The following is a 72089-nucleotide window of genomic DNA, read 5'->3' on the forward strand; positions in this document are numbered from 1 at the left end:
ATGTAATGGTTGGCAAGATTTTTCCTACATGTATGAGAGGGAACATTGACTTTCATTTTCGAAGGTGGACGTCAATGTTCTTGTGTGAACTTATGAGGTAAATCACTTGAATACGTGATGCAACTTTCACATCATTGGTTTTGATCTACTAGAGCATTGATCAAATCTCACCAATATCTTCTCATACATTTCTTCTTTGTGGAATGGATGTACCTACAAAGTTACTCTAATGTCAAAGTAAAATGAAGTCTATGCAAATAGAAAGTAATGAAATTGATTGGTTGATCATATTTAGGGTGAACTCCTATTTATAGTGTAGTTGATATTTCCAATGAAGAGATTTTGGATATCATTGATGGATAACCATGACTTTATTACTATAACTGACTTTCAAACAGACATTGTCACTATTCTCATTTCAGTTTATTCGGTAAAATTCAAAATGGTATGAGCACGTGAATGCATCTAGATGTGTGATTTGTAACCACATTAGTTTTCAGAGATGGTCCAAGAATACTTTAACATGTTGTATTATCTTGTTACACTGATATGAGCACCTCAATATCCTTATCTTTAAATCTCTCGGTTGAACATCTTCTATTTTTTTAAATCTGAATTTCTTTATAAATAATTTATAATATATTTAAATTTAGATGCATAAGTCCATTTCTTTATAATGATGCATTTCCTTTTTTTTATAAATAATCTTGTAATTTTTTTAAGCAAAAAGAAAATTAAAATAATACAAAAAAAGAGTATACAAAAAGGGGGGCATAGACCAAAATCTCATTATACCAAACATTAACGAAAATATGAAAGGTCTAGCCTATTGCGAACTATATAATCAAAAACAGACACATGAGCTTCATTCCACCAAAGGATGCTTCTATTGTGGAATTTCTTCTGATTTATTCAATACCAGATGCTATTAAAGGTGTTGATGATGGCTGACAGAATAACAACCTTACATTGCTTAGTCCATGACTGATTGCAGACTTCCCAAATCTCTGAAAGATTGACTTGGAATGCATTTTGAATAATGTTAGAAAGTCACTTCCATATGGATTGAGAAAATTTGTAGTGCATAAATAAATGAACAGGTCACGTCTAGAAGGGAACAAGAGCCAACCTCTCCTAGTAAGGATCTCATCAATAGGGACTTTAGAAAGAATCAACTTCCACATAAACATGGACTTAGAGGGAGGAATGCTAGAATCCCAAATCAACTTAGCCCAACAAAAATTGGAACCAAGAAGAGTTTTGAAATAATAAGCATATTTAATAGTTAAAGTGCCAACCTTAGAATGGATCCATCTAAGATCATCAGTACTAGTTGAGCAAGAAATATGTTGCTTTCGATTGGAGATTGACTTTGAACATTATAGAGATAGAGAGCTTGACAGAGTGAAGAATGACCTTGATTCATGAACATAACTGATCAGATAAACCAAATTTGTGCAACACTTGAAGCAAAAAAATCTCAATCCCAAGTATCAAATGCTTTCCTAATATAATTTTGAGTGCAATGTTGCCTCATAAGACTTGCCGTGTAGAAGCAGATTAATGACCTCAGAAGTCAAACAAATACAATCAACAATGAATTTTTTTTACCGTAGAAAAGAAATATGTTATATTTTTATTTTTAAATATTAATATAACATAATATATATAACATTTTTGATTGATTATATATAGAATGTTATATTTCACGCTATGTCCTATCTTAATCTGTATTTTGTTTAACCTGGTCTTGTTTCCTACCGTTAGTACTTTTCCAGTATCTAACGGAAACTTTTATTTTATTTCTATTCCATTATAATTAGCATAGCGCGTATAATGAATCTTGCAACATCAACGGCTGAAATTAAGTCCATCAACCGAACCGCTTCTTTACTTAAACAGTTCACGCGCTTGCGTCCCTATAAATACCTTTAACCTAATTGCTTCCTCTCACACGCTTAACTCTTTTCACATTCCAAATTCAAAAAATCTGAATTAAGAAAATGTCTCATTTGGCTTTTATGTTTGTGGCTGCATTGTTGTTGACCACTACAATGGCTCAATCTCCAGCTTCATCTCCAATCAAATCGAAGTCGCCTAGAAAAGTGATTTCTCCTTCCCCTGCTGCCGTGACTCCGCCACCTGCTTCTTCTCCCGCCACCGGTGGTTCTTCTCCCGAACATTCGCCATCTCCTTCGGCGATCTCTCCTTCTTCCATCTCTGGTCCACCATCTGAAGCACCAGGGCCTGCTTCCAGTGGTGTAGTTTTGAACAGAGTCTCTGTTGCGGTTGGATCTGCGGTTCTGATTTTCGTAGCTGCTTTGATCTTGTAGAGACGGGAATTCTTCTATGCACTTGTCTTTTTATTTAATTAAACTTCTACATATTCTTTGATTTGATTTGATTTATTTTGTACTCCCACAGATCTTTTTCTAAGTGATATAAACATAATTTTTTTTTTATATCTATGTACTATATTTATTGATTTAGCCATTATTTTGTCTGAAAGAGTTAGTTCGTGTTTGGTAATCATATTTTTAAACTGAGTTTAGAAGATGGATTATTTTAATCTTATAATTAGTTTTTTTTTTTACTACTACTGGTCAAACAATATGATCAATTGAAAAATTGATGGACTACCTTTGGATTAATGTTTGGAATAAAGTTGTGTATCAACTCAACTATACCTTCCTTTCTATAGTTATAGTTGAGTTGTGTAACAACTCAACTATACGTGTTCTATAATAAGTTACTCAATTGAGAATCTCACGGGCATTGAGCAAGAAAAATTGATGAGCTGTGATAAGAATTAAGCAAGTTATAAGTATTTAAGTGAAAAAAGTTTTTTAAAAAAATATTTTTGGGTGAAAAAAAGGATTTAGTGAGAAAATTATTGAAAAAAAAAAGAAGAAAAGCATGGCCTCTATAATGAGCCCACGCGTTTTTCACGGACATGTTTTATAAGTCGAAGAAAGAGGGGAAAAGGGGTTGGACTACCAAGGCAAGAAAGTGATCTTTATGAGTGATTTTTAGAGCTTTTGGAGGCTATTGAAGGTATTAGAGAGCTTCTTCTTCAAGGATCCTTTATGTTCTCATAATCTACGCGAATGATATTAGATTCCTATTAGGTTAGGTTTTATTTGATGATGAATCTAGTTTTACTTGATTGAGACATATGATAGGATGATGTTAATATAATTGCTCTGAGTCTTTGTTATTATTAAATTATTGAATGTGCGGTTGCATTTTTGTCAAAATTATCCAGTCAAAAAATGACACTTAAAAAGGAATGGATGGAGTAATGAATATTGACTATGGGGTTGTTTATCTGACATACTTTAATTGTTGAACTCGCTAATTGACTAGAGATAGTATAATTAGGACTTGTGACTCAATAATTAACGAACTCTTTTGCATAGTCGGAGAGATCGGGGAATTGCACTTAGGTTAACGAGCTACACGTCAATGGATTGGATGTAGTGGTAGAATTAATTCGTCGTGTAATACTGTGTATTGTTTGCATGTCGATTTGTTAATACATGTTTGAACAATTAAGTATAAATAAGAGATTTTGACAATAAAAAATGGTCGTTTTTCTCATATCATTATAAAAGTTATTCTTGCATTTTCGACCTGAACAATCTAAAAAATCTCATGTTTACTATTTTTAATTACTTCACACAACATGCCTTGTTTTAAGTTTGCAATCCATGTTGAGACAAAAAAAAATTATTACTTTAATAACAACAATAATACACTTATTAGTCAATTGTCACAAAAGTTTTGGCGTCGTCGACGGGGATTGTTGATATTTTCAACAAGACATAGTGTGTGTTTTGTTTTGTTTGATTTTAGTTCTTTTAGTTATTTTAATTTTTGGATATTTTATCATTTTGAATTTTATTTTTACTTTGTTATGCATTGAACAATGTTACTAATGTATTATTTTCTATATTTATGCGAGGTTCAAATTCAACGCTTTTACTATTGGATTTAGAGATCAAGAGAACTACACAAGCAATTTGTAAAGCGAAGATAAATGCTTTCTTAGTAGAACAAGAGCAGAAAAAGGAGCCTGAAATTGAAAATCCACCACGTCAGACGTTTGGGGATTACTGCAGGCGTACCGACGTTGATCAAATTTCACGGGGATTCCAACCGACAAACCCAATTACGTTTGATATTAAGAGATATGTGTTGCGGGACCTGAGAGATAATTAGTTCGACGGTTGGGCTATTTGTGATTCTTGGGAACATCTTATCAAGTTCTATGAGACATGATCCATGTGCAAACCATCAAGAGATATCATTGATGATCAAGTGAAATTGTGTTTGTTTGAATTTTTCTTAATTGGTAGAGCTAAAGATGGGTTGTAGTGTATTCCCAACAAGACGATACAAATATGGAAAGAATTAGAAGGGAAGTTCTTGGAAATATACTATTCGAGTGTGCAGTTTGTTGGAGAAAAAAAACTGCAATTATGAATTTTAGTCCGGATGATAGTGAGTCTTTGTCTGATGCATGAGAGTGATTCAAATTGTTTATTCAGAATATTTCTGAATCACAACCTAAGTTCAATGGATCAGTTGTCACATTTTATGAAAGGGTTGACAACTGCCACCATAATGTTTATTGATGCCTCAACTGGAGGTACTTTGAGAGAAAAACCCGATGAAAAAGTTAAGACACTCATTGAAAATATGTATAGAAACGAATACCACTTGAATTAGTGAGTTGTGAAAGGCGAATGTGTGTTAGCTGTTGACATACAAACTGCTCTACTTGCCCAACTGACAACTATCACCAAACATCTAGTTGCTTCTCAAGTTGAACTATGTAGATCCATCATATAAAAATTATAAAATTCCTATTATTTTGTTAGTGCACGGTAAAAATATATATCCAATGATAGTGCACGGTAAAAAAAATATAAAATATAAAATACTTTTAAGAATTTAATGGTAGTGCACGATAAAAAAAATTATATATATATTCAATTAAAATATTTTAAAATATCAAATTATATAAATAATTAAAAATTTATAGACTGACTTAATAAAATACATGATTATCATTGATTGACAGTATAAAAATAATTTAACACCATCTCTTATTGTTAAATGAATACGATGAATCACTAAAAAAATGTCCAATGAAGTGTATATATATACTTTTTCACTTTATTTGTTTTTCCTTTGTTTAACATGGTCTTGTTTCCTACCGTTAGCACTTTTTCGATATCTTACGGAAGCCTTTGTTTTTGTTTTTATTCCATCATTAGAGCGCGTATATTCAACATTGGAAAATGTATACGCTGTATAATTATTAATCATCATTAGTGCACAGTCTCAACATCAACGGCTGAAATTAAGTCCATAAATCGCTTCTTTATTTAAACATAACACGCGCTTACGTTGCTATAAATACCTTTCTACCCTCATCGGTTCATCTCACACACTACTCTTTCCGAATACAAGTACGAACATTCTTTTATTCTCTATTTGTATTTTGAAGAAATCTGAAGAAATAAACAATGTCTCTATTCAATTTGAATATGGCTTTTATGATTGTGGCTGCATTGTTGTTGACCACTGCAATGGCTCAATCTCCCGCTTCATCTCCAATCAAATCGAAATCGCCGAGAAAAGCAATATCTCCGTCACCAGCTGCCGTGACTCAACCACCTGCTACTTCTCCCACCATCGGAGGTTCTTCTCCTGAACAATCGCCATCTCCTTCGGCGATCTCTCCTTCTTCCATCTCTGGTCCACCATCTGAAGCACCAGGACCTGCTTCCACATGTGCCGTTTTGAACAGAGTTTCTGTTGCTGCTGGATCCGCGCTTGGGATTTTTGTAGCTGCTTTGATCTTGTAGAATTCTTCTTTTTATATATATATATTATTTAATTATTTAAACTTCCATGTATTCTTTGATTTGATTTATTTTGTTCTACGGTTATTATGAATGATACTTACAAACATGTAATTTTTATATGATTATTGATTGCCTGGAAATTACATGGACTGTTGGATTGGTTATTCCGATTAATAATAGTTAATGAAGAATTTTGCTTTATAATTAGTTATTCTGCTTAATAATTATTTATTATGAATTTTAATCTCCACCAAATAACTTCATATGCATAAGCATTTTCGCTAAGTTAAAGTGAGTTTTAAACCATTTATTTTACTTCTCAAAACCTAGAAAACTACTAAAAGTTTGTTTCTGTAATAAAATTAATATAGCAAACAAATAATAGAACAATTGAGACGAAGGAGAGAAAAGGAAGCAGAGAGTTTATGATATTATTTTTATTTTGAGGGAATACAATAGGTTTAATGTATATTTTAGTTTTTTAATTCAATTTAATATTTTACTTTAGTTGCTTAACAAATTGAAGTTAAAGATTGACTTGTAATTTTTTATATGCCAATACAATATTAACCTTATTTATGAACATCCATAATCATTCATTATATATGAGATTTTATATAACAACTTTTTTTGAAGATCAAGAGTGAATAAGAATTTTGGAGAAATATGTTTTATTCGATCTTCTTTAATATAACCATTTTTCAATTTAACAATGTATGTAATATTATCTTTATCTTCATATATGGTTGTTGTATTTCTTTTTCTAGAAGTCAAAAGTCTTTTGTGTGTGTTGAATTTGAAATCTCAATCATTCGTAGGTCTCCATGAAATAGTTACCATAAGTAAACAAAGAATATGTGCGATCTACCGTTACGAAGATTTGATAAGTAACTTATTTATGTATAACATGTTAATTATAATTTGAATACTTTGGAATAAAACAAACTAATGTCCATTTACCCTTAAGATAACGAAATATATGTTTAACTCTGTTCAAATGTCTTCGTGAAGGTGAAGAATTATATCTTGCTAGTAGAGTTATGGAGATTAACATATCATATTGTCTATAATTCAAAAGATAGATTAGTGCTTGAATTACACTAGGATATGGTACTTCAAGACCAATTAGTTTTTCATCCTCTTCTCGAGGTCTAAAATAATCGTTGGTACATCTCATGATATAACATCACATAGGTAGATAATATACAGGATTTTTCATATAGGAATATTTTAATATTTTTTCTATATACAAGATTTTCTCATATAGAAACGTTTTAACACTTCTTATATATAACCTTCTTGGTGTATAAAAGTTTCATTGCTTAAATGTTCATTTAGCAATCACTTTTTCTTTCTGAAGTCCTTCATCTCAAAGAATTTCTTTAAACAATTTATAACTTTTGGAATCTCTTCATGATTTTCAATATTTTTATGTCATCTACATAGATAATAAAAATACAAGGACATATGGACTTATTTGTATATATCTCTCTTAGCAAATATTCTCTGAGACAATTATATCACATGTGTCCATACTGTTTCAATCCATAAAGAGACTTGTTCAATTTGATGGAGTAGCTTTCTCGAGATCCAAAATTATATATATCTAATATATTAAACCCTTTAGGGAGTTTCAGTAAATGTCACTATCAAGTGAACCGTATAAATAACATGTCACAACATTCATCATGTTCAAATTAAGCCCTTCATGTGCTATAAGGCTAATTAAATATCCAAAGTTAATTGAATCTAATACAAATGGATATATTTTATCAAAATCAATCTTAGGTCTTTGTGAAAATCATTGAGCAACAAATCAAGTTTTATACAATTCTTATTTTACTTTTTCAAACTCATTTATATCACATTGGTTTAACACCTCGAGGTTTTCAAACTACATGTCCAAAATTGAGTCACTTGTAGAGTGAGTTTAATTCTTCTTCAATTGAATATATTCATTTTGGTCAATTCTAACTTTGTCTACAATCTTTGATAGACTTTGGATCATGATCCTCGTTATCATTGATCATTTTTAGTGATATATTGTATACAAAGACATTGTCAATATTGACTTTATTTTTTGTTATCTTAATTTTGGTTCAATCGCATTTCATTCATGACATAATATATCGAGATCCCTTTATTTCATATTTCAAGTACTTAATTAGTTCTTTTGGAACTGAAAAATATGTTTTATCAAAATGCTCTTAGAATTTTCATATCCTCACTCGGGCCATATTTAACTTTTGTTTCTTTTTTAGGTAGATGACTTTTAACATTGAAACCAACTTTCCTACCATGCTTCTAGCACAGTTACAACTAATTTGTAATATTAGATCTTTCTATAGAAGAATCCACTTTCAGTGGAGTATTAACAACTATTATTTTTTTCATAAACTTTGCAAATGAATTATGTTTTGAATCTCGATGATCAAAATGATATAATAATATTTTATTTCAAATTGTTCATTTGAACATCTGGTTCACACATTCAACTGCTTAATCTCTTCCCCTAATATTGAGAAAATTAATTTATCAATTGATAATCAACCTACTGGAATTCAAACAAGTATCCAATTATTGGATCAAAATATATCCTAAAATATGGGATTCATATAAAATACATTTTCTCAACATTCTTTAAAACTCATCTTAGCGTACTATATTGGAGCAATTGAATAATCACAACACATCCAAAAGTTTAATTAGATGATGCGTATTAAGTTATTAACCTAAAACAGTTTGTATGTTGTCATACCCCAAATTTGCTCTCCCATTTTATTTTTCATATAACTTATGACTTAAGACTCATTCATGCTTCATTCATGTGCATCATTCATTCATGATTAATACTTGATAACAAGCATCATAGATTCAAGGTTTATGGTTGATAAAAATCAGGGTTTTGCTTGGAGTTTGTGGTATTACACATCATATGGAGAGAAACCCTAATTTATGGATTCTTTGGGACCTTGATTCTTGAAGTCTACACCATGATATTCATATGTGCATCCAAGCTCTAATTCTTGATTTTGCTCCTATGGGATCTCGTGTTTGACCTTGTGTGTATTTGAACTGACTGTTAAATCCTAATTGTGGACTCTTGGCTTGAGATGTATTTGAGGAGCTTTGTGCTTTGTTTGAAATCCTAATTAGGGATAATTGGTGTTTGAGTGCAATGATTAGTTATCTTTTGGATTTGTGATTAATCAAAACCCTAGTTGCAAGATGCTTGAGGCCTTGAAGCTTGGATCTTGGAGTTCAGTCCGTGATAAACCATAGTCCATGGTGCATTGTGATTGGTCTAAAGGCAGACTTACATTCATATTCCATTACATATTATCATTGGTCTCATTTGATCTAAATCATTTCATCTATTTATTCCCTTGATCTTCATTGATCCAAGTTCATTGATTCATTTTGGTTAAGTCATGTCATGACCATTAAAATTCATTATTAGTCATTGGTCCAACTCATCTTTTTCCATTTGGTGGTTTTGAAGTGGGGAAGTTAGTCAAGTTGAAGTCAATTGGTTCATGGTTCATTTGAACATGCATTTTCAATCAGAAAAGTCTATTTCATCATCTTTTTGCATCAATTGACTTTTGGTCAACGATTGACTTTCTCGTCAACCAGTTAACCAAAGTCAACTTACCATGCTTTCATCCCTCAATCACTATGATTTTGTTCTTGTTATCCATCAACCACCTAAGATCCAATCCCATTTAATCCATCCCCCTCTTCAAATCTTGATCATGTTCACGTTTCAAATCTAATGTCATTTTCAAACCATAGTTCATGTTCATGGTCATTTCCTTTTGTTATTTCTATCCAAGAAAACATGATTCACGATTCATTACCATGCCTAAGTCGATTCCTTTTAATCCATGATCTATTTTAAAATAAGTCATCTTCATTTTTTGTTCATGTTTGCATTTTAAACCATTTTGTTCATGTTCATCTTAAACCATTTTTAAAAACCCTTTTTAAGCCATTTCAAAAAAACATTACAATACATAAACCTTTCAAGCCAATTCCACTTCCAAATTCATTCAAGTATATTCTACATAAACCAAATTCCATACATATTCAATCAAGATCTCAATTTCCATCTTCAAACCCATCAAACCAATCATTAATTCAACTTCCAAATTCCATTCCCTCCATTTTTCATTCAAACCATACAACATCTTCAATTCAAATTATTTCATTCGATTTCACATTTTCATTCACAAATTCAAATACAACAAACCAACATTCATATTTCAATTTCAAATTATAAAAATTACAACATGTCGAGTTCATATCCCAAAGCCAATTCAATTCCAACCAATGGAAAGTCAGAAATGCTGCTCCAAGGCTTTCAAAGGTTATGATGTGTTTTCCAAGATGCCTATGCTTGAAGATTGAGATCATCTTGCTCATTTAGATTTGCAAACCATTGTCGTCATCATTACATTCACTTAAAGCGAGAGTTCCTAAGAGACGGAAATTGAATACACATAATATGTTTGGCAATATTTTAAATAATATATTTCGTGAAGCACTATTGAATCGTTGGAAAGCCCGAGAGGGGCAACTACTGAACCGCTTGGGCCATTTGCATCTAATCTCTTCACATGATGGAGTGACTTGGACATCTCAACCGAGTTACTCCCTCCGTCTCATAAAAATTGTCTCATTTGCACTTTTTCTTTGTCTCAAAATAATTGTCCTTTTATAATATCAATGTATCATTTATTATTATTTTTCCACTATCATACCCCTATTTATTAACTTTCACTTTATTCAACCACTCTTTTAACTACAATTAATAGGGATATTCTAGTAAATGGTCTTAATTTATCATCAAAACCAACATATCCAATCATTTCCTTAAGAACCATGAATTGTTCAAATAAGACATTTTTTATGAGACAGATGTAGTATCAAATGGCTCCCATATTGCATCTGCTGGAAAAAAAAAAACACTAACCTAACTTAACAACCATCAACATTTTTCAGTATTTCGTAACATTTTGCAGCAACCAACAAACAACCAATTTAACCTTACATAACATTAACAACCATCAATGCGTAACATGCAGATGAAAACTTTCATATCAGTATACCACATCAAGAAGGCAATGCATAATTAACAGAAACAGAGACATCCACAAAACCGATTTCAGCAGCTACTACTAACCATTATTTACAACTAACCACAGATCAATAACTGACAATATTGCTAACAATAACAGAAAAAACCATGCTAACAAAACTCTCATTTAACTGATTTAATTCCAGGCAACCTAACTGACAGGATTCGAGTAATTGAAACTAACTTCTAACTAACAGTTAACAATCCTTCTAACTAACAATTAACAACCTTTAACCCTGTTAACAAACGTTCAATAACTTTTGCACCGAAGGAATTAACAGAATTAACGGATCGAATCACACACACACATATATCTATATCTATATATATATATATATATATATATATATATATATATATATATATATATATATATATATAGCTTCCATGCTCACTCTTCGATTGATTCAGTTTTTTATTCAGAAATTCACCTTTCACTCTCTAATTCATTTACGAACTCTCTCCATAATCTCTCACTCACATTCAAATTCTCTCACAAATCCTCATTTTACACAACTCTCAGAACAACAATATAAGCGCAATAGAGTGATGAACGAGAAGAAGAAGGCATGAAGTAGAGGTTGAACAAGGAAGAATGTGTTACCTGAACCTTCTTTTCACGGACGAAGAACCACCGGAGTTGCTCCAGTAGGTAATTCTTTTCCACTTTTTTTCTCCAATCTACAGATATCAACAATGTAGTGCCTCATCTTGGGAGCCAAAGCCCTATGGTTTGATCTTTAGATCATGAGCATCATTTAATTCGTGTTTTAGCATTTAGGGTTCAGAAAAGAAATGACTTCGGTTTAGTTGATTCATTCATAATTGGGGGGAAATTGAGGGTGGATTTAGGACCAGGGTGTGGAAACGAGGAGATTGACGTTTGGTTTTGGTAGTTTAGACTCCGCCACCCCCGTGACGAATTCCGACGCGACGGAGAGAAGCTGAGTCCTATGGAGAGAGAATCACATTTGAACTTTAATTCTGAGTTTTTCTTCAACGCGTGACTCACATGTTTAACGTGTCCATTTCCTGGGCAAATGCGCACATGTCAGTGGCCTTGATGAGTCACCACTCCATTTCGTCAATACTCTTCATTCTATTCAGCATGGCCTATTGTGGCTCTGGACCTTTTGGCCCACAATCATGTTGTATACACCTCCAATTTCATATATACTTCGGACATGGGCCTTTGTTTATGCCCATGCACCTTTGCTGGATGCACCCTTGGGAATGCGTATTTTCTCTTCCTGCACCACATAATCTGGAAACATACCCCCTGTTTGCATCTTATTTTTGTTTGTTTCTTTTCTTATTTTGTGGAATATTTTTATGATATTTGTTCATGATAATGAAAAGTGGTAGGAATAAAACTAGATTTGTTTGTTTGGTTAATGAACATGATTAATAGTTAATTAAGATTCATGATTTGATTAATTATTAATTGATTGTTTGAGAAAATGAATTGAATAAATATGTGATTAACCTAGTTTCTTGATTTAGGTTAGAGTTTAATTGCACATGATAATTGTTCATTGCATGAGTGAATTCTACCTTCAATTCAAATTTTAATTGTTCTTAATTGATCTTTTAATCAAATTGATTCTTGTATAGACCTTGATATGACTTTGAGATAAGTTGCCTCTTAACCATTGAAATGTGCCCTTAGATTTAGGTCTTAGAGTTAAGCTTAGTTGTTAATCTGATTGATCCTAGGATTTTCAAATCCTTATCTCCTTTATGTATAATTTTCCAATTGATTTTCCCCCGATTGATTCAGTTGATCAAAGTTCACTTTGATCAATTAAATCATTTGATTGTACTCAATTCTCAAAGCCTATTCAAGTGATCAAAAGACCCTTGATCACTTGATAAGGCAAGTCCCTTATGTTCAAGTTGTATTGGATATACTGAATCTCAAGAGTTGTACAAGACCTCAAGATTCAAGACTTCATTCAATACAAATCAGTACAAGACGGAGTGGACTACTATTTAAGCACAACAAAGGTGGATCAATAAGCATAAGAATAACATACTTAACAATTATGACGTGAATTGTGTGCCACGAGTCTTAAGTAATAGAGAATGACGAGATGAAGTTTCTATTACCCTTATCTAGAGTACCTTTGAGTATTTGGCATAGCCCTAGCTACCCAAAGTATCCGCCTTCGTTCATAGACATTAGTGCGATTCAAGTCTAACAACTGCTAAGTAATCTTCTACACAAATCTGGGATGCAGGCTGAGGATCAGATTTTAACCTTCTAGGGTTTATTTCTCCTTTTGTTATTTTTCTCCTGTAAGACTAAAACCATTTTGTGAATAAACTCAAAAACAATTAACCATACGATTAGGATTGTGCGATACGATCCTTAAGAAATGGAGAAGGGATGAGAATGGATAATTCTTATCCTCATTCTGAATATCCTTGGGTACAGGACGAATGACCTAGTTTCTAACTTTATTGATCTTCATTCATATACTTTAGTATGATTCAAATCATGACTCACTTTTTAGAATAAAAGCAAACTCACCTCATCAAACTCAATTTTGCCTTTGGACTTCATTTTTCAGTTTAAAACCTTTTCAAAAAGGATGTGTTACTTCCGTTCTACCGTGAATGAAGCTTAAGCCTCCATGTGTGAGCTAGCAATGTTTAACTGCTAGAGTACGATCCAAGTACATCCATTCTATCGCAAGCACACAAACGCTTAAGTCTCCCATGCTCAAGCCTACAAGCGAGTTGACAGTAGAACGTGAACGTTAATATTGTCCATTAAAAATAACTAATGCATCTATCTTAGTTCCACGAACTACAGAGCTCTGGTTTTCTTATTGCATGAATGAGGATACATAGGCACAAAGGTTCGAAGCCTTGGCGAGCAAATTATTTATTACTTTCTTTTTCACATTAATTATTAACCCTTAATCCTTTCGTGGTTAATCTTTAGATAATAAAACCCGTTCTTGCAAAGAACATTCAAAATGGTCCCTGTTGAGTACAACTAATGTAAGGGGTTGCTAATACCTTCCCCTTACATAACCGACTTCCTTACCCTTTTTCTCTTCCCTGGGTTTTATCGATTTTTTCCCTTTCCTTCGAGAATAAATAAAGTTCGATGGAAACTCTGTTGTATCTTTGAACGTGCGATGCACTCAGGTATAGTTCACGTAGCTCCAGTTGGCGACTCTGCTGGGGAGCCTTTCCCAAGCAAGTCGAGCCAAATTTATGTTTGCTTCTTTGCATGCTTTGGGTGTTTATCTTCATTGCTTTACTCGCTCTATCTTTATGCTATTTATTGCATTATTTATTACTTTAAATATTCTACATACTCGATATTATCTGTTATATAGTCTCTGTTGGGTTGGGGCTTTGTTACATGGGAGAGAAGCTCTATACCCGAGCTTGAGCACCAAGACATGATAGTAATGTGACTAGAGTCGTGTTTTGACCTCATTGGAGTTAGTCCTCGAGTTTGGTTGACATAAGACGTCACACCTAGAGTAGATCCTTTTGGGAGCATCATTGTCAGATGAGTTAGTCGTCTAAGACAATGGTATCTCAAAATGGGTCCTTGACTTTATGAACCTTTTTAGGATCACCCTTGTAGGATAGTACACACTTGTGAGTGGGATACGAGGTTTTCTGCAGGAAATCGAGATCATACCTACCTTTTCTCTCGCGTAACGTCGAACCTTTGAACCTACGTCGAGAAGTATGGATAAATTATTTGGAGTATCATGAAGATTTTATCACTTATGAACATTTCAACTAGATTGATCCTAGGATATGTACTTTAATTCTCTTCGAGTTTTATCACTTATGAACATTTCGACAATGCTCTTTTTGTTGAAAATAATGTTGACGTTTGTAAAGAAATGCAGAAATGTAAATGACAATGTAAATAACTTCAAAGTAAATTTACAAAGAAAGTAAATAACAAAATTATAATAATTTGATACAAAAGTAAAAATGGTGATCACACAGACATTGCATTCAAGAACTCGTTTTTCAATAACACGAATACTTTGAGTAATATATGAGTTTTTGTACAAAATGGAACGCCCCAATACTAATCACTAAGATCCCTATTTATAATAAATCAGAAATAACATAATAAACGGTCTCTTATGCAAAAGATGACACATTCTCGCTTGCATGGACTTCACTACTCATTGCTTTCCACGCGTCTTCTCAAGAAAGGGATAAGGCCAAAAAACGGTTACGAGCCTTAATTTAAATCACGCTCGTCGAACGCAACTCCCAATAGACACCTTCGTCGAAAAGTAAATCTGAATCCAAGAATATTTCTAAATTCCAGACCAAACCTTCTTTAACAAAAATATTCTTTCGACTATGCCTCCTCAACTCTTCGTCGAAAATATTATATTTTTTTCCAACGTCGAAATTCCAGCTAATACATACATAAAAGATTATATGACACATTTTGCAGATTACTAGTTACCTGATTCCTCAGCTGAATAACTTCACATGTATGGTGATAATAGAAGTAGTTTTGGTATAAATAATATTTTGACACCCGATATTGACAATGAAAGAATGTAACAAATTGGTCACCAAAAAACAGAATGAAAGAAGATAAAAAATTGATCACCAAAAAATAGGGAAAATGAATTCAAGCCATTTGTGTTTGGGGTAAAAACTTCAAACAAAGATTTGAACAGGAAAGTTGTTGTGGATAGATTTTGGAGAAATGTGGCTCAACCAATTTCATGAAAGTGTAAACAAACCAAAATATCATGTTCAAAATAACATTCATAAAAAATGATTAGAATTAGTAAAAAGATACCAGTTTCTTACACTTTATCAATAAAAATCAGATCCAAATGCTCTTTGTTGTTGGATAGCCTAAACCATTTACGGGGGAATTCCAAAGTAAATTTCTAAAGCTATTTCCTCATGTATGTCATTTTATCATTGCCAAGGGTCGTACCGTCCTACAAAGTGGAATAAGGGGGAAACACACATTAACACCATAACTAAAAATTACACCATTATATTCAATTACTCTGAGATGGTGAAAAAAAATCAGATTCGGAAAAAAAACTGAAAAAAAATCTAAAATTATAAATGGTACAATCAAAACAGATCTAAAAAAGTTAAAAGAAAAATGTTATGTGACGATGGATGATGGGTTAGGGTTTGATTCACATAAAAAGAGATAGATGGATGAAAAAAATGCAAGAAAGGGAAGAGAGAGATGATACCTAATGTTTGAAGGACAAATGAAAGAGTTGAAGAAAGAGATGTAAAATGATGAAAAAGAATAGATTTCAGATACAGATGAAGCGTGTAAGGATAGCAATTGAAAAAGTATGTAACCATAAGATGAAGCGTGTAATGATAGCATTTGAAAAAGTGTGTAACCATAGGAAATGACATATTTTCTGCAAACTGACATAAGTCGTGTACTTGCTGTGTTGGATAACCAATGTTGGGAACTATTTAGTTAGTTCAAAAAATGAAAAGTTGCAAAAACAAAGTACCGTTCAACAAAAAGTGTATTATATAAAGAATCATTTAGTTACTTGTAAGAAAATATCAATTACAATTTAGTTAGATGTGTCATTTGGTTGGAATATAATTTATTTAGACTCAAATTACCCCAAAAATAACGATGCGAAAGAAAAATAACAATGGATAAAATTGTAATAATCAGAACAACTATTTTTCTTATATTATAGATTAAAATAAAAGAATGGGCATTTTTTTTATAAAATTAATAATTGATAAAGTGTTTTAAAAAAGAAAATCCATCTTAACAACTTATATCTTTTTAAATAGTAATTAGCCGTCAATGGATCATCTTTTATCCACTAATTCTAGAATTTATCCCCTCGAACTTTACTATTTTACTTGTTTTTCATAAGGTCACTCTCTCCTATTTCTTTCACAATGTCATGTAATATTAAACATTTTTTTAATTTTTTTTCTAGAATTTATATTTGGTTTCACAATCTATCAAATGTTTTGTTTATATTTTTTTACGCAACATTACTATTTTTTTTTTACAAATTAATAACTTAATCTATATATTTTTAATAAATATGCATAAAAGACATAAATTTGTGAGGTTAAAATTATGATAAAATTGTGTTTAGGATTAAAAGAAAAAAATTAAAGTATAAAATTAAAATTAAAAAATGTAAGAATGAAAAGATTGAATTATAAGGAACCAAGTTAAATATAACATTGTTAAATGATTAAAATTTTCAAATAAAAGGATTTTAAAAAATGAAAATTGGGAACATATTCAAAATTATAATATTTTAATATTTTGTTAATCAAAATTATATTTGTTCAATAAGACTTTAGGCATGACATCATCGACATGAAAAAAGAACTCAAGATATGATACTTCATGTGTCTTTGGGTCAACATTTGAAAACCACGACAATCGTAAAACCACGACAATCGTAAAACCGTGTTTCAATATCATATTTTGTCATTTATTTAAAAAATTAGAAATCTTGATTTGTACTAAATGTGAGTTTATTGGTGTGAAATGCATACTCATTTAAAAAATATATTTTTTGTATGGAAAAAATATTATCAATAAAAAAACAATAATTATCAAAGGTTAATAGTCCCTCTTTTATCAAACTCAAACTTCACGTATATGATTGTTTCAATATAAACGCGTATTCACTTTCTCCTTCTATATATTCTATCCATACCTGACCATTATTTTCACACTCTACATTAATCTTCTTAACAATTCATTCTCAGTGCATTTCTCTCTATTTTTAAGAATAGCTCCCAGTTGCATTCCGATTTTGATTGTCTTAATGACAATGTGCATTTTTTCCTCACAAACGGTCTCTCCCAAAGCTTCATCCCCGACTATCAGTCCATCTATTTTCAACACCCCGCCATCACCTACTCCATCATCGGTGTCTCCTTCACTTCCTCTCTCATCAATTCCTTCCCCTCCTATTGACACTCCCAAACCTTCTCGAACCTTCCGAAAGTGGTGTTGCTTCTAACAAATCCGCCTTCAAAATATTTGTTCTCGCCGTTATGGAGGCTGTTATGATCTTTTATATCCTGTATATGGATTGTAGAGTTTTTTCTCTACTTTTATTGGCATATAATATAGTATAATATTATTATAATATATAAAAAGTGTATTTAATTTATTATCTTATTATATTTTTAAATCTTTAATGTGTGGTCATGGGTAAATTATTATATATATCAGGGTCGGTCTTGAGTCAGGGCAATCAGACTCACAGTTTAGGATCTCCAAAAGATAGGAGTCTCAATTTTTTGGGTTTGGGCTTTATAAATTATATAAAAAGTATTTATATATAATGTGTGTGAGTAGAATTACACAAATGTATCTATGACACATCTTTTCTATGTGTTTTATATTGACCACAAATCATGTGTTCTACCCTTGAAAGATTATATGCAATGGTTTTTTAATTTATTATTATTTTTTATATAAAAAGATATATTGTATAGTGTTATTTTATAAATATATTAAAATTTTAATAATATTAACATTATTTTTAATGAAATCATTATGGTTAAGTATATATAAATTAAATTGTATAGATTTAAAAGATTTTTAAACAAGAGTTACTCTAACCACCGGAGTATTTTTAAGGTCTATAATTTTTTGAATTAATTTGACTTTTTTCAAACCACTATATCAACTTTAATAAAATTTTGAAGTACATTCTTTAGATCAGGCATTGAAATTATTAATAGATAATTTTTTCTTTTTTAGTTTTTAATGTTAATTACAACTAAAATAAAATATGACTCTTTTTAAATACTTTTTTTTATTTTTTTATTAAATACCGACTTTTAAAATTGGAACAAGGCTTTAAAATTATTTGAGACTGTCCTGCTACCAAATATTGATTAGAATGTGGCTTTTTTTTATGTTAGTTACATATATAAATGACAAATTTTGATGTTGTTGATACTATTTTCAAGATTTTTTATTTAAAATGACCATATTTTTCAATTTAAATTCTAAAATAATTTGTTTTTCAAAATAATCACGGAAATAACCACCTTAACTGGCGCTTCTAATTTCCAATGAACACATGCACCACTTGGTAAGACGCATGCATGCATTGCAAATGAGCATAGACGCCATTTGGTTGGATGCATGCATGCCTTGAGTCACATGCATTGGCGCATGCATATGCGTCAATGCATGTGGCACATGCACTATGCATGTTTTTTTTTAATTTTATATTTTATATAATAATAAAATTAAATACTTAAATGAAAAATAATATTATAATATAAAGTAAAAATACATAACAATTGACAAAAAAATTAATGACCCGCCCGATTGAAATGCCCCCATATTCCACATCCAAGTGCATTGGCCTGTCTTTGAGGTCTCCCACGATTTCTCTGAGGTGTTTGGGGTCTTTGAGTGCTGACATGATGCAATGGTGGTTAGTGTGAAGGTCCGGTGGAAGGTCCAACGATATTTGCTAGATTTATCATCATTTCTCCCCAATAGCTGGGGGGGGGGGGTATCGCCAACGGCACTTCCGTAATTGAGTTTGGTGCCCATGTTGTCGTAGTTGGATCATTGTAGTTGGGTGGATTGTGGACGGTATGATTGCCCGAATTGGGACATTGAATCATTTTAGAAACGAAGCAATGATTCATATGGTGTACTAAAGTCAAACAATGGTTGGATGTTGTGATGATGGGATGTTTGGGTGTTCATTTGTGGGGGGCTACGATGACACGACGTTGAATTGTATGAATCACCCGAGCTATAGACTGTTGTTGTGGTTGTGTATGGTTGTTGGTGGTTAGGGTTTGATTCTTGGTTTTGACTTTGGGTGTGTGGCATGAATTAATAGCGAGGTTGGATGTTTGGTGGTTAGGTGTATATGGTAGGGTGATGGTGCAAGGTTGGTCGTTGGGTTTTGGTGGGTTGACATTGTTCTTGGGTGGGGATTTATTGTTGGGCGTATGATGACGAAGCTCGTTGGCATGGATCAATCAAATACCTTGTCTTAAACACAATATGTGGTGTTGTAACCGATCTAAACCATGTCATATAATGTTGAGTTGGTCTAGCACCATGTATGACTGGTTCGTTTAAGATGTGTTACCGTCGATTCCTCCAATGAAGACACATCTCTTTTGCAAAGTCTCTCAAATCTGAATAATCCCATTGGCCATCGACTCTTTGTTTGTGCCAATCTCCCAAACACGTCGGAGATTCTGGAATATGTTGTTGCTTGCCGAACTGCAGTTTTACACGGTCACTCTATTGCATCTCCATAGTAGTGAACCAGATAATTGGTGTTTTTGCTGTCCAAACTACAACATTATCATGGTTAACCTGATGATCAAGACCTAGATACGACCTCCAGATAAAATCTATAATAATATGATATGATTAGAGGGTATGTAATTAATTTTTTTAAACCAAATGTAGAGTTGTTTAGTAGCAACTCATCGTCTGGTCCAATGTGGTATAAAAGATTGCGATAGACTACTACAACGTGTTTGAGACACCTATTGTAGTTCATCCCTTTAACTGACCACCTATATCGAAAAGATTGAAAATATATTAGTTACAGGTAATTGTAGTATAAAGTCTAATAAATTAGAAGATTAAATATAAACTTACTTTGTTGCATAGGAGAATGTGAATGACTTCTCGTTGATCGGGGCGAGTGACGACAGTCTTGACCAACCCCATGCTTGTAGCAAATAAGCGCAAGAATAAAACATACAAGTATTTTTTTGCCATTTTAAAACAACGAACTATATAGATGGGACAAAACAACTGAACCCCAACTATATGTGCCTACCTCATTTATGTTTCGTAACAACGACAAATATATAATATTTACCGTATTACCAGTACTTTCAGGAAATAAAAAATTACCAAATAAAATCATAATATAACACTGAGCTTTAATTATCTTTTCATACTCGGTAGATTCTTCGTTTAATGTTATACTTGAATAATATTGTTTAAGATATTTTAAATTAATACCTTGACCCCTAGGTTGACCAGAAGTCTGTCCCAAAATTGTGTCTTCACACAAAAGGGCACCCAATAATTCATCGCATATAGAGTTATCTTGGTTAACTCTATCATCTACGACCTTACCATCGATACGTAGACCTAACAACATGTAGACGTTCTCAAGTGTGACAGTACACTCACCAAAAGGAAGGTGAAATGTGTGGGTCTCGGGTCTCCATCTTTCTAACAAAGCAACAATAAATTTGTAGTCAACTGAGTATGAGACTATGTTGAGTAAATTACCAAAACCGCATCCTCGAATATATGGTTCAATCAAAGGATCGTGTGGTACATATTCATGTACACGACATCGAAATCTCTTTGGGTCCTAATAAAACATAAGTAAGAAATAAGTAAGAAGAAGTAATACACAATAGAGACATTTTGTTAGAAAATAAGAATAAGAATAAGAATAAAGTAATAAATAATATAGATTAAGTAATAACATACAAACATCGCAATATTATCGATTATTCCTCGATGTTCATCACCCATAGTCAATAGAGACATATTGTTGCAGAGAGGTTGAGTGTTGAAGATAAGTTGAGTGTTGCAAATAAGATGAATGTTGCAGAGAGGTTGAGTGTTGTAGAGAGGTTGAATGTTTCAGAGAGGTTGAATGTTGCAGAAATGTTGAGTGTTGCAGAGATGTTGAGTGCTGCAAAGATAGGTTGAGTGTTGCAGTATTTATAGATGAGAAAGTAAGTTTCATGATAAGTTGCATTCACGGGAAAGTGTACTTTGCATGTGATGTATATGTGAAGTCGCCATTGCTAAAGGCGCATGCCTTGTATTTTTGCATGCATGTGAGTATGCACTAGTGGTAAGGGCGCATGCCTTATGTTTATGCACGCATGTGAGTAGGCGCCATTGAAGAGGGCGCATTAGTTGCTTTATGCATGAAGGCATGGATAGCCAGGACTAAGACAGTTGAAAAAGTGTTTGACAATTTGGAGGAGTCATACAAACAACTTCCGAAATACTTGGTGGCTCTTAAACATTATGCTCCAGGGACTATTGTCAATTTGGAAATATTATCGACGTATAACCCAGACGAGATTTGTGCTATTGGTAATGGAATATTCCACCGACTCTTCTGGGCGTATCAACCATGCATCAAAGGTTTTGCTTTCTGTAATCCTATTACACAAATTGATGATACATGGTTGTACGAGAAATATAAAGGAACACTACTGATGGCAGTGGCACAAGATGGCAACAACAACATTTTTCCAATCGCCTTTGCCCTAGTTGAAGGGGAGACTGTTGGAGGATGTAGTTCTTTCCTAAAAAATCTTCGATTGCACGTTGCTCCTCAACCTAACATATGTTTGATCTCAGACTGACACCCATCAATAGTGAGTGCCTACAAAAACATTGATAATGGCTGACATGATCCTCCTTCGACGCATGTCTACTGCATTAGACATATCTCTCAAAATTTTATGTGGGAGATCACAAAACATTGCTGAAGAAGGTTGTCAATGCAGAGTATGCACTAACAGAACCTTCTTTCAAACACTACCGCGAAGACATCAGATTGTCAAACGCAAATGCAGTAAGCTGGATCGACAATATTTCATTGGAGAAGTTGACTAGGGCATACGACAACGGTCAACGTTGGGGTCATATGACAACAAATCTCGTGGAATCAATGAACTTTGTCTTCAAAGGCATCCGAAATCGACCTATAATCGCTTTAGTGCATGCAACCTATTTCTGGCCAGGGGCGCTGTTTGAGACCAAACGTTCCGAATGGAGTTCAATGTTACAATTTGGGAAATTTTCAGTGATGCTTCAATGAAATTCATTAAAGAGGAATCTTCCAAAGCTAACACACATGTGGTCACGGTGTTTAACCATACTAAAGGTTGGTACAGTGTTGCTGAGTCCATGGATCACAATGAAGGCATGCTGAGGGGACACTATCGAGTGGAATTAGATAGAGGTTGGTGTGAATGTGAAAAGTTCTAAGTCTTTCGTATGCCTTGCTCCCATGTCATAACGACATGTTTAAAGGTTCGACGAGATTCATCCAACTTACTATCCGACGTGTACAAAGTCATAAGCCTTTATAATGTTTACAAAATTAGCTTTTCAGTGGTAGCAAAAGACGACTACTGACCTGCATATCAATGGGACATTCTCTGGCACAATGAAATAATGCTAAGAAAGAAAAATGGTCGCCCAAACAGCACTCGTATTCGAACCAAAATGGATACGGAGAACAAAATGATTAGATTATGAAGTTCATGTCGTCATCCCGATCATAATCATACTAACTGTCCCAGTGTTGGAACAAGCACAACAAGATAATTTTAATTGTAGCTCTTTTGCTTTATATTAAAAACAACATTCATTTCATATGATAACTTTGTGAGAAAATACCATCACAAACAAATACAACACATAAACAGCAACACAACAAACTACAACAAATAAAATACCATCACTAACAAATACAACACATAAACAACATAACTATGCGATTACAATATGCGATTACAACCATCAAAACAATTTTGTAAGGAGTATACATCATTCTGTGGACGTCTCTGTCAGTCTTAATATCCACCAAGAAACGAATTTCTCCATTTTGGTTGAACGTCGTATCAAGTCATTGAATTCTTCCAATCCTTTCACCATATACAATGTCTCCATCTAACAAACGGTTCAACATCCTGTTAAGATGTTCCAACGTATCTACATTCCAAAGTCGGATATTCATCGGAGACTGCATTACTGAAAAGATTAAATCGACATTTCTCTTGTGAATATATGAATATACATACATTTTAAATAAAATTGAAGGAGATTGAAGAAAAATGGAAGGAGGGTAAGAAGTTGTATGAAAAATTATGGGAGAAATGTTGTGTATTTAGAGATTAATGCACATGCATGCGCCATTGCTTTGGACGCAAACACACATACATGCATGCATGCACCAATGTTTTTGGCGCATACACATGGCTAAATGTATGCACCAATACATGTGGCACACACATACATGGCTACATGCATGCGCCAATGCATGTGGCGCCTTCACATGCATGCGCCATTGCATGTGGCGCCTTCACATACATGGTCCAATGCACGCGACAATGGCTTGAGCGCATCCTGTTTATTGAAAAATAGATGCGCCAGTTCAACTGGCGCATAAGTCATGAAAGGTGGTTATTTTTGTAATTATTTTGAAAAATAGATTATTTTAGAATTTAAATTAAAAAATATGATTATTTAAAAAAAAAATTATTTTCAATTAATTAGATAACCTTTTTTTTAATTTTTTTTAATTATTTATCCTGAATCTCTAAAATGTCAGGACTGACTCTAATATATATATATATATATATATATATATATATATATATATATATATATATATATATATATATATATATATATATATATATATATATATATATATATATATATATATATATATATTATATATATATATATATATATATATATATATATATATATATATATATATATATATATATAAAAGTTCATATATGCTTTAAATTTATAATTTAACACACAATTTTGTAATCAAATTCAAAAATAATTATATAATTAATACATATTTATATGTGGTTAACTCAATTTAACAAATGATTAATTTATATTTAATCACTTTAATATTTTAGTTAATCTATATTTGACCGATTAAAAACTGTATTAAATATTTCACAAATCCCCAACTAACCAATAATAGTGTTTGTTGTCGCTTTGTATAAACACAATTCTATTTCTCTTTGTCTCTAAGAAAATTAAGAAATTTGGCGAAAATATTAACTCGATTTATTATTTGTATAATTTAAAAAAAAAACAAAAGTGTCTTATATTTAACAAAGAATGTAATAATGATATTATGTACTTCATCCATCTCATAATAGGTTTTTTTTTTTGAAATTTTTATATTTTAAGATAATGATTAATTATATTGATTTTAATAATAAAATGAGTATCAATTATTAAAATAATTTTGTTAATAATAAGTGATGGAATAGTTATATAATTCAAAATCCAATAAATAAGAATAAGTATAAGTTAGTGGGACAAAATAATAAATATCACATTGATATTTTAAATAGATAAATAATTTGAGTCAAATAAAAATAGAAAACATGACACATATTCTAAGAAAGAAGAAGTATTTAATATATTTATGATGATGTTTAATTGTGCTATAGTCAAATAATTGGTTTTCTAGGTTAACCATTAAATTTCATGTAAAATATTTTATATTTAAATAACAGGACTCTTCATATATTAATGGCTTAATTGTAACTATAATCCCCCTATTCTTTTGAATTTTGATCTCCCCTTTTAAAAACCATGATTTTAGTTTTTTTTTTTTTTTTAAGTTTTGAGTTTGATTTTAGTCCCCTCTCCAATTTGAGACGTTTTTTTAATGATGTGCCGCTATCTAATATGACATGTTAATGTCAGGTCATTTTAAAATTAATTTGAGATTTTTTTTATTGATTAGGATAATGAATTTATTAATATTTTTTAATTAATAAAAAATAAATTGTTAATATTTTTTATTAATTTTTGTAATTCATTAATTAATCAAAATTTTAAATGAAACACTTTAGGCCTAGCTTTTTTGATCCATGTCTTTCGTCCATCTTTCTAACCCACAGTTAACTTGTTGTGTTTGTGAAAGATATATAAACATTAAAAACGTTTGTAATGAAAACAATTAGGAATTACTATGAATAAAAGAAACAAACAAATTGACAGGATTCCAAGTTGGTAAGTGATCAATGAGATTATTGTTGAAGAAATTCGAAATCGACAACAATAAGAGTATCCCTTCCAAGTTAGTAGTCCTACACTATAGTACCATGGACGAATTTCACTTCCATTTACTCTCAATATGTTCTCTCACAATGCGAAATCAATATAAGGAAATAATAACCAGGCCTGACAAAAGATCATACTCAATAACAACAGGTTGTAGATAAATATTTCACGTAAGCAAGTCAATACTAATATAACATCAAACAAGAGGAGTTCATCGAAAATACCTAGTAAATCTGTAAGGAAAAAGCTGGCAAGCATCCATCCCAAACCCATGATCTTAGAATGATAAGTGATGTTGAGAAAAGCAGGAATAAGAGAGCAGTTCTATCCTGAACAAAAGAAATTCCATTTTCCTAAAATTTCATAAACATCATGTGTGGGATTTAATGGTGTTATTGCTTATTGTGTCAACATGATATCATGTATCGCTGCTGTGAATTCAGCGATGTTCCTTTGATTCCTCATGCTTACTCCTCTAGTTGTTATTGATTTGTTAGATGTTAATCATGTGATAGATCTAGGATCTAGACTATGTAATCTTCAATTGATTAATAGTTATAATATAATTAAGAATTAGTAATAACTATAGTATTGACTTAGTTACATAAAATATTTATCTGTATTTATTGGATATAATCCTTTGCCAACCAACCTGGTTGCTATTTCTTTAGGGTAATGCTAACTTGTGCCTCAAAGGCACAAGTTAAGAAATTCAAAAATAAAAAATTTATTTTGGAAAAATAAATAAAATTATTGATGATAAATTACTAATAAATTCAATATATATTTTTCAATAATTTATTTTTATATTTATCTCTTAACTTGTGTCCTTGGGATACAAATTAACATTACCCATTTCTTTATACTGGTGTCGCATTGGGAGAGAATATATTGAGAGTAAATGGAAGTGATATCGTTCCATCTTACTACAATGTGGGACTACTAACTTGGAAGGGATACTCTTGTTGTTGATTTCAAATTTCTTCAACAATAAACTCATTAATCACTTACCGACTTGAAATTTTGTCATTTATTTATTTCATTTATTCATAGTAATCTCACATTTATTTATTTCAAAAATTTAATAAAAATTGTATTAAAAATTCTCCCAAACTAACTGACATAATATGAATTGAATTTGAAAGTGAAGTCCAACTAACCAACTGTCCACAGAAAAATCAATCAAATCAAATTACATAAAAGTCAAAGACGAATTATTTCCCCTTATTTTAATTATCCTTTGAGGATCGTTACACTCCATTCATATTCATATAATAATAGTACTAGTACAATGGAAGCTGAAAAGTCAAAATCGTAAATCTCACTTCATCATCATCATCATCATCAACTTCAACTTAGATGAAAATCTGAGTTGAATTATAAAATGGAACATCATCACAGAAAACTGATCCCAGAGTTATGCGAGTTGATATGCCATGGAATAGACTCTGTATCTAAATGTTCACTCAACAATGATTGCGCTAATTGCTTCAGAAACTGTCTCAAAACCAATCCTCAATACCCTAATTACTATTATCCACCACCACCGTCACCGCCACCGCCACCGCCACAACAAGAATTTCCATTATACTCCTCATCCAATCAAAACCAGCACAAAATCGCCAATTACTTCATCATCACTCTTTCTATTCTTGCTTTTATTTTCTTCCTTGTTTGTATCCGTGCAATTTATGTCAATTTTAGGTCAAGAAGAAGGATGCGAAGGTTAAGGGCAGTGGCAAGGACAAGAGCACCACCACCACCATCCTCATCATCATTATCATCAAGGATTCAACAAATTCAGGTGATGAATTTTGATGATGAACAACAACATGATTCTATTGTGGATCATCCAATTTGGTATATTCGAACTCAAGGTCTTCGACAATCTGTTATTAATGCAATTAGTGTTTGTAAGTATAAGAAAGGTGAAGGATTGATTGAAGGAACTGAATGTTCCGTTTGTTTGAGTGAGTTTGAAGAAGATGAGAGTCTTAGGCTTTTACCTAAGTGTCATCATGCTTTTCATTTACCTTGTATTGATACTTGGCTTAGATCTCATACTAATTGTCCTATGTGTAGAGCTCCAATTGTTAATACTAACCCTACAATTGCGAGGGTTCAGTCTTTGGAATCTATTGTTGTTGATTCTCATTCAACTTCATTGGATGATAGACATGTTGATGAAAATAGTGGTGAATCTGAATCCAATTTAGGGTTTCAAAATAGGGTTCATGATTATGAGTTGAGGAATAGGGTAGAAGGGGAAGGAGGGCAATTGGAGGTTTGTGAAAACGGAAGACCAGTTGTCGATGCGGTTAGTGGCAGTATTCGGCCTAGGAGATCGGTTTCTATGGATGATTCTTTTGTTGTAGGTATCAATAGTGTTGTTGCAACTGTTCTGTCAAAGGAATGTAATGGTGATGAAGATAGTGTTTCAAAGGTTAATGGAAGTGAGAATTTAGCAACTACATCCAAAGGTGGTAGTAGTAGCAGCTTTTCTTTTAGGTCAACAAGATATTTGCAGGGTGTTGCTAGTCCAATGAAGAGATCAAGTTCATATAATGGGAAATTTCTTCTGTCTTGGTATAGCCGCAATCAGAAAAAGCCAAATGCTATTCTGAGAAGCTTTTGATTTTGTGTTATTGTTATTAGCTTTTATGCTAACTTCACAACTGAAGTATATATATACATGTAACTCAGTAACTCTCAACAAGCTGAGAGGCTGAGATTTTCAAAGTTTTCTGTATGCATTAAAAAAAAACTATGTGATGCATAAGTGTATAATAGCAAAACAATAAAGTTACAAATAAATGTTTTATTCAACTTTTTGCTCATATTGTTCCATATATGATGTAGATTTATTCATCACATGACATTCTGTGTATGTGATCAACATGAATTATCTTGTCAGAGAGCAATTGCTTTATTTATCCACACTTATATATTGGCTTCCCTTGTTTTAAGCAAGAATCTAATGCCAAATTTGAATTGCAATATAAAACTACTACTATATGTAGTCATTCATATCTTTTCTAAATATGGAAACAACAAGGAGGAAATATCACAGCACAAAAACAGATTTAAGTTTTCCCTAGAATCATTTTCCTATAGAGTCACACCACTACAATGGAAAACCAATAAAGTCAGTGCAAAAATAACACTTCAAAACTATTGTTTTGTTTTGAAATATAAAAATTTGATATTGAACGTAAACACTATTTTTTTTATTAATAGTTGTAGAAAGAAAAAAATATACAGATTAATAAATGAAGATTCTAATCCTATATGATGTAATTAAAGTTTAATTATAAATCATTAAAATAGGTAATGAAGTTGATAGGGTTGATTGATATAGTTAAATCGATGGAAACCGATTGAATCATTTTGCCGCCGTAAATTCCTCAAAAGCCGTCGCTCAAATCCATTAGCTCGTCGTCGTTCAACTCCAATTGCTCACCGCCGTTCAACTTCATACGCTTGCCGTCGTTCAATTCCATTCTATTGACGTCGTTCGACTCGATAACTTTTGGTATTTTGTTCCGTTTGATTCTTCTTTGTTTGGTTTCTTCTTTGTTTATGTTTGTATTCAATTTAGGTGTTTTGTAAAACAAGGCGGCTAGGTTGTTATTAGCAAGTAGTGAATACGTCTCCTAAGTTAATGCTTAAGATTTAAAGTGTTTGGAATTTTGCTTTTTTTTTGTTTTTGATATATATATATATATATATATATATATATATATATATATATATATATATATATATATATATAATATATATATATATATATATATATATATATATATATATATATATATATATATATATATATATAACTCTTAGTATCTGATTTTAGAGATCTAATGTGACTGCCACCTATCAATCAATTCTATTGTCTATTTAAAAGTTAAAATTGAGATTCGAACTTAAAACTTTGAGAGAAATGTACTCTTCAGAAGTCAATTTGGATCGATGAAAATGGATGAAATGGATCGTTCTTTAGATGTCAATTTGGATCGATGAAAATGGATCGTGGTGGAATGAAATCATCTTCAATTGTTTGGTTTTACAAAAAAAAAATGAATGAAATGGAATGTGATGAGATCCATTTCATCCATGGCATGGAATAAAATGTAGTGGAATGGAGTCGTGTTCTATTGTTTGGTTTTAAAAACAATTAATGAAATGAAATAAAGTGGGATGGAAATCAATACATACAATATCACTATTTTGGCTCATTTTTCATTCTCTCGTCCCCTCTCATTTGTGATGTATCAATGAAATGAAATAAATTAATAAAACAAGTACAATTTTGTCCTCCAATTTTTCACTTACATTAACTATTTCTATTCCTTATTTTGCTTATACGGTTTATAAGCAAACACAATTTTCTTGTTACAAATTATTGTGTTGAAAGCGATATCAAGAAAATAGAATATGATCGGTTTTTTGATTAACAAGAAAATCATAAAGTAAAAGAAAGGAGAGAAGAGAAGAGAAAGCCAATTCAAAGTGATATAAAAAAATTGGATTCTTGATTCAATTAACATTAGGAAACAATATTTACAATTGAATTTCAACCACACCACTTTCTCCCTCTGATTAGAATTATCAACAATTGATGGAGAAGTGATTACTAGTATGCTATTTATAAGAAAACTAAACCATAACTTTCAACTAACATACTAAACAATTGGCCCAACATACTAACTCAATTCGACATTCTAACTTAAACAACAAGCTAACATATTTCGACAACATGTTAAAACAAGCTTCGACTACAACACACACATCTTCCACTACTGCATGTTTGAACAAACTTCGACTACAACATGCACAAATCCTGTCGAAACATGATGTTATCTCTGTCGAGACTAGAGTTTGATCCAAAATACCATAAATCTCCACCTTGGAACAAACTTTACAATAATAAGAGAACATACTAGCTTTCATCATGCAGCTTTATCAACTGCATACAGTGGAAGAGCTTGCTACATGGAAATGACTTGACGATCATATTAACAACATTCTCATCAGTCGAAATGTTAAGCAGTTGGACTTCTCCACACTCGATTATCTCTCTGACGAAATGCAGTCTCACATCGATGTGCTTGATTCGCTCATGATAGGTTGAATTTTTCGATAGGTGTATTGCATTTTGACTATCATGTTTAACAGTGTGTTAGCTGTGATTTTTGACAGGTGAAAAATATCACCAAATAGGGGAAGAGTCAAAGGAGTTTTGGTTCGATCATGATTTGGACTTAGCAAGTTTTTCAGATGTAATAAGAGTTATTTCGACCATGTGGAAGTGTCGACCGTTCAGTCCTTGTGACAACGGCGAAGTGGTCAACATGGTGGTTATCTGGGCACGTAATATTGTTTTTAAAATATCAATAACTGCATGTAGTTTACTTTCCAAAAGGACACGTGGAGTAAGCGTAGAAAACTGATGCATGCAGGGCTTTACATGGCGGAGTAGGAAGATAGAGACGTTAGGAGCAGTTATTTCGTACTGGTATATATAGGAGTTCATGATGTTCAATTAGGGGTGTTCATTATTCAACAAAAATCTCACTACAGAAACTCAAAGTATCAGCGCGTAGAGAAACGAGTAACTTGCTGAGAGAATGTAAATTTTACTTTCTCAATCCTTATCGTATTTCAATTAATTTCACAAGACTTTAATGCACTTTATTCAGCGTTTCTAGTTTTTTCCTACCAATCCTTTTAAGCATTCTTGTTTAGTCGAAGTCGACGCTTTACCCTTTTTTTCTTACAAGTGTTTAAAAACCTATTTCGACCAATTCGAAACTGATCACGTGAAAATGAGAGCAACAGAAACTAAACGATTATTTGGCACTATATCCTAGGATTAACTGGTTGATCCTGCAAGTAACCCGTAGTTGAAAATCAACGATTGTTTACCATTTTTCAGCGTAAACAAATTGACACACCCAGTGGGACCCCGTGCTAGTTTCCTAATTATACGAGTTTTCTTGTTGTTTTCTTTTGTTAAATAGTATCCCGTGTTTTGCCTTTTTCTATAAAGAATCATTTCTGGGTATTTTGCATGCAATTGAGGAGTGGTAAAGCTTTGTCTAGAATGTCTCGTCCTCCCACAAATAACGTTAATCCTCAGAATAATCCACAAAATGTAACACACCAACCGACAGTGTCAACAGTTAAGGAGCCAGTTCTCTCAACATCGGTTAGAACAACGACTCTGGTGGTATCAACGACGCCAGTTGTAATGATGCCATTACAAGGGGTTACACCCCCATCGCAGCTGGGGAATTTTCTGAATGATCCTATGATTATGAGACCTTTATTTGGGTTCTCAATGTCACCACCTGGAAGAGACTACCCTTATGGTATGCCAACGTCCATGATGACGAACCTTCAACCAAACATGTCAACCTTTAATGACAACGTGATGGACACAACGCCATTATACAACCCCTATAATGCCTCAGTATCAACCATCAATAACATGGCTCGACCAAGAGGGATACACTATATCCCTTAGAATACGCCATATTTGAATATGACTTCTATGATGGCCATGAGGCAACAAATTGATGAGAGTAATATAGAGTTAGTGAATTGTTGGTGTAAGCCCTAGAGGCCAATAATTTTGGTACTTGTATCGAATTATTTATTAATAATGAAAGGCATTTTCTTTATTATGGTTGATTAATAAAGTCCCTGGAATAGATAGTCCGTTTAATGTATCAAGTGTGACTTGATCATGAGATCACATTAAACATAAGGACACTATTCTTAAAGTATCCGTAGTCGAGCTTTATTGCGAAGTGGGATAATATTGAAGCATTAAGACTATTATGTTTGTAGACTGATGATCACACCTCATGGATCATGGATAAAGAGTTATCAAGTCTTAAACATAGGTATGAATATTAAGAGTAATATTTATACCGGATTGACCCGCTATGAGAATACTATATAGAAAGTTATGCAAAGTGTCATAAGTTATTCTCATGGTGATAATAGTGTATACCACTCTTCGACCTGAAACCACTATGGACCCTAGATGTAGAGTCGAGTGCTTTATTGCTGATCCAACGTTGTCCGTAACTGGATAACCATAAAGACAGTTGATGGGTACTCCACAAAGCATGCTGAGGGACATGAGTGTCCTAGATGGAATTTGCCCATCCTGTGTAACAAGATAAATGTCTATGGGCCCAATATTGAACTGGACAGGGATGACACGGTCTATACCTTGTGTTCAATATAGACATAAGGGCAAAGGGGTAATTATACACATAATTGTTATCACAGGAGGTTTTGTCAGATCACATGACATTTTCGTGACTTGGGTAGCAGTGATGTGTTGCTAGATACCGCTCACTGTTTATTATGTTAAATGCGTGATTTAATATAATTGCCAACGTCGCGAAAACCTACAGGGTCACACACAAAAGACGGATTGATGAGAAATAGAGTAACTAAGGAACACCGTAAGGTACAGTGCACTTAAGTGGAATACGAAATATGGTAAGGTACCAAATACTTAAGTGATTTTGGCATATTATGAGATATGAGCCAAAATACACTTAAGTGGGCTTTTAGCTTGAAGCCCACACAAGTGGTTCTATAAATAGAACCCTTGGGTAGAAGCATTGTCATTCCACTCAGACTGAAACTCAAGTAAAGACTTGGGATTTCGTTTCCCACTCTCTCTCACTCAAAACCTTCATTCTTACCAGCTAGCACTGAGATTGAAGGAACCCGTTCGTGTGGACTGAGTAGAGACGTTGTCATCGTTCAACGTTCGTGATCGCTCCGTGGATTTGTATCCAAGGTTTTGATCGTTACAAGAGATCTGCACCAAAGGTTTGAAACGCCACAAGAGGTAACGATTCTATCACTGATCATGCCCATTCGTAAGGATCACTAAATGGAGAAATTTTTAAATTCCGATGCGCCTTGGATGGTAATTCTCCTTCATGAATACCCTCACCCAACAATTGGGAACTATTTTTAATCCATTGAATCTAAATACGAATCAATTCTATGAAGTGTTAGCAAATCAGATGGGGCGTATCGCTGATTTCTTTAGCACACCCCCAATACAAGTTTGTTCGTCTCCAAAAAATTATTGAACGCTCGAATGGACGAATCTCCTGAGAACGCCATGGCACAGACCACTATAGGCCAAAACCAGGGGTTGCTGCCACAATCTCCCTTGAACAGGAAAGAGATGGAACAAATAAAACAAAACAACCTTAGGCCTCTGATGGTTCAGAGAAATCAGAATGTTGACCAAGTCCTTAGGTATGTCCACCAGAATAATTTCACAAGACAAAACAATATCGCAAATATGGTCGAACAAATTTTGGCCCATAATGGCCTTAATGTGGGAACCCACCGGCCAAACTTTGTATCTCTGTTGTCAGAATACATTCGACAGTCATAATTACCTAAGGGGTGGAAAGTCCCGAAGTTCACCAAGTTCGCTGGAGACACTGACGAGTCGACAGTCGAACATGTCTCACAGTACCAAACTGAGGTAGGCGACATAGCGAATAATGAGAATTTGAAATTAAAATACTTCCCAAATTCTCTGACAAAATATGCTTTTACTTGGTTCACCACTCTCCCTCCTCATTATGTCCAATCATTGAGCCAATTAGAAAGGCTATTTCATGAATAATTTTATATGAGACAGTCAAAAATTAGTCTGAAAGAGTTGGCAAGTGTTAGACGCAAAGTCCCTGAGTCGATAGACGATTATTTGAATAGGTTCAGACTTTTGAAGTCGAGGTGCTTCACCCAGGTTCCTGAGCATGAGTTGGTCGGAATGGCCGCAAGCGGTTTAGACTACTCAATTAGATACTAAATACTTGAGAAACATGGCCTAACTCGCAGATAGGGTTCACCAGGTTGAACGCCTCAAAGCTAAGAAAGTCATAACGAGTAAATTCCATAAAAAGGAAAAAATCGCTTACGTGGAGGCAGACGAGCATGTCTCCGACATAGGTGATGATTGTTCTGAAGAAGGCGAGATAAACATGGCTAAATTGAAGCCTAGACCTCCTTATGTGTGTAAATTACTAAAACCATCGAATGGGGAAAATCCCGTCGAAACTAACAAAAATGAGAAGTTCGCCGCTAGAACTTACAGTTTCGACATTACAAAATGTGATGAGATTTTTGATTTTTTAGTCAAAGATGGTCAAATTTTAGTACCCCCTAGTTTAAAAATTCCTCATATGGAACAAAGGAATAAGAGAGGTTTTTGTAAGTACCATAACTTTCCGGGTCATAAAACTTCTCAATGTGTACTTTTAAGGGATTTGGTCCAGAAAGCTTTGAATAATGGAAGATTGGCGAGAAGCCAAAATCGTCGATGAAAGTTGACTTATATCCCATGTAGATGGAGGATGACCATTATGCTGAGCCTATATAGATACTGATGGTGGAAGCTACCGACGACTCTAACATGTATGTCGATAAGGGAGATCAAATCTCCGCCATTGTTGATTTTGACTACCAAGAGGTCTATCCCTAATCCGAGGAGGGATTAATTGACTTCTTTGAGCATTGCAAGCTCAGTGACTATAAAAACCATGTTGTGCCCATGTTGAAGTGTCGTGTTCAACGAAGAGGCGACGAAGAAACTGAAAAGCTCTCAAAGGGTCAACCCCGGACATGGACGGGGAAGAGGTCGAACAACTAGGTTTGGTCCTAACAATCGAGGCAGATCCCGTAGGAACGAGGAATACAGGAGGCGGTTTCAGCAGCCTCGACAGAAAACCTTTAGGCTACCTGCCAGCGCATCCAAAGCTGAGTGGGTAAAACCCCTAAAAAAAGGGGGCAAATCCTTCGAAATGGAAGGAGTTTAATCCTAAGGCAGGGATGCCCAGCGACAAGGCCTTGAAAGAGACGAAGGGAAAATTTCAGGTCCCTCCGACTTATAAAGGCAAGAACCCTATGACGCATACATAGTGGAAGCGTCATCAAAGGAGGAAAAAGGTTGAAAGAGAAGCTGCAACAAATGAGTGTGTGGCCCCAGCGGCGAAGCATATTGCGGTAGCATCAAAGCTTAATAGGAAATCCTACTCTCAGGGATTAAATAAGGAAGAATGACAGCGACATATCCCAAAGGCGACTTTGAAGCATCCCATAATCAAAGGAAGATCCAGGGTTAGAGAAGTAACTCCTGAATATTCCCATCATCCAGAGGATGAAACTGCATATTTCACCATTGAGGTCGGGGGGGAAGAACCTCATTACACTCCATAGTCGGAAGATGAAGATCATGAGTATTTTATTCATTCTGAGGATGCATATGTGACTTTCTATTCTCCCATACCTAGATAATAAGAGCCAGAGTACACCTCAGGGTCAGACAACGAGATGGTCGAGGATAACTTCAGCGGCGAATCTCGAGATGGCCTTCAGATCAATTGTAGAATAAAGTCAATGCGTCAACCGAATATGATCGGGTGTCAAAAAATTTTGAGGTTGAGGAAGATTTTATTCAAGACGAGGTTGCCAACCAGAAGCCTCTTTGCTACTACGTCATGAATAATGGCATGGTCAAAGAACAACATGCAATTTTTGAAAGGCTTGATCCCATCATGATGTATCACTTGAAGCCACTCTTCATTAAGGCAAAGGTCGACTCCAAGACCGTTAACAAGGTGTTTGTCAATGGAGGTGCGACTGTCAATTTGATGTCGAATTCTATTTTTAGCAAGATGGGTGTCATACCCTGATTTTGGCCCTGAAAACTTTTTCCCAGTCAATCACCCGTATGGTCATAAAATTTTGTTTCATGCTCAGATGATGGCCCAAGGTTTGATTGGATTTAAGTTTTGTGTTGTCCTGTGGATGAGTTGGTATATCAGGTACCATAATGTAGTTTTGAATCAGGGGAAAGTTGATTTCAATGTAGTGTTGGATCGGAGGAAAGTTGGTTTTGGGTTGAACGCCTGGAATTTGAGCCATCATGAATATTTGTTAAGGATGAAAGACAAATAATCCCGCTAATAAATAGATAACCCTTGTTGATGTTTTGATCACTCTATTGTATTATGGATTAGAGCGTATTGAATAAATCAATGGCCGGCATTATTTATTTCCTTTAAACGGTCAAGTATGTTCTGGAGAATGGATTAGCTTTAGAGAATCTTACTCTTTGAAGGGTATATTTTGCAAGATCACAACATACTTGGAGTGTGCATTTGGTAATAATGGAAGTAGCTATTTGTCCACGTGCAGCAGAAGCCAGTTTTCATGGTGATGTTTAAAACCACTCACATCTTTGTTTTAACAATGTGTGAAACCTCACATTTTCTTTTAACAAAGGTTGAAGCCTTTGGATAGTTGCTTGACGTCTCCATAATTCAGTGTCCTCTGTAAGTCAACAACAAGAAATTGATGTTTAGGAAAGCGGCTCAATCCTGGCGCTGAATTTTTTGGGAGGAAAGACTCATCACCTATGCCATTCAACGCAATTGTACAGTCTCATTTATTGTAAAGATAATTTATTGAGACAGTAAATGGCAAGGCTGCTATATCATATACTCCAGTCTGATTTTGAACCAAATTCATCAATGATTATTAATATGATAGTTGAAGTTTAAAAAAAAGAACATCATAAGCACAATATAAGCACTGTTTTGAAATTTCCAAACTAGAGAAATTAATGAAAAGTACTGGTGGAGAAATAATTCAAGTTCAAAGAGGATAACAATAATAGTTTACAAAACAATTAAAATGGTCATCCGGGCGGGAAATTCAGACTTCTGGTTACGATTTTGCAGTAGAACCATAATCATTCAGGTTTCATCAATCAAGTATTGATAATGATGCTGTCGCGTTTTTCCGACAAGTTCTGTTGGCAATTCGATGAATTTTCAAAGCTACTCTTCTTGCATAATCACCAAGAACAAACAGCTCGACACAGGATCTTAGTCTTTCTCTTCATTCATTCCAAGACAATTTAGCAGTTGCAAAGGGGGGGGGGCCTTCATGCTAATTTTGTCCATGTGTGTGTGACCTGCAAAAATACCTAAAACAATCAACACCATAACAGATTAAAACAAAAGAGTTGAAGGCCAATTTGGGAATATTTTACACACGGGAGATTACAGACTCAACCTTGAATGTCTTCTCAATTCACCTGATAAGTATGTAGGACGAAAAGGAAAAAAGGTTACATCTCCTCTTGATTGTGTTTTCTTAGACTGTACTTTTGCCACTTTCTCTCGTTCCATGCCTACCAAACAATCCTCCATTCAACAGGTTGTTAATTGTATATGGAAGCATCCTGATGCATCGAAAGTGTATCTTACCTGTGATGTCCTGGGTCAGGAAGACATCCTTGTTCAAGTATCCCAAACCTTTGGAGCAAAGATATATGTTGATAAAGCCCAAAATCCAGAATGTTTCAAGAATCCAATGGTTACGGCACCTCAAATCCGTTGTGAAGACCCATCTGCTCGTTTCCATTTATTTGATGGATCTCCAGGACTATATGAAAGAGCACAAGCAAAACTAGTTGAGGCCAAGGCAACTCTATAGACTGAGCCTCTCATTGTCCGCCTTTATGCTCCATGATTCAAGTGATGCAAGACAAGAATGTTTAGATGCTGCTGCTGAAGTGAAACGGGAGTGATCACAGAAACAAATGCCGAAAGAACTCTTGAGGAACTACGTGCTTATCAAGCTGGTGTGGCAACTGTCCTGCAAAGTGGTGAGAGCAACTCGGTCGAAAAAGAGCTTAAAACTACAACAACGGCAAAGAGAAGAAACCGGGTGAGAGCAATATCCTGCCAAAACAACAACAAACAATGTCAAATTGTTACAAAATTAAGAACACCTCAGTGGAAGAAAGCAATTTCAATATTTTCAGAGAGAACAATTTTGAGGCAAAAATGTGATCCTTGGAGACAGAGTCCCATTTATTTATGTTTACTACTAGAATAATCATAAACCTCGGAAGTTGCTGTTTCGCACACCAAATGGCATCAGTTTGGTCCTCATGCTCAAACCGTTTTGTTGTCGCAGCAACCAAACTCCAATCTCACATTTGTTTCACTGCCGCCATTGCCATTCATCTCTATCACTATAGCACATCTCCTCGCCAAATTACCCAACCATAACCTGCAAGAAACACACCAAACCATAACAGTCAATTTAGAACCTTCTGGTTACAACTTGCGGCATAATCAAAATCATTCAGTTTTCATTCAATCAAGTGTCCTCATGTACTGAAAATACAGTGGGTCAACATAAGGAGCCTGAAAACCATATCGGAAAGCAGTTATGGAACGGGACATGAAATTGGTCGGTGAAGGGAATAAAAGCAAAGGTGAAGTCCTGGATACAAGCTTGCAGCAGATGAAAGCTTGTTTCTTAGATGCAAGAAACTTTTAGAAGCCATGGCAATATTTTTCGAAAGATCAAATAGAGTTGGCAGTGAGCATCAAAATACAACCGAGGAAGTTGTTCGGCGGTGTGGACTTTGCCAAGAATCAGATATGGTGCTAAAGAAAAATCGAGATAGCAAATTTATGATTGGATGATGGGGTTATCCTCAGTGTAGAAATGTTGTCTGGCTCCCTGGATCAATATCAGAAGCGGTTGTGACCACCAATACTTGCAACAATTGCACTCCTGGTCCTGTTTTCTTGTGAAAATCCAAAACCGAGTATAAAACCAGAGCTGTGATCAAAACCGAAACTGCTTTTGGAATCTTCAATATTTTTACTGCAGTAACACAAAGCAATTAGCAAGTGTTAAAATCCAGAAAATTCCCAAATTGGAATAGAGACAAAAATGAAGAAGAAAGTTTGAGCTCAGATTACCTGTTCCAAATCTAGCATCAAACAGGGCAATTCGATTCTAAGTACATCCAAAGTAGTTTGCAGAGATACTCTTCTGGAACACCAAAGACACCAATTGAAACCCTAATTCGTGAGGATAAATAGAGAGAAAGAGTGAATCAGTGAGGAGGACGAAAAATTGGAGGCGGAACAAAATCTCAGAGAAGAAACCCTAATCCCAAAATCAAAAACCCATAAGAGAGACGAAAAATCAGAAGCTTGCAAACTCACCGCCACCGCAGGAATCCTCGCCGAAGGTGAGTTTTATCCTGTTTAAATCTCGTTAAAACCTTTGTCTCTGTTTGCATGTGGAGTGAAATTTGAGGAAGGTTGAGGATGAGCGAATGAAGGAGAGATTGATGCGAGTGTTGTGATTTTGAGGATGCGATTGGGAGATTGAGAGAGTTTTGTGAGAGCGAGGGCGATGAAAGGATGGAGAGAGTGAAGGTTGGGGACGATGACTGAGGTTGAGAGCGTGAGAGAGAAGAGAGATTGAGAGCGAGTACGCGTTTGGGAGAGAACGAAGACGATTGTCTGTTCTTTGTTTCCATTTCTTTTTCTTTTTTTAATTTATTTTTAAACAAAGATAAGCATTGAAACCATAATTTTTTTTTTATGTTTTTAAACTTCCTAAGTTTTCATTTTTAACTTCCTAAGTTTAATAAATATTTTCTCATTTTCAATTCATATGCCATTGAGAAACCCAACAGCCAGGCGGCTGGGTTTTTTTATTGGTAAACCAACAGACCTTCATTATTGTTATTTTAGTTCCTTTTTATTTTTATTCCAATCTAGTCTGGTTTATATGTTTAAGCTGTTATTTAAATGACAACTAATGATAAATGGTCTAGTGTAGAGGGAGTGGTTTCATGGTCTGTAGTGGAGTGGGTTCGATACCTATATGAAGCACTTTATTTCTCTTAGCATTCATTTTGTTCTTTATGTTTATGCTTTATTATACTCATAGTTTCATTATTGTTTGATAGCACAAATTTGATTTCTTTTAATTTCATCATTCATTCAAAACCATTTTAAAACTATAAAAATCATATTTTTCTCGATTTAATGTCGAGCCCATTTCCATACCCTTGTAAGTCGATTGCTTTTAAGCATCGCCATCAACCTCACATAGCTTACTCTTGGGCTTTCTTACAATGAGCCAGTTCTCTTGCACTTACACTCATACTTTGCATTATTTGTTGTTTGGGCCCGATTTAATTATTTCATGATTTTGAATCCCCATTTGACAAAATGTACCCCACTCCCCCGATGTGTGATGATTTTGTACTGTTTTATCTCTTTATTTGCTCGACTGTTTAGTTTAGCTATTAACACAAGAATAAAACCAACCATTTCCAAAAGATCAAAAATAATGACTCGATCCAACGTCGAGTATTTTCTCAATAAACAAATCAATTCATTTCTCCCTCTTATTCTATTCCATTTCTTTCAAACTTTCATCAAACGCTTGATTTCAACGTCAAGCCATTTTTTTTCTAATAAAAACTCAAAAAATATTAATTTATAGTTAAGACCTTTTCATAAAGATGGAAGTGGAACGTGGTGTATACCACGCACTCCTGAGACTAGGATTCGAGATGTATATCTCGCCAAACCTAGCTCTCGCCATCATTCAAATTCATTCACTTTGCTCTCTCAAACATTCATTCAATTTCCTTTTAAACGTCCATCAATACTTGATCTAGGTCAAGTCATTTTCACAACAAAACTCAAAATACCTAATTCTTATTTAACATTTTTTTCAATAAAGATGGAAATGGAACATGGTGTATACCGTGCACTCCTGAGGTTAAGATTCGAGACGTATGCCTCGCCTATCTTAGTTCTCGCCATCATTTAAAATTGTCAATGTGGTTTCGTCAAACCCTTTCTCAATCAAATCTAAGATACCTAAATCTTATTTAACACTTTCTCAATAAAGGTGGAAATGGAACATGGTGTATACCATGCACTCCTGAGATTAAGATTCGAGACGTATGCCTCGCCTATCTTAGCTCTCGCCATCACCTAAAATTGTCAATGCGGTTTCTTCAAACCCTTTCTCAATCAAATTCCAAAATACTTAATTCCTATCTTAACCTCTTTCAATAAAGATGGAAATGGAACATGGTGTATACCGTGCACTCCTGAGGCTAGGATTCGAGATGTATATCTCGCTCATCCAAGTTCTCGCCATCACTCAAAACGCATCCAACCAATCAAATTCTTTTCTCGCCGCCGTGCGGTTAATCAAAGAACCTTTTTCATAAATGAAAGATATATTGTCTTAAGTGATACAAAACAATGTTTCAGCCACGATTGTTGAGTCAAGATAAGTGACACTTTTCCGAATGTAGATTTATAAATCCGTTCGATGTGTGGTATGCGTCCACTCCTCATCTGTTTTGGGTAAAACAATGTTTTCGTCGATTAATACAGTATAGCCTTCGCTAAAATCGACCAACAAACAAACATTTTTCTACCCAGAACTACGTAAGCTTTGATTTCTCTTTTGAGATACGTAGGAGCAGGATTTTTAAATCTTGTCAGGCCCATTAATAAAAAACTTAGGTTTAGTCCTTCGTCAAAATCCAAAAACATTTTCCTCTCTTTTACTCTTTCTTTCCCACCTAATAACTTGAAAAACCTAACATTTCAACTAACACTAACGCACACAACTAACCTAATGGTTCCCGTTGAGTACAACGGACGTGAGGGGTGCTAATACCTTCCCCTTGCGTAATCGACTCCCGAACCCCGATATTGGTTGCGATGACCATATCTTATCCTTTTCTTTTGTCTTGGGTTTTATCGATATTTCCCCTTTCCTTTTTAGGAATAAATAAAGTTCGGTGGCGACTCTGTTCAGTCCATCATTGCAAGCGTGCGATTGCGCTTCGCTTCAAAGTCGTATCCCTATTTTTTTGAGGTGCGACAATGGGGAAGGCCGACGAAGATCTCAGACCCTATAACATGATGTTGTCCAACTATGAGGGCAAAACCAATAATATCCTAGGCGTGATCCAGGTAGATTTATCAGTTGGTTTGACATCCAGACCAACTTTGTTTATGGTCATCAAGTCCAACACAAGCTATAATATGTTGTTTGGACGTGAATGGATCTATGGGATTGGGGCAGTGCCTTTGACGTTGTACCAAAGGGTTGCCATATGGAAAGAGGATGACATTGTCGATAATATAGAAGTCGACCAGAGTTATTACACAATTGAGATATGCAAGGTCGGAAGGAGATATTTTGACAAGAATCTGGCAAAGATACCTCCATGTGATGCTACAAAAGAGGTATATACCTCTGAAAAAGACTCAACTTACTCCTTGAACTTACACCCAAATTATGGGTTTATCTGGGACAAAAAGAAGTTGGAGAGCGAGCCTGTCGAAGAGGGAAGTCTGCCTCCCATAGGGTGGAAAATGGTCAACGAAGATGACTTCTAAGTCAACATCATTGGCTCGAATTTCGGCCTACATGGCTTAAATAGGATAAAATCGACCATAGAGGCTGAAATTGCTCAGGATTTGTCTGTTGAGGCCGATGTCTAAAGCTTAAAAAACATCGGAGATGGCCCTATAGGCCAGACAACAACTTCATAAAGTTGGAGGCTCGATTGTATATATGACAAACGAGCCTTTGGGGTTTGAAAACTAATAAAAAATACAGGCCCAAGATCCTTTAGAAGAGATAGATTTGGGCGAAGGAGCGGTGAAGCAACCAACATACATCAGTTCTAAAATTAATCCGAACAAGAAGAGGTAGTTGGTCGAGCTTCTCAAAGAATACAGAGATTGCTTCGCATGGGACTACGATGAAATGTTAGGTATGAGTCGAAACATGGTGGAATTAAAACTACTAATTCGGCCTGGAAAAAACCGGTGAAATAACTACCAAGGAGGTTCGCGCCAAAAATAATTTTGAAGATCAAGGAAGAAATCGAAAGGCTACCCAAGAGCAAGTTCATAAGAATGGCCAGGTACGTCGAATGGTTAGCGAATATAGTTCCAGTTATAAAGAAAAATGGTACACTTAAAGTTTCTACAGACTTTAGGGATTTAAACAATGCCACGCCTAAAGATGAGTACCCTATGCATGTGGCAGAAATGTTGGTCAATTTAACCGCAAATCATGAATATCTAAGCATGTTAGATGGATACTCTAGATATAATCAAATATTTTTATCTGAAGAAGACGTACCGAAAACGGCGTTTTGATGCCCCATCGCGTTGGGCCCTTATGAGTGGGTAATAATTCCTTTTGGCCTGAAAAATGTTGGGGCGACTTACCACAAAGCCATGAATTCTATGTTCCATGACTTCATCGAGACTTTCATGCAAGTCTACATCGAAGATATCGTTATTAAGTCCTCCTCGGGAGATGGTCGTTTTGGTCATTGTCGACAATCCTTTCGAAGGATGAGGAAATATGGATTGGAAATGAATCCGAGGAAAATCAACTTCTTGAGAAGATTTATCTCAAACATAAGTGGAAAAATCCAGTCGTTCTAGCCACTACTTCGACTCAAGAAAGATAGAGATTTTGTTTGGGGATTCGAACAACAAGAGGCTTTTGACAACATTAAGAAATATTTAATGAAGCCTTAAGTATTATTGCCTCAAAGTAGTGAGCATGAAACTGTACATAGTCGTGTCAGATCGACTATAGACAACATGTTAGCGTAGGAGGATAATAATGGTATCGAAAGAGCCATATATTACCTCAGTTGAATGCTTATAGATGCATAAACTAGGTATAAATCAATTAAGAAATTATATTTGTGCCTTTACTTCTCGTGTACTAAATTGAAGCATTATATTAAGCCAATGGAAGTTTATGTCTATTCTCATTTTGATGTTATTAAATATATGCTATCAAAACCTATTATGCATAGTCGAATAGGGAACTAGGCTTTAGCGTTCACTAAATATTCATTGACATATTATCCTTTGAAAGCAGTAAAAGGACAAATTGTCGACCTTTCAGTGGTTGAGACAATATAGGCATATTTAGGAATTAGACCATGAAAGTTATACTTCGACGGTTCCAAACATAAAGATGGCTCCGGAGTAGGTATTTATATTATATCCCCAGATAATATACCCACCAAGTTCAAATACAAAATTCATGGGGTATGTTCTAATAATGAAATCGAATACGAAGCCTTGATAATGTGCCTTCAAATTTTATTGGACTTGGGGGAAAGTGAGGTCGAAATAAGGGGAGACTCTGAGTTGGTAATTCAACAATTAAAAAAGGAGTACAAATGCATCAAAGAGAGTCTGATATTGTACTTTATTAGAGCTAATCGTCTTTTGAAACGATTTGACCATGTGTTGGTCGATCATATACCTCGATTGGAGAATCAGAAGGCTAATAATTTGGCTTAAATAGCCTCTGAATATAAAATTTTAAGAGAAAGGTTGGAAGATTTAATCGAGATTAAAGAAAAGTTAGTCCCAAAAGAAAACGTTCTAGACACTTCGTCAACGTCAAAACTTCAGGGGGCACATGAACACAAAGATTCACAAGATCTAGAGGATCTGGAATTTGACAGAGGTATGAACTATGAAGTTTTAGTCATTGACTTAATGTCAGATAAAGATTGGCGAAAACTCATAGTCAGGTCCTTGTAAAACCCAACGGGAACAACCGATAGAAAGATTAAGTACATAGCTTTGAGCTATGTAGTGATGGGTAACGAGTTATTAAAAAAGACTCCTGAAGGACTCCTCCTCAAATGCTTAGGCGAAAGTGAAGCTTACTTGGCAATATATGAGGTACACAAGGGATCATGTGTCTCACATCAGGCTGGTCATAATATGAAGTGGTTGTTGTGTCGGTTGGGTGTATACTGGCCAACTATGTTGAAAGATTGCATAGACTTTGCTAAAGTTTGCCAAGAGTTCCAGAAGCATTCAAGTATCCAACATGTGCCTGCTAGTGAGTTGCATTCCATAGTAAAGCCATGACCTTTTAGAGGATGGGCTTTAGACATAATTGGCTAAATGAAACCCTCTTCGTCAAAAGGGCATATGTATATTTTGGTGGGAATATATTATTTCAATAAGCGGATAGAGGTTGTCCCTTTACCTAATATCGACCAAGAGGAGGTGATAAATTTCATTCAAAACCATATTATATACAAATTTGAGATACCCTAGACTATTGCCACTGACCAAGGCTCAATTTTTACAGGGCGTAAAATGGTGGAGTTCGCCTCCATAATGGGGTTAAGACTTGTAACCTCGACACCATATTATGCTCAGGCCAATGGCCATGTTGAAACGGCCAATAAGATAGTGATTTGGCTGATTAAGAAACACATGGGACAAAAGCCAAAGAACTGGCATAAAACCCTAAACCAAGCTCTATGGGCATCTCAAAATTCTCCCAAATAGTTAACAAACTCTACACCTTTTCGACTTGTTTATGGGCATGATGAGTATTGCCTTTGGAAATTTACCTGCAGTCGCCCATATTGGACTTTCGCAGAGTTAAGTCGACGATCAACTTGAGAAATAATTGAAGCATATGTTGAAAGCTCTTTGTCAAGGGCGGCGACTATTTCCAAGTATCGAATACCTCTTTGAGTCTCTTCGTCCAGTTGGATTTGAATAACCCTCTGGAGATTGGTTTTTTCTACTTCAGCGGCTTGCACCTTCTTTTGCAAAGCTTCTATTTCCTTTTTCCAGCTAGCAATTTGAGCATCCAAGGTAGTGATAACATTGTTTTCCTGGCGAAGGCTCTCTTCAAGCTCTTATGCGTGCTGGTCCAATCGTTGTCTGAATTCCATGCTTTAAATCTATCGGTCGCTATGGGCACCATCTTGGTCTTGGCGTCGTGCTTACATTAAAAGTCATCCTGAATCTGGTAAAAAAGAGGGCCAAAAGTAACTAAAAAGTAGACCACCGCGACAGGAGCATCAGGAACGTCCAATTTTTTCATAAGAGTTTTGATGCTATAGCCATATATGAAATCCTTTTCCAAAGTTTCAATAAGGTTGACATCCTCAACAAGGGTTTTTAGTTGTTTCAGAGTCTCAGCAATAGGCTCGGGTCCTGTCGCACCGCCAGATACATTCGACGAAATAAAGCACCTATCAATGGAGCTGTCGTGACTCCTAAGCATCATTCTCATATAGGCTTTGGGATCAGTTTTTTCAGCGCATCCATTCTACTCGACTATGAAGTTTCAGCTTCTTAACAAAAACTTCAAGCTACAATGCTTCTTTGACAACTTCAGCAAGGGAAATATACTCCGCTTCCTTGGTTGATAAGATAACAACCTTCTGAAGTGTTGCTTTCTAACTAATTAATGTGCCAAACTAGTGAACACATATCCATTAATGGATTTTCTAAAACCCATACAACCTGCATAATCAGAGTCGACAAATCCTTCGATTTTGACTTGCCATCATCACCATAGGCTCCACCATAAATCACGGCTCTTCTCAAACACCCATTTATGTACCTTATAATCCACTTTAAAGCTTGTCAGTGCGCTTTCCTAGGATTGGCCATACATCTGCTTACAAGGCTCACTTTATACGTTATATCTGGCCTCGTACAAACCATAACATACATCAAAGAAGATATTATACTAGCATATGGAATGTTATTCATATAGGCTCTTTCGACTTCAATACTATGGCTTTGAGTCGTACTCAGCTTGAACTGAGGATTAGTTGGCGTTACAACAACCTTTGAATTTAACATACCAAACTTTTCGAGAATCTTGTTCATGTTTGTCTCTTTATATAAGCATAATCTTGTCTGTTTTCTATCTCTTTGGATGTCAATCCCAAGAATCTTGGAGGAAGCTCCCAGATTCTTCATGTTGAACTCCTTATCCAGTTCAACCTTCACCTCTATAACATGTTTGACACTGTTGCTTGCTATGAGGATGTCATCCACATAAAGCAACAAAATAACAAGTGAATTTCCAAGTCTAAATCTAAAGTAAATACAGTGGTCGAACTAGCTCCTGGTGAAACCTATGTATGCCATGAACTTGTCGAATCTCCTATTCCATTGTTGATGAGATTGTTTCAGGCCATATAACAACCTATTTAGCTTGCACACATAATCTTCCTTTCCTTTTTATGCATATCCTTCAGGTTGCCTCATCAGGATTGTTTCATCTAAATCATCATACAGGAAGGTTGTTTTCACATCCATCTATTCAAGTTCTAGGTCAAACTTTGCCACCATATCAAGCAACATTCGAATGGATTTATGCTTTACAACAGGTGAGAACACATCAGTGAAGTCGAAACCTTCTTTCTGAGTGAACCCCCTGAAAACCAACCTTGCCTTAAATCGTTTTGACATCACTCATTCGATTCATTCCTTAACCTTGAAGATCCACTTACAACTGACTAACCTGGCCCCTGCAGGTTTTTCGATCAACTCTCAAGTGTTATTATCATGAAGAGATTTCATATTATCATCCATGGATTTCATCCATTCATTCTTATTTTGACTCCTCACAACTTCCTTGTAGTTTCTAAGTTCTTCATCAAGAACTTCACTTGCAGAAATAAAGGCAAAAGCTATGAGATATGCATAACCAAGTCTCTGAGGTGGCTTGATGACTTTTTTGACCTGTTTCTTGCCGGCAGGTAGTCATTACCAGTCTCCTCAACTTTGTTAGCAACTTGTTCTTATCCTTCAACTTCATATGGGTTATGCAATTCAACATCACTATGCTCCACCTCAACATGAATCTCTTCCTATTCCAGCTCCTCTTCAAAGATCTCTGTATTTCGACCAACCTCATCATTTTTCTTGAATACTATTTTTGCTTCATTGAAAACTGCATCTTGACTTGTGATACACCTTCTATTACATGACTCTAGGAACCACAACCTATAAGCTTTGACCCCTTTATGGTATCCAAGAAACATACATCTCAAAGCTCTAGGTTCGACCTTATCTTTCCTAATGTGAGCATGAGCTAAGTAGCTAAATACTCTAAGTCTGTCGAGATTAGGTGCATGTATCGACTAGACTTCTTCAGTTGTCTTCATCCCCAAGGAAATCGAGGACACCTATTTATCAAGTAAGCTGTAATCATGACTACCTCATCCCAAAAAACCTTTTTTAATCCCGCACGAACCAACATGCACCTCACTTTTTCCAGAATGGTTCGATTGAACCTTTCATTCAAACCATATTGTTGGAAGTACCGACAGTAGTTCTTTGCCTTGCAATACTGTACGTAACACAATAATTGTCGAAAGCCTCATTGTAAAATTCAAGACTATTATCGGTCCACAACCTCTTGACCTTCCTTCCAGTTTGGTTTTCGACTAGAGTCTTCCAACATTTGAAATTTTCAAAAGTTTCATCCATAGCTTTCTGAATGAATACCCACAACTTTTGTGAGTATTCATCAACTATGGATATAAAATATTTTGCACCTGAGTGTGAAGGATTTCTTGTAGGCCCTCAAAATATCAACATGGATATAATCAAAGGATCCATGTGTTCTTTGTTTACCTTTGTTAAACTTCACTCTATAGGATTTCCAAATACATAAGGTTAAAAAAACTCCAGTTTTTCGATCTTGTCACCATATAAAGGATTTTGTTTCAACAATTTGACCAAGCCTCTTTCAACGACATGGCTAAGTATCTTGTGCCATACCTCAGTCTTTGACACAGGTTTTGCTGATGCCACATCTACTGAAGCATTTACAACCTCAACCTCCAGGGTATACATGTCTTGCCTCTTGATGCCTATCAAGACTTCCTTCGACCCCATCATTACCATTAGAATACTTTGCGCTCCTTTGAAAATATATCCTTTCTTGTCGAATTCACCAAGAGAAATAAAATTCCTCTTAAGATTAGGTACATACATGACATCAGTCAATAACCATATTGACTCATCATGGAGCTTGAATTTTACAGATCCAATACCTATAATTTTGCAGACTTTGTTGTTTCCTGGCCACACTGATCCACCATCTTGATCACATAGTTTCTCAGACACATCTTTGTTTAGAGCCATGTGTCAAATGCAGCATGAATCCATAATCCACTCCTTGCTATAGTCGCTGCTTGAAACCACCAGGATATCAGATGATTCATAATCATCTTGCACAATGGCTGCATTACCAATATCCTTTCCACTATGATTATTCAGTCAACCATGACACATCTTTCTTGTGTGACCCTCCTTCTTACAATGATAACACCTAATTACAGTAGAATAACCACCATAATAACTTTTTAGAACTTTACCCTTCTTCTTCTCAAACCTACCATCTTTCTTTGAGAATTTATTCTTAACGAACATATTTTCACCAATAGAGGATGGCATGTGCTCCTTTCGTTCGTTCAAATTCTTAGAGTACAAGGTTGATTGAACTTCTTCAAAGGTCAACAAATCTCTTCCATACAAGAGAGTTTCTTTGAAATGAGCATGAGATATAGGTAAAGAACACAATAACGACAATGCTTGACCTTCATCATCAATCTTGACCTAGATATTTTCAAGATTAAGAATCAACTTGTTGAATATATTCAGCTGCTCCGCCAAGAACTTATCATCACTCATCTTGAATGAATACAAAGCTTGTTTTAGGTAGAGGCGATTGACAAAAGATTTGGTCATATATAAACCCTCGAGTTTGCTCCATCCACCCGCTGCAGTTTTCTCTTTCGAAACCCGCCTTAGAACCTTATCACTAAGGCTCAAGATGATTGCACTATGGGCTTTCTTTATCATCATCGTCTTTTCCTTCTCCGTTAAGTCAACATCCATCTTTTCTGATCTTTTTAACACTTCTAACAAACCCTTTCAAATCAGTAGGGCTTGTATCTTCAAGCGGCACATACCAAAATCATTCACATTGGTGGATTTTTCAATCTCATACTTTGTTGGCGGCATATTCTCCTCCATGCTCACGACACCATTTTGTTATGAAAGTGATGCCCAGAAAACATAGTATGATCAGTTTTTTTATTAACAAAAAAATCACAAAATAAAAGAAAGGAGAGAATATAAGAAAATCACAAAATAGAGGTATGAGATTGGAACTCCTTGAATAAGGGTTCTGACGACGACAGCAACCCAATATGAAGTTAACAAACCTTAACCTAAGATTCAATTGGTAACAACAAGTCATTTAATTGGATGCTTGTGCAACATTATGTGACAATGTTGATTATTACATATTGAGGGTTGAGTTTTTCAAACTCTTAATGAAGTTTTATATCGAGGATAAGTATCTCAAGAGAATAAATACAATATTAACTTCACCTATGCGAATTTTGAGATGGTGTCGTCTCAAAGTGAGAGTTGAAGTTTCCCTCATGAAAACTTCACAAAAACAGGAAAATCATATGACCATAAATAGTGCTAGGTGAGAGATGTGGGCGAAAAACCAATAAAGAGTGTGTGTAAAGTAACACCAATTTAATCACAAGGGATAACATTTCAAAGCATTGCTACTTAACATTCTGATTAGACTTTGCGTTATCCTTACTAAGGTTAAGTTCAAATCAAAAGATACTTAACTGTATTAACATTCTTTATTTTTCTTTTTTGGAATTGGTCTCGTCATTATTATAACAAATGGGGAATTGTTGTAAATTATTAACAATTAATAATCTTGAGTGTGTTCTAAAATAACAAGAAAATATTCAAGTGAAGATTAATCTTTGAATTCAAAAATAAGCAACACTTTTGAAATGTTACCATATGTTTATGTTTGAATTGAGAAATAGATAACACTTATAAAATATTATAATATATTTAAATTCAAAAATAGATAATATTTCATAAAATTGCGAAAGTGAATAGATAATATTTACTTTTCTATATTGTTCAAGAAAATGTATTTATCAATTTCAAACATTTATGAGAGGTTTAGTATGAAAAGAAAATCTTAATTTGAAAGTAAAGTTCAACTAACCAACCATTCACATAAAAATCAATAAATCAATGTTTTAAAAGTCAAAGATAAAATAACTAAAAGAATAGGCTGAAAATTTTCTTATTTTCTTATTATTTTCAGAGAATTATAATATTACACTTGTTCCACGAAGGTATGATACACAGATATTTCTTAAATTTATATGCCAATGAAAATTCTCACTGAGAGAAAAAAATATAAGTAAATGTTATTTATATTTATCGTTTTTCATTATCACTATAAAAATTAAAGAATGTGTCAATATTTTTTGAGTAAGCGTTGGAGTGCATATTTTAAAATTATTAAATGAGGAGGCAATATTGTTTTAATAAATTTCAAGGGAAAATAATATAATTTCCCCTTATAATAATATTACACTCAATTAACATTCATATAAGACTTGATTTAATTATATAATACTACTTCAACAGAAGCTGAGAAGTCAAAGTTGTAAAACTCACTTTATCATCATCTTGATCGGAATAGAATTGTAATGAAGTCATTATAATAAAATGGGATTGCATCACAGAAAATTGATCCCAGAAATATGCGACTCCATTTGTCACGTAAATGAATATTTACCTAATTGTTCATCCAACAAAGATTGCACTCTTTGCTTCAATATCTGTTTAACCAATCTCCAAAACCCTTTCCACTATTCTTCACCACCACCGCCACCACCGCAACAAGAATTTCCATTCTACAGTTCAAATCAAAACCAGCACAAAATCGCCAATTACTTCATCATCACTCTTTCTATTCTTGCTTTTATTTTCTTCCTTGTTTGTATCCGTGCAATTTATGTCAATTTTAGGTCAAGAAGAAGGATGCGAAGGTTAAGGGCAGTGGCAAGGACAAGAGCACCGCCACCACCATCCTCATCATCATTATCATCAAGGATTCAACAAGCTCTGGTGATGAATTTTGATGATGAACAACAACATGATTCTGTTGTGGATCATCCAATTTGGTATATTCGAACCCTAGGTCTTCAACAATCTGTTATAAATGCAATTAGTGTTTGTAAGTATAAGAAAGGTGAAGGATTGATTGAAGGAACTGAATGTTCTGTTTGTTTGAGTGAGTTTGAAGAAGATGAGAGTCTTAGGCTTTTACCTAAGTGTCATCATGCTTTTCATTTACCTTGTATTGATACTTGGCTTAGATCTCATACTAATTGTCCTATGTGTAGAGCTCCAATTGTTAATACTAACCCTACAATTGCGAGGGTTGAGTCTTTGGAATCTGTTGTTGTTGATTCTCATTCAACTTCATTGGAACATAGAAATGTTGATGAAAATAGTGGTGAATCTGAATCCAATTTAGGGTTTGAAAATAGGGTTCATGATTCTGAGTTGAGGAATAGAGTAGAAGGGGAAGGAGGGCAATTGGAGGTTTGTGAAAACGGAAGACCAGTTGTCGATGCGGTTAGTGGCAGCAGTATTCGGCCTAGGAGATCGGTTTCTATGGATGATTCTTTTGTTGTAGGTATCAATAATGTTGTTGCAACTGTTCTGTCAAAGGAATCTAATGGTGATGAAGATAGTGTTTCAAAGGTTAATGGAAGTGAGAATTTAGCAACCACATCCAAAGGTGGTAGTAGTAGCAGCTTTTCTTTTAGGTCAACAAGATATTTGCAGGGTGTTCCTAGTCCAATGAAGAGATCAAGTTCATATAATGGGAAATTTCTTCTGTCTTGGTATAGTCGCAATCAGAAAAAGCCAAATGCTATTCTGAGAAGCTTTTAATTTATTGTGTTATTGTTATTAGCTTTTATGTTAACTTCACAACTGAAGTATTTTACATGTAACTCAGTAACTCTCAACAAGCTGAGAGGCTGAGACTCTCACAGTTTTCTGTATGCATTAAAAAAACTATGTGCTGCATCAAGTGTATAATAGCAAAACAATAAAGTTACAAATAAATATTGTTCATTTTTTTGCTCATATTGTTCCATATATGGTTGCTCCATATATGATGCTGTGGTGTTCTATATTTAGCTTTTTGATCAACCAATCATCCAGTTATTTTCAACAAGTTTCTCAATCTAAGTCCAATTTTTTCATTGTATCGAAGAAGGTGATATTATTAGTACTGTCATACTATGATGCAATAAAACAAAACTTTGCCAAACATTTGGATCCAACCCAAATAGGTTTACACAAGGATGGATTTCATTGACAGATGGCATCTCATAATTACTCACTTTCTCTGGACCGTTAGACCAAATCAAAATTGAAAATGAGAACACTTAAAGTTTGCAAAAAATTCACTTTAGTTTAGTGGATTTGGTTGCTTTTACTTGTCTTTTCTTATACCATCACGGTTTTTCTAAGTCGATAAGTCTTCATTCTCGACATCTTGCTATGATTTGGGTGTTTAAATTCAGAAGTCTTCGTTGTAAACCATGGTTAAAGTTGGTGATTGTGCAAGGTCTTGCCTAGAGACGTGCCTCCTTTAATCTTGATGAAAATGGATACATTTTGAACATGGTAGTATCTACCTCAACTTAGTTGAAAAAAATAATACTTGTAACAATTATTAGCTTCAATGCATTACTCATTATTTTAGAAAATTTTACTTTTGCATATGTGGTTGTTGGTGAGTAATTTAATTTTTATGAAATATATTTAAATTATTATTTTAAAATAAAATATTAAAGAGTTAAAATATTTAGAAGTAAAAAATTATGAGTGATTATTTTTTATTTCTATTAGAACGTAACTTATTTTTCTCATAACATAAGAATAAAATGAAAATTAAATTACCCAAAATAAAAGATATTTAGTCATAATTTGTAATTTTTAAAAATAAATTTACAACCAAGGAAACAAATAATTTATAAAAATATACAACTTCTTCAAATACGAGAAAGATATACTATAATTTCTCCTTGCAATTTGTGGATATCCTTTGATTTCAAAGGTTAGAGCATTTATAGAGATTCTACGAGTCTAGTTAGGAAGCAATTTTTCAAATTTCCTCAACAAAAATGTGAGAGTGGGGAAGACGGACTCTTCCTTGAAAAGGTGTAGAAACTAATTTCTCTTATTGACCAACATCTTTGACAGTTATTTCTCAGACACCTCATAAACCATGTGTGATAAGTGTGGTAGATTATGGATCATCTCACAATATGTTTCAAGGCGACCACCTCTCCTCTCTTTACGAGATCATGGACCATCTCATAATTTTTTTAAAGTAAAAACTAGGATTGAGTCCCTCAAGTGAGGCTTGGGACAAATTCCTTAAGGGTCACTTCGAAAAACATGTGCTACATTTAATGTCTTTCATGATGAGTCTGTCTTGGAAAGCTAAGTCCGTTGAGGACCTTTGGTTCCTCACACGTGTCATAAAAAGAAAAGTGTGGAGATTACTTTGCAACTGTTGGATGTGCCTATGGGAGGCCATCATGACCTATGCGACATAAGTTATTGGTCTTATAAAGATATGACCTCAACTCATTTTCCACCAATTTTTTATCAGGGTTTCTTTTCTAGCTAAGCAAGTTGCGTTAAAACCTTCTTCAGTCTTAAATTCATCATCTTCCTTCGTAAAGAGGTATAATTTTTCCCTCAATTTCTTTAACCTTCTTTTTCATGTTCATTCTTAGAAAATCTAAAGTTATCAATGGAAACCAATGCATCCATGTGTCAAGGAGTGAAGGACTTCGAGACTTACCATATCTTAGAGGAAAAAATGGGTTTTTTTAGGAAATACCTAAACCTCTTTAGAACGGGTCATGAGGGGGAGGTCATCCTAGAGTCTTGGTCTGAAGAGAATCGGGCTAACATGGTTGTCCTAAGAGATTCGCCTCATGATTTTTTCTACATACATTTTCCAATTGTCCACAACTTAAAATGCTTATATCTTTGATCAATTTTCAATATGAGGTTATCACAACTATTAATGTTGCCAGTTTCTAAATAATGTCCAATGATTAGATCTTTATAAAGGTTTTTGAGATTTTTATTTTACTCTTTATTTGCCTTTTAATCTCTCTTTTGATTATGTTACTCTTTTGTAATGAAGAGAGAAAATGATATTAAAATATAAATAAATAAAGAGATAAAGAAAGAAAGAATGATAAGAATATCCAAATTAAATAATATAATACAAATGTATCTTAATTTAAAAATTATTTTAATATCATTGTAATGATTTTTGTAAAAGAAAACCTTATTATAATGTAAGCAAAAGGCAATAAAAATAAAAGTACCTTTTTCTTGAAAAAATTAGAAATAAAAGTATTGAACTAACTCACGAAACCAAAGTATAGAGTTTAGTCTCTAGTAATTTATTTATTTTTGACGAAACTAAAATTTAATTTATTGCAATAGAAAGGTTTAGTTTTGGGTTTTGATACCTCTTGAAGGTGGGCTTATGTAAGAACGCGAGCGACGTTGTCCCGCAGGCAGCCACACATCCATCTCTCCTCAGTCGCAGATCACGTCTCCTCTCCTCTCCTCTCCTCCGCCGCGCCGCCTTCTTCCTCACCTCGTCCACCGTTCTTCACCTAAGAACCAAGAATTCAGAACTGCACCACTTTTTCTACTTCCCCAAGTGATTCTTACACTACTCTGATTACTCCTAAAGTAACTCCAATTCCTTTTCTTTGCTTTCAGTTTCATTTTTATTATTCATTCAATCATCGTTCTCACTTACTTTCAATTAATCAAAAACCTTTCATTGTGATTGAATCAGAATGTTTCGAACATGGACCAAAGCAATTATTCCACTCTCCAAACTTCGAGCTCCAATGCATCAAACCTACGCTAGGGTTGCAGCTGCACCAATCATAGAAGACAAAGTTGAACCTATTGTATGCAATTCTAATTTTAATCTCGCATTTATTACTTGAATCTACCTGACATTTCGATGCTGGTAATAATTTGAAAAAATAATAAATTAAATGCAATCACAAGTGTTAGATATACATTTTTTCGGAGGTGTCGGTGCTACCTAGCGAAAACCAAAAATTGAATAATTTTTTTTTGGGAACTTTGCAGGTTAACCTAGACAAAATGTTTTGGGCTAAACCCTGTTCTTTGGCACTGCCCCGTGACTCGCCTCTAAGAATTGATGAACCTGATTATCAGGGGGTTAAGCGTTTCATGCTCAAACTCATGCTGTTTTATAGTAAGCAGAGCAAATCAATTCGAGGGGCTAATGTTGTTTACAAGAGAATTGTCTCTCAAGTTGATAAACCACTTATTTATGAAGGTCTGTTTTCTTTTTGCCATTACAATTTACAAAACATATGCATTTATACACATGTTCATAGGCCCTTTTTGCATAAACAACTTATCATGTAAGTGATTGTGTAAAAGTTATTTCTATAACAAAAGATAAAATAAAATGGAACTCTGTTTTTGTACAAGTTATAAACTGTTTTTATAAGTTACTATTATTTGTTACTTAGACCTCTTATTAGTATTGTTGTTATATTATTAGGCTGCAGTTATGTTATTAGAGTTATGTTATTAGATGGTTATTGAATGAGTAGGGACTGTAGATTCTGTGGTAAGGAGAGTAGATCCGATAGAAAGAAATCAAACAACTAGAGGAAGAGAAAGACCTAGAAAGACTATAAGAGAAATTATTAAGAAAGATCTCGAGATAAATGATTTGGATAGAACATTATGGCGAAGGCATGGTCTTGGATAGAACATTAAGAAAGATCTCCATATAGTTAATCCATGTAGTCGACCCGACTTAGCAGGCTAAGACTTGGTTGTTGTTGTTGTTGTATTGAATGAATAGGAAAATGGAAGAAAAAGATAGTAGGGAGCCACTCCTAGAAATCGAGTGCTATAGTAGTTAATAGAAATTTGAACCAAACATGGAAATAAGTTATTGATGGTAGAACATGTCTACGACCAAAACATACCTACACTATAGAGGATGCGGTTGTCTTTCTCTTAAAGTACAAACATCAGACCTATGTGTGTCTGTGCATCTTGATATTTTAGTCGGAGAGTTGTGGCCTATGAAGCACAGACACCCCAAAAATGACTTTGACACTGACATGGCAATACCGATAGTAATTTGAAAAAATAAATAAATTAAACGTAATCAGCAAGTGTCGATGCAGGTGTCTGACACCGACATGGACACGCCTCTTTTCAGAAGTGTCAGTGCTACATAGGTTGCGGCTATTTTATCTAATATTCCACTTGTTTCCCCTTATGGGGTATTTTAGGTAACTATCCTCCCCCACAACAGAATTTGATTTGGTAGAAGATATATAAAATTTTGTGAATATGTGCATGTAAGTTTAAATATTAACTCCTCCACCACATATACGTGGGACAGAGATGTTCCTTTCACTTTCCTCTATTCTTTATCTCATGTTCAAAGGTAGACCATTTAAATCCAAATCTATCTTAATGGTATGGATAATAATTTCCCTCCGTCTCTCCCATAAACAATTGCCCTATTGGGTTTTCTTTAATTTGGTCTACCCCTCTTAACGAAGCTACTGGCCAAATCACTTAAGCTGACACCGCAATTTCTTTTCTACATTAGGAGTTTACTTGACTTTTTCTCTAATGATTTCATTCTTAATGATCAAAGAAATCTTATTTAAACAACACTATATTTAACCAATATCATATTTCCTCTTTTGTTACTTAAGTTCTAGCCATTTAAGTAAAGACAACTGGAAAAAAGTTTCACGTTGGCAATCTCATCCTGTCTGGTGGCTAGACATACCATTTTCTAAAATTATATGTTTGCAAATCATTCAAAGTCAATCAATTTCGGTGTAGAAGGAGTATGATGTGGATTAGTGTTTGTCATACTGGTGTTATAGTCTGTAACATTCTATAAACCTTTTTTGTCTGTTTGCAGTGTTTAACTTGGAGAAAACATTCAAAACAACGTTCTCTTTGCTCGTACTTCACATGTGGTTTTACTTGCGCCGCATTAAGCAAGAGGGAAGTGAGGGTGTTGAATTTGGCCAATACCTTTATGAAATTTACAATCACGATGTGGAGCTTAGAGTCTCCAAAGCTGGGGTCAGTTGTCTTCTACAAATAGATATAGATATAATATTTTTACCATAAATTATTTTTCTTACAAATTTTCCCAAATAGTTTGAGTACATGTATAATTGGCCTCTCTTGTTGAATTATGGTAATTTAATTTGAAATGCAGGTTAACCTACTATTGATTAAGTGGATGAAGGAGCTTGAGAAGATTTTTTATGGGAACATTGTTGCTTATGATGCTGCTATACTGCCAGAAGCTAAACCGGGTGATTTCGCTAGTATTATATGGAGGTATGTTTTGATATGAACTTATCCTCTTCACTATTCTTTTTGCACCCATTGAAAGTAGGAAACTTCCGATCAATCATTCGCCTGTTTGCCACCGTTTTGAATATTGATAGAGTGAAGAAGCAGTCCCATTGCATTACTTCATATGAATTTTCTACTTTATTCAAAGTTATTAAAGTATGGGTTTTAGATAAAAAGGATTAGAGAAGTACTAAGAGCTTGAAAATTATGGATAATAACTTGATTGTAGCTTATACAGAAAACTAAACACTATCCCCTATTCTCAGAATTTGGGTTGAGCCTAACTCATCCCTACAAAACCGGCTTGTAGGGTGAGGATTACCCCCATTTATAAACACAACACATGCCATATCTCTAAGTAATGTGAGACTAAATCCACCCCTTCAAAGCCAACATAATGAAGGTGTTAGGGGCTGCAATGAAGGCAAGCCAAAGAGCCGCAATTAAGGCGACTAGGGATGGACCGCAATTATGGCGGAAAGTCCAACACACCCCTTCACGCTTGGGCCTCAATGAGCCCGAAGCGTGGATGATGCAGGAAGCCCAACAATGGATCTAGGGTAGACTCTGATACCATCTCAGAATTTAGGTTGGGTCTAACTCATCCCTACAAAACCGGCTTGTAAGGTGAGGATTGCCCCCCTTATAAACACAACACAAACAATATCTCTAAGATTATAAACTCAGGATACATGACTCCTAGTCATCATTAAATAGAGAAATCAGGACACAAATCATAATAATAATTCAGAAATATAAAATCAATTCCTAAGAGATAGTCTTAGATAATTTAAGATTATAAACTGGTCTTGAAAAATAAACTAATATGCTCTTATATAATATCTTTGCAAGGATATTAGTATAATTGTATAAGATATTTTCTTATATTCTAATAAAAATGTTGAGAGTCCTGCATCAGATGAGATATGACTTGCAAATATGTTTATAAGTTGGAGTCATCCGTCATCTTACAAACCGGTTTTGTAGAGGTTAAGTTAAACACAACTCAAATTCTAAGAAAAAATATATCCTTGTGTTTTTTTCCAGGAATATATTCTCTGATGATGGTTCTTCAACACCAGACAAAGCTGCATTGCAATCTGTGCAGGTATGCCTTCTAAGTGATGTTAAAAAATTCATTATATATGTGGAACATATATTATATTGTGTGTGACGTCTCTAATGTAAGCTTCTGAAAATGCGACATTTCCTCAAAAGTCTATCTAAACCGAGATGTTGAACCGAGAGACCAATTCAAGTCGTACAATTTATTAGCCAATAAGCATATTCATCAGTCGTGTACTTCATTCAATTGACAGTTGAGATTCTCGGTTTACCATTCTGGCTTCGCTTGAAGAATTATCTTCATTCAATTGACAGTTGAGATTCTTTGTTTACCATTCTGGCTTTGCTTGAAGAATTATCGTTTATAATTTATATCTTTTGATATATTCTTAACATATTGGAGTCTCTCTGCCTGTCAAACCAGGGAGCATATAGTGGTTATCGCTGTCATTGCATGAGATTTTCGGATTTTTCTGTTGCATGAGCTTATAGTGATTATTGCTGTCACTGCTGATTTGCCTCTCTGTCTAGAATTGTTTCCAAAATAACAATATTGACTGTGTTGAAAAACTCTATCGGCACCACCTTTGTTTTTTCTTCTCTTTCTTTGACGTGATGCTTATAACAACATTGATACTGAAATTCAAGCTTTTATGTAGGCATTGGCCAGGTATGCTCAAAGGGAAGTAAGTTGCATGACTTTAACAGGTAAATAATAGTAGCTGTTTCTGTATATAACATATTAAATATATTACTATGCAGATCTTATGAATATGTACTTTTCTGCTCTTTCCACTTTGCAATTTACAAGTTATGGAATTTGAAATGTGCAGATAAAGAAGCACTATTATCGGGGAATTTCACGTTTACCTCTTTGAAGCATGAGATCAAAAGCAAAAATGGGCACCAATTATAAAGTAATGGTTTCTAAATTTACAATTAAGTAAATGTAAAATACATGCTGTTGTCATTTTTTTCTCAATAATCACAATATAAGATTCTATTGTTCTCCATAAAGCTTTATTATTTAGTTAGTTCTTGCTCACATAAACAAGAAAAAAAAAGGCACAAGTGGTTGAAAATGTTTTTTTTTCTCCTTTTGTTCTCTGTTACAATTTATAGAGCTTGATAGCTTTAACTTTCTATCGCATATTTAAGGCATTACAGTGCAAAATATTAAACATTCAAAGGAGAAAGGAATAAGAAAAATCAGAAAATTCGAATTAATCCCGTGTTGCTTGACTATTCAAATAGAACCTTTTGTTCTTCAATTTCAACTAAATTATCAATTGAAGTTTTTCATCTCTTTAATACGATTTTTTATTATAATTGTTCATTATCCCTCAATCCATTCTTAATCTTTATTTTATAAATGTTTTAAGTTGTCACTAATTGATCCTTTTATTGAGGGTCTGTTGGTTAGAAGGGTTTTAGAGATGATTTTGAAGGATATGTCTATATCTTATTATATACTTAAGATTTTAATTATTATTTTTGAAAGAACATCATAATATATAATCATCATGTAATGATATAATTACAATCATTTTTTGATAAATATTTTAATGTTTCTTAAATTTAAAGAAGTCATTCCCTTGTATTTTCCTAATTGTCCTCCCAAACGAACCTTTAAATTTGTTGGAATTTTTGTGTGGCATCTTAATAAATAAGCACACAAATTATGACAAGTTTTAATAATAATTGAAATCAATTTAAAAAGTTGTATCTTAAAATTAATGATAGGATATACACGTTATGATATTATTGCTTGTATATATTTTGGTGGTAGTTCAGATTTATTTTGTGCATAGCAAAACAAAAAAATGGATTCGTTTGAGGGAACACAAAATGAATTCGTTTGAGGGGGGCCGTAATAAGAGACAAATTGGTACGATTTTGCTTTTGTTGAATTCAAACTTTAAAAATTTCTAACCTACAATTTATAAGATTTTATTAAACTCCACGTTAGTCCCTATATTTATTTCGTCACATAAATTCAATAAAACTATCCGTTTTAAAATATTTGTTATTTAAAGTTTTTGTACATATCTGAAAAAAATTGTCATAAGATATTATATTTTTTATTAAATTAAGTATAGATTTAGTAATTAAATAATATAATTGAAAAAATAACAATCATTTTTAAGTGAAAATTACATTTATTTTAAAACAAATGTAATTTGTTAAAACCATTTTGAAAGGAGGAAATATATTTTAAATAAAAAATATTCAAACTTTTATTTTTTTGACAATATTCAAACTTGAGACCTGAAAAGAGTAACAAAGGCTGAAAATTTTCTTCTATCAAACATTGATTTGTAATTCTCAAATAAACTAGAACATTTATTTATAATAATCTCAAGGGTTATAAAAAATTGAAGTGTCAATTTTGATACAAGTAGTACAAAACATATAGCCTCACAAGTCACATCCATTTTCCCTCCCATCCCATCACCACACTCTGGTTTTCTCTTCTTTTTTTACTATAAATAAATATCTTTTCTTCTTTACTCTAATTTTTTTAAATACTTTAGTTTATAATTATCAATAATTAATTTAAATTATTAAATTATAAAAAATATTGCTGTAATAAATTAAATCATAAATTAACCGCTCATTAACACATTACAATTGAATTATCTCATAATATTTAAAATTTTCCTCTTTATTTTAAATAAATAATTAATTAAATTATAAAAATAGAATTGCATGAAGAAAACTTCAAAATTTAATATCGTAAAATATAAAACTTTTTACAATAAATTATGGAAATTAAAAAAGTTAGTTGAAGTATTAATTTTATAGACTATTTTGTATAATTTTATAAGTTATTTTTAAGAAAAAGAATTATATAATATATGCAAGAATATTTAATGCAAATTGTAGAAATAAATTTAATATAATTAGATATATATGTGTGTGAGGAAGTAATAATGTATTTTGAAATGTGAAGAAAATGACTTAGTATTCGTTTCCAAAGATATTTTATATATGATCATCAACTAAATCTTCACATGAATTTATTAATCAAAAAAGGAATGTTTTTAACATAATAAAATTAATAGAAAAAAAAGTGAAAAGGAAAAGGAAAAGACATGTAAAATAAAATGAAGCATAAAGACACTAAGAAACAGCCATTGTCCTTATATACATACACTTCTATCATCTCATCCAAATCATAAACTTCATTCACCATTATTCCCACTTCATCACAGCCTGTAACACCTTCAAAGAAACAAACAATTTTTTAAGATAACTTAAAATATTTTCAACTGTTCCATGTTCTCTCTCTTTTATTTTTGGTTTTGATTCTAAGTTAAAGCTACTTTTCTTTTACAACAGTTTATACATTCTGTGAATCTTGTGAATCTGGTTTTTTCCATTCAGCATGTGGGAATCTGAGAGTGATTCAGCTGCAAGACACAAATATGGAGATGGAATTCTCACTTCAAATAAACATAGTGTTAAGACTCAAGGATTTCTTCAAAGAGGAAACTCTTGGTATGTTAATTAATTTTTGCTTCATTAGTAACACTTTAGTATCCTTTGAAAATGTTACTAAAAATCTAGTGTTTTTTTAATGCAGGTATGTTGCAACTGATATTCCAAGTGATTTTCTTGTTCAAATTGGAGAAGCTAATTTCCACTTGCACAAGGTATCTTTCAATTCATTCAATCTATGCTTTTTCCTAATTTTTAGGTTAAATATGTTTTTAGTCTGTACAAAACTTGGCCATCTTTCGAGTTTAGTCCTTGTTAAAATTTTCTATATGTTGAGTGTGATTTGTGGTTTTTGTTGTGAAAGTATCCTTTAATATCTCGAAGTGGAAAGATGAGTAGAATCATATACGAATCGCGCGAACCGGATGTGAATAAGATAGTTATGAATGATATTCCGGGTGGATTTGAGGCATTTGAACTTGCGGCTAAGTTTTGTTATGGAATTGCTGTTGATTTAACGGCCGGAAATATCTCGGGACTAAGATGTTCGGCGGAGTATTTAGAAATGACGGAAGATTTAGAAGAAGGGAATCTTATATTCAAAACCGAAGCATTTCTTAGCTATGTTGTTTTATCGTCATGGAGAGATTCTATAGTAGTTTTGAAAAGCTGCGAAAAGCTTTCGCCGTGGTCGGAGAATCTTCAAATTGTTCGAAGATGCAGCGAGTCGATAGCTTGGAAAGCTTGTGCTAATCCAAAAGGGATAAGGTGGTCATACACGGGAAGAACATCGTCGAAAATTTCTAGTTCGAGATGGAATAGCAGTAGTAATAATAATGATATGATGAAAGATGCGACGAGTCCGAGTAGGAATCAACTAGTTCCTCCTGATTGGTGGTTTGAAGATGTTTCGATTCTTAGGATTGATCATTTTGTTAGAGTCATTACTGCTATTAAGGTTAAGGGAATGAGATTTGAGTTAATCGGTGCTGCGATAATGCATTATGCAACAAAATGGCTACAAGGGTTGGTTAGTGAAACAACAATCACATTCGACGAAACGAGCAATTACGGTATCGGTAATAGTCATAGTAGTAGTAGTAGTGGTAGCGGTAGTAACTGGATTAAAGGCGGCGGTGGTGGACTTCATATGGTTGTATCGGGCGGAACAAGAGACGAAACTTCAACTCTTCAAGCAAAAGAACAAAGAATGATCATTGAGAGTCTCATAAGCATTATTCCTCCTCAGAAAGATACGGTTTCGTGCACTTTTCTTCTTAGGCTTCTGAGAATGGCAATCATGTTAAAAGTTGCACCTGCGTTGGTTACGGAATTGGAGAAAAGAGTTGGAATGCAATTCGAACAAGCTACACTTACTGATCTTTTGATTCCTTGTTATAATAAAGGCGAAACAATGATGTATGATGTTGATCTTGTTTTGAGGCTACTCGAGCATTTTCTCGTGCAAGAACAAACCGAAAGTTCTAGTCCAAAAAGACAGTCAATTTCTGAGAATCATTTAGGAAGTAATCTTAATGCAAAAGCAAGAGTAGCAAGACTTGTTGATAGCTATCTTACAGAAGTTTCAAGAGATCGAAACCTTTCATTGACGAAATTTCAAGTACTCGCTGAAGCTTTACCTGAATCGGCCAGAACCTGCGATGATGGACTTTATAGAGCTATTGATTCCTACCTCAAGGTAATTATCTTAGTTTAACTTTTATTCCATTTTGATTTCGATTCTACGGTTGTTGGATTTCTTAACGGTGAAGTAAACTAATAGGCACATCCCACACTATCTGAGCACGAAAGGAAACGACTCTGTCGTGTAATGGATTGTCAGAAACTCTCAATTGACGCGTGCATGCACGCGGCGCAAAACGAAAGGCTCCCATTAAGAGTAGTTGTGCAAGTTCTATTCGCGGAACAGGTAAAGATAAGTACTGCACTATCCAATCCTTCTTTGAAAGATGTTGAAACCTTTACTCAACCAATGGTTACAAACCGAAAAACGCTACTCGAGGCGACTCCGCAATCATTCCAAGAAGGATGGACATCTGCTAAAAAAGATGTCAACACACTAAAATTTGAGCTGGAGAATGTGAAAGCTAAGTATTTGGAGCTTCAAAATGATATGGAAAATTTGCAGAAACAATTTGATAAGATGTTAAAGCAGAAGCAAAGTTCAGCTTGGAGTAGTGGTTGGAAGAAATTGAGCAAACTAACAAAGATGACAAATGTGCAAAACCATGATCATGATATTTCGCCTCGGAGTAATAATCTAGCTTCTGTAGAACAGAACAGAAAGAGTACTAGAAGATGGAGAAATTCAATATCTTGATTCCTATAAGATGAGAAAAATTCTCAATTGATTCTAGCCAATATGTATTTTTCATATTCAATCACAAAATGATTTTGCTCAAGTTTTATGTAAAAATCTTTTGATTCAATCCTCTTTGTATTCATTTCCAAGGAGCATATTCAATCAGATATAAAAGAGAATTATGTATCAGAATATTTATAGATTATAGTGTTATATTATGAGGATGAAATTAATTAGCAAAATAAAGTTCATAAGAATATTTATAGATTATAGTGTTATATTATGAGGATGAAATTAATTAGCAAAACAAAGTTCATAAGTAGGGAAGAGAGAAGAAAGCAACAAGATTTGTACTCCAACATAAAATCATGTCATCATGCATAAATAAATATCAGTTTAATAGAATGATAGAAACTTTGAAAAATGTTTTTATTCGATATGTAATTTATTTATTTTTGATGGGGATCAGGATTGTTGATGGTTGTCCTTGATGTGGTGGTGCAGACGGTTACGATGCGGTTGTGCCGGATGGACCTACAAGGTTAACACTCTAACATTAAAGTCAATGAACGAATGAAAAGGGATCGAGTGAATTATAAATAGAATCATAACTTTTTATTGCTAACACGGTGGTTTATATGATGGAAGGCAATTGGACGTACGCAGTATTGACCCTATGACCAATCAAGAACAATTGCCCTCAAAATTTGCTGTTGTGTGATGTACAAAGAAGCTTTTCAATAAATTGGGTCGTGTATCCTTAGTCGGAATCTTGTATTGATAAGTGGAATAGACTTATGAACAACTGCATTAAATGTTAGTCTCATCATTGAGACGTTTCACGGATTTTTCTTCACACGTGGTCATAGGTTTGTAGGTTAGGGCGTGACGCTTTCCCGTAGAGTGCTCGAGTGCACTCAAGTATCGTTATATTTTTGAGGTGAAATCTGACCGTTGATTTTTAGTATTCCTGTTTTTTGTTATTCTGCATTGTTAAATCATTCATCTTGCTTCATTATATAAAGGTTGTCTTGTCTTTTCAAATAATTTGTGCTCCCTCTTCCAATTGATACTCACTATTTCTTCGCAAATCCATTCTTCTTTGATAAATTCTCGTGACCTCTAATTTTTCTACATATCCTTTCTATTTGGGTCCATTGTTCATGATTCATCCTCATTTTCAAGTTTCTCTTTCTTCTAGTTATTTCTTCGCTCGACTTCTTTACTCGGGTACCATTTCTAACCCATTTTTCCTTACATTTGTTGCTTAGCTTTCTTGTCTTTATAATGGAAAATATAAAAAGTATTCCTAAATCATAATGAATGAACTTGATGGTTGAGATTCTCCATTATCAAAAATATATGAAAATCTAGATGTCCCAAATGTTGATCCCGTAGAAGTTACTAGTCTCAACCCCAATTTTATTGTACGTAGTGTTTCTATTAAGAAAATTACTGATGAATTTTTTGAAGAATATGGAGAGGGGAATTCTAGTAACCTTAATTTGATGGAGGTGACTATTTGTTTTTCTTCCTCTATCAAGTCTCACACGAATCTAGATGTTGTTATAGCGGCTTGAGATGAGCGGGAAGCTCTCTTTTTCGCCACTACGTTTAGAGTGGAACTTGACCGGGACCCTAGTGATATAAAGATTATTGGATCATATTACATTTTGGTGCAACAATGCAGTTTCTAATCCGAATTATTATTTTTATGACATCCAGGAATACATTACTCGACAGGTACATGCAAGTTTAATGGAACCGACAGCCGCTCACTGTAACACCCTACTTCCATCAAGTAGGATGTCAATCAACATACAAACAACTCATACTTGAACCACGTGATTGAAAATAACTCATTTTGTAAGCAGCAAAAAATTAGAAAGTGGTTGGCATAAAAGCCTTAACAACGATATTAGTTTGAAAAGTGATTCATCATGAAATAAAATCAAAGGAAAATATACGCACCATAAAAAAATAAAGAACAACTTATTCCCCTCGTATTACATATCAGAGTGACTCCAACTATTGACCCGACCGATAAGCAACTAAAGAAGCACACTACTGTCCTTAACCTCAAGCTCCTACTCAGGTACCTAATTATCTCTACTTCAAATGAGCACAGAGGCAACAACACAGAAAAGATGTGAGAATATATTCAAATATTAAGCGGTGCATAAACATTTATGGTAGATTCAAACATTTACACAATTATCCACACAATCAGAAAACACACCAATATCATGTATTCACATCTCACTCGCTTCACAATCATTCAATCACAATTATGCAACATAATGCAACAATGCATCCATCATTGCTTGTCACAGTCCCCATTATGAACCAGACTCGCAACTCAACTCTATATGCATGCGGTACCGACTCAACGTTTTTTTCTTCATACGAATCGGGACCCAGTCTATGCAAACCCTGAGCCCCTACTCTGAGCTCCAAGCCCCTACTCAAGGATTGAGACAAGTTATTAGTCCCCACTCAGAACTAACAAACATGCCTCTTTTACAACAATAACACATATGATGAATGTCATATAAACATGCAGTACAACCTCACTCTAACTATACATAACCACTCAATACAATAGATATCATAAATGGAATCAGATCCCTTCGTCGTCTTTGGAAATCTTGTCATAAAATCCATGGAAATGTTGTCCCACTTCCACTTAGGAATACTCAACGGTGGCATTAGACCCAACGACTTTTGATGTTTAATCTTCGACTTCTGATAAGTTAGACAAGCATAAACGAATTCAGCTACCCCCTTCTTCATTCTTGGCCACCAAAACATTTTATTTAAGTCTTGATACATCTTTGTGGCATCGAGATGAATACTCACACCACTCATATGACATTCCTCAAGACTACTCTTCTTAAGCTCTGACAGATATGGTACATAAACCCTGTCTATGAACCTCATCACACCATTTTTGTCGATTTTGAAGTCGCCTCCCTTTCCTTGATTGATTAATACAAGACGATCAACCAATCCATAATCCATTTTCTGACCTTCTTTAATCTCTTCAATAATACCACTAGTCAGCTTCAACATACCCAACCTCACACTATTAGGAGTTTCTTCGCATACCAAACGCATATTTCTGAATTGTTTGATCAACTCTAACTCTCGAACCATAAGCATCGACATATGCAATGACTTTTTACTCAACGTATCAACTATGACATTGTCCTTACCAGGATGGTAACTCAAATCAAAATCATAATCTTTTAGGAATTCGAGCCATCTTCCCTACCTCATATTCAATTCCTTCTGATTGAACAAATACTTCAAACTCTTGTGACCACTAAACACCTCGAATATGGAACCAAACAAATAATGCCTCCAAATTTTCAACATGAACACCACTGCTGCCAAATCCAGATCATGTGTAGGATAATTACTCCCATGGACCCTTAATTGCCTAGAAGCATACGTTACAAACTGGCCAATCTGCATACCTAGGCCCATATTAAAAGCATCACAATACACAACAAGGATTCATTTGGACTTGGTAAAACCAAAACTGGAGAAAGCGTCAACCTCTTCTTGAGTTCTTGAAAACTCTTTTCACACTTAACACTCCACACACAAGCTTGGCCCTTTCGAGTCAACTAGGTCAAAGGCATGGAAACTTCAAAAAACCTTCAATGAATCTTTTGTAGTAACCAGCCAAAATAAGAAAACTTCTCATCTCAGTAACAGACTTCAGAGTCTCCCATTGCAACACAACATCGATCCTTGATGGATCAACCGTAATACCACCACTAGAAATCACACGACCAAGGAAACTCACCTCTTTCAACCAGAACTCACACTTAGACAACTTCGCATACACCTTTTTATCCTTTAAAGTCTACAACACAACTCTCAGATGCTCCACAGTCTCTTCATCAAATTTTAAATATATCAAAATTCCGTTGATGAACACAACTACAAACTGATCCAAATTCGGACATAATATTATATTCATGTACTCTATGAACACTCCAGACGCATTAGACACTTCAAACGACATAAAAGAATACTCATAATCACCATACCTCATTTTGAACCCTGTCTTCAAAATATGTTTTAGTTTCACACGAATCTGATGATAACCCGGCTGTAAATCGGTCTTGCTAAACACGCAAGCACCAACCAATTAATCCATCAAATCCTCAATCCTCAGAAGTGGATACTTGTTCTTGTTTGTCACTTTATTCAGTTGTAGATAATCCATACATAACCTCATGCTACCATTTTTCTTCTTCACTAACAACACCGATGTTCCCCACAGTGAAACACTTGGTCGAACAAATTTCTTCTCAATAAGATCTTTTAATTGTTCCTTTAGCTCAGCCTGCTCCGAAGCATACATCCTATAAGGAACCATCGACACAAGACTAGTACCATGTACTAAGTCTATAACAATATTCACCTCACGCTTTGGCGGAAAATCACTGACGCCACCTGGGAATACCTCAGGAAAATCACACACCACAGGTAGATCTGTAATCACCCTCTCGCTTCCCCCACTCAAGGACGCGAGCACAATAAACACTTGAGCAATATCGCTCAGGGACATCTCTACCTGCCTTGCGGTCATCAAACTTGATTCTTCATTCTTTACGGAATCAAGAAATTGCACCAAATTATCAAAACAATTGATAAACATATGGTTGAACTCCAACCAATTCATTCCCAGAATAACGTCAAGATGACTTAGAGGAAAACACACTAAGTCCATCCCAAAATCTTGCCCAAAAATTGTCACCGGACAATTTAAAGACAACAAATAAGTAGTCACCAAATCACTAGTTGAGGTATCAATGATCATACAACCACTCATAGCAGACACCTCCAAATTCACCCTTTTTACACACTCCACAGATACAAACTTCAAATCTTTCTCTTCAACAAACTCGAGAAACAACACTAACTCATCCAATAATCTGCACCCTCTCAATCAACAGCAAGCTGAACCAATCCTCCACACTTGAAACCTCTTAGAGAAGCAGAAGCTTCTCCGCCACTTGTTTTAATCCTGCTTATACAGGAAAGTGGTTAGAAAAATAAACGAGTATCAACAGTGTTTCACACACATGTTGCGTACTAGGGAACAATCAACATTACGAAAATCTGACCGGATGGACCGACCTGCTATAATACCATTATATAACACCCTACTTCCCGACTCAAGAAATAATTAAATAAAACATAATCCATCAATTAGGATGTCACTCAACATACAAATAACTCACACTTGAACCATATAATTAAAAACAACTCATTTTGTAAGCAGCAGAAAATTAGGAAGTGGTTGGCATAAAAGCCTTAACAACGATATTAGTTTGAAAAATGGTTCATCATGAAATGAAATCAAAGGAAAAGATACGCAACATAAACAAATAAAGAACACCTTATTTCCCTCGTGTTACGTATCAGAGTGACTCCAACTATTGACTCGAACAACAAGCAACTAAAGAGGCATAACACCGTCCTCAATCCCAAACTCCTACTACATCAATAGTAACTCACATAATGAATGGACTTGATGATTGAGATTTTCCATTATCAAAAATATATGAAAATTTAGATGTCCCAAATGTCGATCATGTAGAAGTTACTAGTCTCAACCCCAATTTTGTTGTACTTAGTGTTTCTACTAAGGGAATTAGTGAATGATCTTTTGAAGAATATATGGGAATTCCAGTAACCTTAATTTGATGAGGGGGCTATCTGTCTTTCTTCCTCTATCAAGTCTCACATGGATTTAGATGTTGCTATAGCCGCATAAGATGAGCGGGGAGCTCTATTTTTCACCAATACGTTTAGAATGACACTTGATCGGGACCTTGGTGACATAAAGATTAGGGATCATATTTGCACCCAAATAGGGGCAAAGTTGAAAACCACTTCTTGGGGTATACAATTAGGTTTTCATGGTTTTACTGCAAGCCAAGAGTTTGAAAATGTCAATGGATTTTTTTAAGATTGTGTTTAACATCTAAAGGGTTGTCCATGTAGATTCGATACAAGGTTGGCTCAATCTCAACAAGCTTAATTCCGCCCTGGACATACCATATTCCAGACAAACCAGAGTTTTGAGAGATTTTTGTGGATTGATTTTTTTATTTATAGAAATTTCAACAAAATAACATGTTGATTGTCTTTGTATGCTTCTTGAACATCATTAGCCTCCCCCCACACAAAAATATGGATCTTTATCATTTTGATTTTTTTTTGTAAAGATTGTTTCCTTTTTGTAGGTTTTGATTTT

General features: G+C 34.2%; 6 protein-coding genes and 3 long non-coding RNA genes across 10 annotated transcripts; 6 read left to right on the forward strand and 3 right to left on the reverse strand.

Annotated features, from left to right (window-relative positions):
• The first annotated feature begins 1936 nt into the window (after positions 1 to 1936).
• On the forward strand, positions 1937 to 2462 carry LOC127084235 (classical arabinogalactan protein 1). The gene has a single exon (XM_051024651.1). The coding sequence runs from the start codon at positions 2004 to 2006 to the stop codon at positions 2331 to 2333; it is 330 nt and encodes a 109-aa protein (XP_050880608.1). The 5' UTR covers positions 1937 to 2003; the 3' UTR covers positions 2334 to 2462.
• Positions 2463 to 5447: 2985 nt separating this feature from the next.
• LOC127084242 (classical arabinogalactan protein 1) lies at positions 5448 to 6040 on the forward strand. The gene has a single exon (XM_051024663.1). It carries the CDS (start codon positions 5535 to 5537, stop codon positions 5874 to 5876), a length of 342 nt encoding a protein of 113 aa, XP_050880620.1. The 5' UTR covers positions 5448 to 5534; the 3' UTR covers positions 5877 to 6040.
• A 3971-nt stretch (positions 6041 to 10011) lies between these two features.
• LOC127084249 (uncharacterized) lies at positions 10012 to 12143 on the reverse strand. 2 transcript variants are annotated; one of them, XR_007788667.1, is made up of 2 exons: positions 11621 to 12143; positions 10012 to 10826 (listed from the first exon to the last, which is right to left on the reverse strand). It is a non-coding gene; the product is annotated as an uncharacterized LOC127084249 (long non-coding RNA). The 2 variants fall into 2 exon arrangements; XR_007788666.1 differs by having other exon boundaries at positions 10012 to 10829.
• Positions 12144 to 14953: 2810 nt separating this feature from the next.
• On the reverse strand, positions 14954 to 16513 carry LOC127084258 (uncharacterized). The gene is made up of 2 exons (XR_007788669.1): positions 16245 to 16513; positions 14954 to 15974 (listed from the first exon to the last, which is right to left on the reverse strand). It is a non-coding gene; the product is annotated as an uncharacterized LOC127084258 (long non-coding RNA).
• A 6917-nt stretch (positions 16514 to 23430) lies between these two features.
• LOC127084265 (uncharacterized) lies at positions 23431 to 26386 on the reverse strand. Its single transcript, XR_007788671.1, has 2 exons — positions 26107 to 26386; positions 23431 to 23806 (listed from the first exon to the last, which is right to left on the reverse strand). It is a non-coding gene; the product is annotated as an uncharacterized LOC127084265 (long non-coding RNA).
• A 722-nt stretch (positions 26387 to 27108) lies between these two features.
• Positions 27109 to 28719, forward strand: LOC127084272 (E3 ubiquitin-protein ligase RING1). The gene has a single exon (XM_051024695.1). The coding sequence runs from the start codon at positions 27267 to 27269 to the stop codon at positions 28515 to 28517; it is 1251 nt and encodes a 416-aa protein (XP_050880652.1). The 5' UTR covers positions 27109 to 27266; the 3' UTR covers positions 28518 to 28719.
• A 23363-nt stretch (positions 28720 to 52082) lies between these two features.
• Positions 52083 to 53625, forward strand: LOC127084281 (E3 ubiquitin-protein ligase RING1). The gene has a single exon (XM_051024705.1). It carries the CDS (start codon positions 52192 to 52194, stop codon positions 53425 to 53427), a length of 1236 nt encoding a protein of 411 aa, XP_050880662.1. The 5' UTR covers positions 52083 to 52191; the 3' UTR covers positions 53428 to 53625.
• Positions 53626 to 55954: 2329 nt separating this feature from the next.
• LOC127084303 (uncharacterized) lies at positions 55955 to 61127 on the forward strand. Its single transcript, XM_051024725.1, has 8 exons — positions 55955 to 56274; positions 56384 to 56501; positions 56689 to 56902; positions 58532 to 58698; positions 58838 to 58962; positions 60028 to 60088; positions 60705 to 60753; positions 60879 to 61127. Exons 2-8 carry the CDS (start codon positions 56385 to 56387, stop codon positions 60959 to 60961), a joined length of 816 nt encoding a protein of 271 aa, XP_050880682.1. The 5' UTR covers positions 55955 to 56274; position 56384; the 3' UTR covers positions 60962 to 61127.
• A 2061-nt stretch (positions 61128 to 63188) lies between these two features.
• On the forward strand, positions 63189 to 66214 carry LOC127084293 (root phototropism protein 3). Its single transcript, XM_051024714.1, has 4 exons — positions 63189 to 63546; positions 63632 to 63701; positions 63851 to 65185; positions 65270 to 66214. Exons 1-4 carry the CDS (start codon positions 63434 to 63436, stop codon positions 65825 to 65827), a joined length of 2076 nt encoding a protein of 691 aa, XP_050880671.1. The 5' UTR covers positions 63189 to 63433; the 3' UTR covers positions 65828 to 66214.
• The last annotated feature ends 5875 nt before the right edge of the window (positions 66215 to 72089 follow it).

Source organism: Lathyrus oleraceus, chromosome 1 (assembly GCF_024323335.1).
Source record: "Lathyrus oleraceus cultivar Zhongwan6 chromosome 1, CAAS_Psat_ZW6_1.0, whole genome shotgun sequence".
Classification (NCBI taxonomy): domain Eukaryota; kingdom Viridiplantae; phylum Streptophyta; class Magnoliopsida; order Fabales; family Fabaceae; genus Lathyrus; species Lathyrus oleraceus.

Excerpts from the sequence above, each read along its gene's own strand:
- LOC127084235 (XM_051024651.1), top strand. The coding sequence starts at position 2,004 with ATGTCTCATTTGGCTTTTATGTTTGTGGCTGCATTGTTGTTGACCACT.
- LOC127084242 (XM_051024663.1), top strand. The coding sequence starts at position 5,535 with ATGTCTCTATTCAATTTGAATATGGCTTTTATGATTGTGGCTGCATTG.
- LOC127084272 (XM_051024695.1), top strand. The coding sequence starts at position 27,267 with ATGGAACATCATCACAGAAAACTGATCCCAGAGTTATGCGAGTTGATA.
- LOC127084281 (XM_051024705.1), top strand. The coding sequence starts at position 52,192 with ATGGGATTGCATCACAGAAAATTGATCCCAGAAATATGCGACTCCATT.
- LOC127084303 (XM_051024725.1), top strand. The coding sequence starts at position 56,385 with ATGTTTCGAACATGGACCAAAGCAATTATTCCACTCTCCAAACTTCGA. Across the intron at positions 56,903-58,531 it reads TAAACCACTTATTTATGAAG|TGTTTAACTTGGAGAAAACA; the intron begins GTCTGTTTTCTT and ends GTCTGTTTGCAG. Across the intron at positions 58,699-58,837 it reads TTAGAGTCTCCAAAGCTGGG|GTTAACCTACTATTGATTAA; the intron begins GTCAGTTGTCTT and ends TTTGAAATGCAG.
- LOC127084293 (XM_051024714.1), top strand. The coding sequence starts at position 63,434 with ATGTGGGAATCTGAGAGTGATTCAGCTGCAAGACACAAATATGGAGAT. Across the intron at positions 63,547-63,631 it reads CTTCAAAGAGGAAACTCTTG|GTATGTTGCAACTGATATTC; the intron begins GTATGTTAATTA and ends TTTTTAATGCAG. Across the intron at positions 65,186-65,269 it reads CTATTGATTCCTACCTCAAG|GCACATCCCACACTATCTGA; the intron begins GTAATTATCTTA and ends GTAAACTAATAG.